General features: G+C 43.8%; 1 protein-coding gene, 2 long non-coding RNA genes and 1 pseudogene across 4 annotated transcripts; 2 read left to right on the top strand and 2 right to left on the bottom strand.

Annotated features, from left to right (window-relative positions):
• Positions 1-4,909: 4,909 nt before the first annotated feature.
• Positions 4,910-5,007, bottom strand: LOC144303696 (U6 spliceosomal RNA; annotated as a pseudogene).
• A 19,108-nt stretch (positions 5,008-24,115) lies between these two features.
• Positions 24,116-33,957, bottom strand: LOC144303331 (uncharacterized). 2 transcript variants are annotated; one of them, XR_013370403.1, is made up of 4 exons: positions 33,805-33,957; positions 25,169-25,271; positions 24,998-25,065; positions 24,116-24,888 (listed from the first exon to the last, which is right to left on the bottom strand). It is a non-coding gene; the product is annotated as an uncharacterized LOC144303331 (long non-coding RNA). The 2 variants fall into 2 exon arrangements; XR_013370402.1 differs by lacking the exon at positions 24,116-24,888 and having other exon boundaries at positions 24,991-25,065; positions 33,805-33,953.
• Positions 33,580-43,501, top strand: C2CD4B (C2 calcium dependent domain containing 4B). Its single transcript, XM_077881334.1, is given in 5 exon segments — positions 33,580-34,670; positions 34,673-35,233; positions 36,018-36,104; positions 42,545-42,626; positions 43,041-43,501. Coding segments are annotated over 2 exon segments (1,110 nt in total). The 5' UTR covers positions 33,580-33,862; the 3' UTR covers positions 34,975-35,233; positions 36,018-36,104; positions 42,545-42,626; positions 43,041-43,501.
• A 3,370-nt stretch (positions 43,502-46,871) lies between these two features.
• Positions 46,872-70,716, top strand: LOC144303330 (uncharacterized). Its single transcript, XR_013370401.1, has 6 exons — positions 46,872-51,038; positions 51,232-51,508; positions 55,305-55,418; positions 56,288-56,382; positions 67,894-68,033; positions 70,581-70,716. It is a non-coding gene; the product is annotated as an uncharacterized LOC144303330 (long non-coding RNA).
• Positions 70,717-71,818: the final 1,102 nt, after the last annotated feature.

Raw genomic sequence — 71,818 nt, 5'->3', positions numbered from 1 at the left:
ATTTGTTTTTCCCTTTCCCCTCTCCTATAGCATCCATCTATGATTTTGGTCACTTCAGAATCTGTATCTCTGACACAGTCTCAATATTGAATGTTGGTGTGTGTCTTCCTCTCACACAGCTGAATACATTTCAAAGAATTTTTTTTCCAGGGAAGCCTAGAGAAAGAAACCATCTGAGTTTCTGAGTGCATGAGTAGAAGTACTTGAATCCTCTCTCTGTGAACAAAATTCGATATTCTCTGCTGGACCCCACTGGGTGAGAAATAATTATGTAGATAGTACCTCATCTTGTTAATGTCTGTGCTCCAACCCGCTGCCTGCAAGCTCACTCACCTTCAGCAATGAAGTGAATATTTATAAAGGGGATCTACATCTTGACCTGATACACTAATCCACACAGGCCAAGACAAGACCTCCATCGTTCAACCCAAAACATCAAGAAATGACTTCAATATATTTGGCCAGTGACAAGGGCCAACCTTCCCAAAGTCCCACCATCTTGACCAAAAACCTGGAAACTCTACACTCTATCCTTTTTGGCTGGCCCCTCTGGGTCGAGGTAACTAAGACACAGCCACTGGTTTATTTTAAAATAAAACAACAATAATCTTTCTTCCCATTCCCTACTTCAATGAGAAGTATTGTTGCAAAGGCAGAGATAATATTAGGATAACATGCATACTGCAGTCTCAACCCCAAAAGGCTGCCTGTCACTCCTGGCAGTATTTCCAGGATGCCATACAGGGCAGGGCAGGGCTCCCAAGGCCTTCTGGCAGGGTTTCCAAAAATTTCAGATGGGGGCTTCCAGACTTCCTTTCAGAGGTTTGAGGACTTTATATGAAGATTTTAGGGAATTCTTTGTAGGAACTATAAGACTTGTCAGTTTCCAAACTTCTGCACAGGGGTTATGGGGCTCCCTGGAAGAGGCCATAGACTTCTATGGGCTACTCAGAAGTTGCAGTCAGCAGCTCAGAGCATTGTCTTCAAGGACTACTTCAGAAACTACTTCAAGGGAGTAGGGGATTATATTTATAGTCAAGGAGGCTTCTAGAGGGTCCTATCAGCATATGCTTTCCTCAGCCACCTCCTTTCATTCTTTCATTCAGCAAACATTTAGAGAGTATCTACCACATGCTTGGCACTGAGCTGTGTCAGACTTTTGACACATAGCATCAATGTCCAGGAGCTCACAGACAGAGCTGCTCCTAAGGCTCTTCTGCTGGTCGGGGCTGCCACCATCTCCGCCTGCCTTCAGCTCCCATGAGGCCCATGGTCTTTGCAGCTTTGGTTCTCTTCCAAGCTGAGCAGCTCAGGGTTATTAGTCTTTCAGTTGCATGGTTGGGGAGGAGCTATTCATGGGGTCTCCAGCCTCAGTGTTGTTCCAAGCTCTTTTAAAAAGCTTCCTAAAACCTCCTATGGTTTCCTCCTGGAGAGGAAATCTCTATCAACCCACCAACTACAATTCTTAGGCCCTCCCACACTTCTTGGCTGTATTCTGAGGCAACAGTAGGACCCTTCATAGAGTAAGAATCTGAAAAGGCCATTAAGCCAAACACCAGCCCTACCCAGCCACACTTTGTTGGCCTGGTAGTAACACCTTTCACCACATTTTCATACTTATTCCCTGGAACAGATTCCACAAGCCACACCTATAAAAGAATATGTTCTCTCAGGAAACACATGGAGAGTTCCCCGGTGAAGCTCCTCCCATCTTCAAGAGTTTTGCTCAGCCAGAACCTTCTTTCATACCAGCTTCCATTTCAGCCAGCTTCACAACTCTATTCAAGGGACCGACTCCTATTAAAATGAAAATCCCTGGAAGATGTCCAGCTTCCATCAGACTATTTCACACTCCTACTGTGAGTGATCAGGTCCCTTCAGAAGAGGCAAGTGAAAGCAGATTTTGCCATTTGAAAGGGAGAGAGAAAAACAAGTTGCAGTGGATAACTGAGAAGAAGAAAGAGGCTGCTTAAAGGGGCACGAAAAGACAAGTAGATTACTCTGTTGAATTGCTGGCTGTTGGTTCAACACTGAAAACAAGATCCAAGTGAGGGCTAGAAGTGATACTACAACCAGGCGACACACTCCGGGAGAGCAGCAAGGCCAGGACCCAACCTGCATGGCAGGCAGCCTTCTGAAATGGTAGTAGGTCATCTCTCCCCTCCAAATATCCAGTAGAGGGACCCCTAAATCCATAGTGATACCCATCTCCGTGCCTTGTGTATTTCCACATCTCTCCCATCCAATAGATAAGAAAAGCCCTGAGGGGGTCTTTGAAAGTGAAGGACATCACAGAGGATACTGGTACGGTCACCGGTATCGTAGGTAGTAGGCTCCAGTGGGGGAATAATAACAGCTAACGTCCACAGTGGTGTAACACCTAACTCTACTAAGCATTCCCTAAATTGAACTCACTTTACCAACCCAGTATCCTGGAGGTTGGTCCTATCTATTATTTCATTCTCATTTTACTGTTGAGGAAACTGAGGAACAGATTTTAAGTAACTTGTCTGACGTCACACAGTTGGTATAGTAGCAAGACTTGATTGCTGGTGGTCCCGCTCTTGACTCGGCTCTAAGGCCGCACCTCTCCATGGTGGCTGGGAATTTCTCTGACAAGACTTATTTCCCATTACTTTTTCTTCCCTTTAGGTATTTCCCCCATCCTATGAATTTAGCTGCTGAAGACCCGCCCTTGGTCCCCTCATCCTCCTGGGACAAAATTTTCCATCTTCCGCCTATTTTGTCAATCCCTTCTAGCAGCCTTTGGTCTGCTACCCCCTCCCCAAACTTGGAGCCTTGCAGACACCTTCCTCCCCCCCTTCTTTGGAGCTGGGAACTGAGGCAGAGTCTGCAAGGGCAAGAGACCCCACCCACACGGCCAGAGGCCTTATGTGGTCAGCAGGGTGTGAGTGTGCTCGCCTCTCCAGCTTCTTGGAGGCTCTCCACTGTCCCTTCCCTTGCCTCTTCCTCATTGTTGCTCCTGGCCTGTCCCTCCCCCCACCCCATCTATTGTCCTTCCCTCCTTTTTTTGCTGCTGTGTCTGTTTTTCTCGGCCTTGTTTTCCTTCTGCTACAGGTCAATCTCTGGAATACTATTTTTCTCGGTTCATGTGTTCAATATCTTGCCGAAGGTATCTCTGTGTCTGTTTTTATTGCGCCTCCCCCCCCCCTTTTTTTCTTTCAGGCCTGCCACGAGAGGGGAGCAGGAGCTCACAACCCCAGAATAAAATCTGTTCTTTTTAAACACGATGTAGAGGCCTTTGTATCTGTCTCCAGCATCAACTCTGGCACTTGTGCTCCAATATGGTGCTGAAGCCATAGGAACTTACTTTTTCCCCTAAATATGGTCTGCTCTTCACAGGTGCCATTCCTGCTCCTGGAGAGTCTACAACCTGGAACCCAGTGCTCAGCTAACTCCCACTTCTTGATAAGCCTCAGACACTGCTTCCTCCCCCAGGAGGCATTCCTGGCTGAGGCCTCTCTCCTAAGAGTGCTTCCACCCAGTGTTTCTACTGCCAGAGCAAAGATTACGTGGACTGCGTTTGACTTTTGCTTATACCTTTCTTCCTTAGATTTAGACCTTTGAAGGCAGAGCTTTACTTCGAGACTTACTTCCTTTCCACACAGGACAGTAAAAAGGCTGCTGCTGGTAGCCTTCCCTCACGGCTATTCCCTCCCCACACCGTCCTCTGAAATGTTGGCGCAACTTTGCCAAAGTTGAAAATTCTACAAATCCTATCTGGGCTTTTTCTACCCAGTCTCAGGAGACTTCCATACCCTTGGGGGTGGGGTGGGGTTTCTTCTGGAGCTTCTCATGTCAACCTCTTATTTTTATTAATCATGGAAGAAAGCGAGGTTATCAGGTAGAGATTTTGTGGAGTCCTTCCAATAAATGTGTGGGTGGCTCCACTTAGAGGTAGAAAACCACTGGCCTGTCAGTCACCCTATCCGCTGTCCCTAATAACAGCGTGTGCTCCCCCCCTGCACCCCCACCCCCGCCGGCCAGCACAACATTGCATTCTTTTCCTTTGTCCGGTGCTCTGAGAAACATCTGTTGAAATGCCACATTCATATGTATGTGTGTATGTACATGTGTGTACATGCATGTATACACACTAGCTACATGTATATAGGTAGTTCTTTGACATATGCAGGTTTCTTTTTTTTTTTTAATTTTTTTAATTTTTATTTATGTATCATAGTCACAGAGAGAGAGAGAGAGGCAGAGACACAGGCAGAGGGAGAAGCAGGCTCCATGCACCGGGAGCCCGATGTGGGATTCGATCCCGGGTCTCCAGGATCGCGCCCTGGGCCAAAGGTAGGCACTAAACCGCTGCGCCACCCAGGGGTCCCCATATGCAGGTTTCATTCACACACACGCACACAGAGTTTAGGAGTATAGGATAGGGACAGGATATAGGTCCTAGGTGACAGACAGCTGTTGCCAGAGATAAAAAAAATACATCATGGCCTAACAGGATACTCTGCCTCCGGGATCTGTTTATTAACGGAATATTTGGACACCGTCCAATCAGTTCACGTCCTCTCATTTCTCTGCAGGTTCCCCAACCCTGGTGGGGTGCTGTGAGCCATGGTATGGAGAATTCTCCATTGCTGGCTCCCCACCAACCAGAGCCTCTGGCTGGGCCCTCCTGGCAGAGGCAGGGTCCTACAGCTGAGCCTTCATGCCCTCTCCAGCAGCTGAGAGCTCAGTTGTCTCTGTTGTGGCACAGCGGTGCCCGGGCTGCCGAGGCTGAGCCCTCCCAGGGACCCTCCTCTCTGCTCCAAGCCTTTGTTTTCTAGTAGCTTTCTTAGGAACTTATGAGCTATGGTGATGGAGGTAATTCCTCAATCGTCTTCTTTTACATGATCTTTCTTTGCTATGTTACTTATTTTTCATTTTTTCTAAAAATATGCTTCCCGAATTTGTGTGTCATCCTTGAGCAAGGTGCATGCTATCCTTCTCTGGATTGTTCCAATTGTAGTATATGCACTGCCAAAGTGAGCACTTTTCTTAGCTTTTTAATTTTTTTAATTTTTATTTTAAATTTTTTTATTGGAGCTCAATTTGCCAACATATAGCATAACACCCAGTGCTCATCCTGCCAAGTGCTCCCCTCAGTGCCCACCACCCAGTCACCCCAACCCCCCCGCCCACCTCCCCCTTCCGTGACCACCCCTTGTTCATTTCCCAGAGTTAGGAGTCTCTCATGTTTTGTCACCCTCACTGATATTTTCACTCATTTTCTCTCCTTTCCCTTTATTCCCTTTCACTAATTTTTATATTCCCCAAATGAATGTGACCATATAATGTTTGCCTTAGCTTTTTAAAACATTTACTCCCCCACATGAATTCTAGGGTCATTGCAACCAATTTTGGAACAACAAACAAAAGGATTCATAAGGAGGTATTTTTTCAACTCCCCACATATAATTGTATTTTTAAAAAAATCAAGTTCTCCTTGTCTAATAGTTTTTGCTTGCTACACTTAGCTGCTGTATTGCTAAGTGTATACAAATTTTTGACAACTGGGTCAGCCTAGCGCATAGTAATACTGCTCTTTCTGTCTTGTATAAATGCTTCATTTGTCCGTTTATTTTCAAGGTTTTGGAAGCATTCTGTTTCAAGTAGATTTCTTGTTTAATGGTATATCACAGGGTTATTTTTAAAAAACTAACAGTCTATTTTGGTAGGAAAATTCAGCCCATTAACTTTGCACAATAATTGTTATACTCCCTTTTAGTCTTTTTATCCTACTTTATGTTTACCATTTATATAATTGTATTTTGCGTGTTTCCCTTTATTTGCATGTTATTTTTCCCCTTCCCCTGATTTTGAAATCCGGTATTTTTCCATTTTTCTGTCATTACCTGCCAGTACCTGACATGCACTATCAAATGCATGTTTCTTTACTTGTGAATTAAAAAAAAAAAATCTAAATAATCTTCCATTCCTCCCACCCCAATTCCACACATGTTGTCATGGAGAGATGACCACACCCAGCTACTCAGGCATCCCTGGCTGGGGGCCAAGCATGTGGGGTGGGCTTGGACCTGAGACTGGGACTCCAGGGGCCCCATCAAGTCCCTGTCTCCAGGGCACTGGGGACAGTGCCTTAATTTGGAATCTGACCTTACACTCGCCAATGGGGAAGCAGCCCAAAGAGTGAACAAATATGGTGACAGAGCAACGTGTTCCCAGTTCACCTCTATACTGGCTTTTCTTGCACACACACACATGCACACACAGGTGTGCAAGGCGGGTTGGCCAGTCGCTCCCTTGGGAAGGTACAATGAATCGTCAGGTTCCTCTGCCCTCAAACCATGCTCAGAACACCCACTAATCTTTTGCGCACCAGCTTCCTGCACCCTGCCCTAAGCTAAGGTGCCCATGCCTCTTCTTTCCCTTAGAACCGCCCTGTGGGAAGAGTATTAGGGGAGGTTCCCCTGAAGAGTAGATAGTCCCTTAATCAGATGGTCAAAAGGGTTGGTCTGTTCTTCCTGATTCCCAGTTTCCTCACGTCTCTAATCCTCTTTAAAATTGAAAATATAAAAAAAAAATTGAAAATATCTTTTAAAATATAGGTACAGGGTAGAAAAGACAGTTGATAAAAAGGACAATGGAAAACATTCATCTCATCACCTGCAAATACCCACTGGCCCCATTTTGACATCGTTCTCTCTCCCCCTTTCTCTCTCCCCTTCCACCCCCGGAAAAAGAGTAAGTGTAAGGAACAAAGCTTAATTGTTTTTTTTGGGGGGGGGGAGGGCAGGGCTGGTTATAAAATTATCACAGTTTTCGGAAGAAATTTGTGTCTGCTACTTAAACCATCGAAGCGTTCAACAGGCTCAACTATCCTAAGTTTGTTATAATTTAAAAAATTAAACTGTCATCAGTGAGTAAATGCTTAAGTAATGTTTTTTAAAAATGGTATGTATGAAACGGAGGAAGTTTGTTTTTGTTTTTTTTTTTTGAAACATGGAAGTTTAATAAACCAACCGCAAAGGGTCATGATAAAGTGGTGAGCATTGCTCTGTGTGAGCAGAAGCCCTTTGGATCTTAAGAGCAGAGGTGAAGGATCTGGGGTTAAGTGACGCGACGCCTGGGAGAGGGCGGTAAAAGGACAGCATGGAAAGTACCAGAAAGACCTAGAGGGTGCAGAGTTAGAACTTGGCAGAGTCACAGCAGTTAGGCCTCCGATGCCTCAGGCCACGGGGGCCACAGGTGGGAAGGCGGCAGGACGGCCTCTACACCCTGGCGGGGGGCTAGAAACAGGAGGCAGGGAGGAGGGCAGCGGGGAGACGGGGCCTGGCCCGCCCGTGACCCAGAAAGGCCTCGGGGTCCAACCGACCGAGGAAGGGCAGGGGCAGGCAGGGCCGGCGGAGCGGAGGGCGGCGGCCAGCGGCGGCCCCTGGGTCCGCGCGGCGCCTCGGGGCCTGCCCGTGTGGCCCGCCAGCGACAGCCACCGCGCTAGAGGCCACCAGCGCGCTGCCCGGGTCACGCCCGTTTGCCGCAGCGCCAGCCCGACTAGGCGGGGAGCAGGGGGCGCGCACCGCGTCTGACGCAACCACGCACGGGGGGCGGGGCTGCCCCGGGGGCGTGGCCGCCCGCCCCAGCGGCCCCAGGCAGCCCTGCCATTGGCTGGGCCCCTGCCCGGAAGCCCCGGAAGCCCCGGAAGCCCCGGAAGCCCCGGAAGCCTTGCGGCTGCGGCTCACCCCTGCCCGGTGGCCTGGGAGACCCCGCGCTCGAGGCCCCATCGGCGGCCGTTGGGAGGCGTTGGCCGCTGGGCTCGCGGCCCGCAGGCCCGGGGAGGGGGGGAGCGCGGTGCGCCTGCAGCCCCGCAGCCCCGCCCAGGCCTCGTGGTGACATTGGCCTTATGGGTGTGGGACCCAGGAAATTTAACAAAACCCCCTACCCCTGGACAAGCAGAGCAGGACTGACCCCATGTTGTGCTGCCCCCGCCTTGTGCCCCTGCTTGTTGCTTAGGGCGCCGCCCCACCGCGGTCGAGCCCAGGGCACACCCTAATTGGAAATCAGCTCAGTGATAGGCCGGTTCAAACGGATACTTTAGGGTAAAATGTGATTCAATCGGCCACCTGCGAGCGGACCACGGGACTGTGCGTCTTTCTGCGTATCCCATTGGCCGCGGCTCCCCATAAAGCTGCTAGGCCTCGTAGTCTCGGGTCCAAGTGCCGGCTCGCTGCGTCGGGTACGCTTGGACCCGAGCTCGAGCGTGTAATAAACCCTCGTGTGTTTGCATCGGTGTCGGCTCCTCGGTGGTTTCTCGGATTCGCAATCTGGGGCACAACAATGGGGAAGACACTTGTGCCTGTAGGATGACTGGGTCCGAGGCGCCCAGGCTTTCGTGGGTGACGCCGCCGGCCCGCCTGGCGGCCTTTGGGGGGACTGCGGGGAAGCTCGAAAGCCTGTCGTGGGAAGGGCTGGGGTTGGAGCTGCCCGCTGGCCGGTAACTTCCCTTCAGCTCAGGCTGAGGATTCGTAGCCGGACTCGCTGCAAGAGGGGAGCAGACCGGGGCCCCCCCTGCGGCTCAGCGGCCCAGCGCCGCCTGCAGCCCGGGCGTGACCCCGGAGACCCGGGATCGAGTCCCGTGTCGGGCTCCCTGCATGGAGCCTGCTTCTCCCTCTGCCTGTGTCTCTGCCTCTCTCTCTCTTTCTCTCTGTGTCTCTATGAATAAGTTAAAAAAAAAAATCCTAAAAAAAAAAAAAAAAGGGTTGCTGTGGGGGGTGGGGGAGTGGGGGTGGAGTTCCCTCCCTAGTGCAGACACTCTGGCTTAGGAGGTGAAGTAGGGTGTAAGAGGGGAGCATAGCTACAAAGTTTGTTAAGGAGGCAAACCTTTGTGGCAGTCCTAAGTTAGAAACCCTGAAAGGACATTAGGCCGAATCTGGATGTGGGCTCTCGTGGGGTTAGGTGGGTGTCTTTTCCTGAGGTCAGAATCTCGGGAAATAAGATACCAACTGGGGTGGTAAGAAAGGCTGATTTTATGGTCCTGTGGTGGGGGCACTCTTAAACTCCATTTTAAAAATAGGTTAAGCCTCTATAGGAATGCTGATATCCATGGTGGTAGTAATGAGAGAAGACTGACCAGCCAGTTGTCGGGGACCCAGAGGGAAGAGTAACTATCACTGGATAGTCACTACTCCTGACCCTAAGGGACACGGGGAATTAGGAAGAAAGTTACTTCTTCCTTTCTCCTGAATTAGCATCCTATCCCTGTAAGGGCCCTGGAACATAGAAACAATATTGCAGAAACAACTAAAAAATGGTCCAATTGTATTTTAAGACCTTTAGGATTTGGGATCTAATCTTGAGGCTGAATACCCTTCAATAGTCAAGGTTCTGGCAGGGGTATCAGAGTAGCAGGAGTCTTTGGTGGAGGATGATACAGATATTGTGAGGCAAGTAGTCACCGTAAATGGCATCCCCATGGTCTGCTTAGATGCTCTTAATATAGGAGAGGTACTAGATGTATATTGTGAGTTACACATCATGTTCTAAAGTGGAAAAAATCTTTTTTTTTTTTTTTTTTTTGGTGATTTGCTTCTTTCACCTTTTAGCTCTCTCCTCCACATTAACATCACCGAAGTGCCTAAAATTAGGATAAGCTATTTGTTCCACACTGAACAATCACTGCTCTCTGTGATGCTAGACTAGGTGGTAAAGAGTGCTGGATTCTGATGGGATCCTGGGGTTGAATTGCTAAGTATCTAAATGTTGTCCCTCCCTGCAGTTGTGAAATTGTCTGATGAAGCTAAAAGCCTCCAGAACCCAGATTACAGCTGGTGAGAGGGAGCTTGCAGAGGTATCAGGCCCATGGGAGACTGGATTATGATCAGAAAATGGGCAGGGACTTGAACTGGCAGTGGAGTAAAAAGACTTGTCCCTAAGCTCTGGGTGCCGGTTGGATCCTTTGCAATCTCTGACAAGAGGACATAGAGCTGCCTCTTTAGAGCAGAATGCTGAAAGACAAAAGGCCAGTTGTTCCCATGTTAGGTGAGGATACATACCCTTGAAAGTGCCAGTTCCTAGGTTGATGGTAACTGGAAGAGCTTTTAGAGTAACTTTGAAGAAGTCAGAGAATAGGTTAGAAAACATAGGAATAGAAATTGCTTGTCCTTTGGGGTAAGTCAAGAGGGAAAGGGAATTACTTGTATTAACTGGATTTGCGGACCTTGCCTTTATGGGTAGTCAGATGATACTCTTCTTAGCTTTCTACTTGGGCAGAAACTATATGAAAGATAAGTTAACAGTGAGGAAGCAGAAAAAGCTTAGAAGGAGAAGGCCATGGCAGAAACCAGAGACAAAACCAGAATGAAACCTCCTTCCTTCTCTCTCTGTGCTTTTTTCTTCTTTCCCTTCCTTCCTGCAAACACTTGAGTGTCTACTGCATGCCAAGTTCTAGCTAGGAACTGAAGATAAAAGATGAACAAGACTCATTCCCTGCTCTGGGAGAGCTCATATGTAGTGGGAAGATAAAATCATGGCTGACTGTAGGGCATGAGGGTGAGAAATGGGTTTCTAAGGACTGCCTTTTCTGTGTAGGTAAGGAGGGAGCTAAGAAAATAGAGATGCTCAGAATGGGTTCTGACATTACCTTTGTAATTGCCACAGAGCTGAGGGTGGAGGACCAGCTGACACATGTAGGCTAAGGATTCACCCCATCCTCTCTCTGGGTAGTGATACAAGTACTGGTCGGGGGTCTGAAGAGAATCAGGAATAGGATGCTTCCTGTGTCCCCTGTGCCACACTCAGGCACTGTGGCAAAGGTAATGTACCTTTGTGTTGCTGTGGGTTGTCCAGCTGTAGCTCATCTTGAATTTTCTCTCTTGGTCATTATGTGCAAAAAGGGAGAACAAGGAAGTTGTGGGAGTTTGGGAAGATACAAAACAAAGAAGAAAGAAGAAACATCCTTATCCCCAAACAACAACAGCCGCAAAATTGAAGAAAAACATTTTGGTAACCCGTTTATGGGTCCCCAGAGTCCAGGAACCTCAAGGAGCAGCCCAGGGATCAGAGAACAAACAATGCTCTTATAAGAGAATATTCTACTAGCATTTAAGGACAAGTTGAGGGTCTCTGCTGAGGCTAGGGGAGGAACAGAACAAAAAGCTCCTAGGTTTTCACCCTTTGATGAGAGGACCTCTTTTGGGGAGGTGGTTTTGTGCAGGTATTTAAAAACTTCTTATGGGTGTAGGGTCAGAGAGTTCCCGGAATGTAGGCCTTCTGAGTGAGTCACGTTTGTCATGAATCTAGGTTTGATTTGTAAAGCAGGCATTGAAAAGTAGCTGTAAGTTTCCAGAGTTTTGGGGTAACCAGATTGGAAGGTCCTAGCTAGACCTGGGAGAACTTTCCTACATGGTTTATTCTGGAAGTATTTGCTGTTGCTGAAGCTCACTGGAGGAGGGATGTATAGTTGCTTGGCCACAGCCTGAAAGAACCTGAAATTAAGGCACTGGCTGGATAGATACCCCAACCCATAGACACGAAAGCCAGGTGAAGGACATTGACTCTTATTACGGTCATTTTACCAAATATTTTGAAGGGTGTTTGGTGTACCGAGGTCCTGTAATGGTAGTCGGGGCTCTTGGATATCTTTACTAAACAATAGCACCACATTTTTCTCATTTGCCATAGGCCATTGAAAGCTTTCACAAAATTGCCACAGTCCTTGGACAGCATTTAATGCCCACTGATCTATCTCTGCTCTATAGCCTCAGCTACAAGGGTGTGAGGTCAGTAGCTTCCCCATCTTTGCTGCTTTGAGCAGATGGCCGAGGAAGGAGTTCTGCATCACCAAGAATATGGCCAGAGACTTTGTGAAGATTCTGAAATCTCTGGCTTATGGATTGATTAGGGGTTCTCACCCTGCTTTCTTCTATAGGACGTGCTTCTCTACGGCCGTTTAAGCAGATTTCATAGCATCTTGATCTTTTATAAAGTTTGGAAGTTTGTTTTCTGGCTTCTCATAGTTCCTTTTTGCTGTGTGTACTGCCTTTTTCTCAGATGATGTTGGCTCTTCTCCCAACGGACTGTTCTTTGGGAAAAGGCCAATTTACAACTACAGTGAAAAACAAACAAACAAACAAAATAAACCCCCCAGAACTGTGTGTCTTACCACTTTTGGCATCTGGTTTTGTTTTGTTTTCCTTTAAGTGGTGGTTAGTTTCTGTACCCAAAGGGTTGCAATTCTAATGACATACTTTCTGGTATCCTTGCCTGGGAATAGTGCATGATGGGTTCCAATCTGTAGTCTCTCATCAACCCCTCACACTTATTTAATTGTTAGAAGAACTACTTATTGAAAGGCCATGCCATTGAGTTTCTCCTGGGTAGCTGGCAAGGATACCAGCTTCAAAACTGAAAATATTAGATGTGAAGATATTTTGAACAAGGAACAAGAATCCTGTGTTCTAGTCCTGGCACTGCCATTATTATCCATGAGAACTCTGGCAAGTCTCCAGATTTCTTTGGGTTGTGGTCTCGTCATGGGTAAAAATACCTACCTCACAGGGTTGTTGTGAGGATTAAATGTGCTCTGTAATCTGTTGTACTATATAAATATTTGCAATTCTTTATGATTTAAGAGCCATTTAAAGATATTCCCTGGCCACATGGCAGACATGCCAACATTTGTGCTATCCGATCAAGGGTTTTCATGGTCATGTACTGCATATTTAAATCGCTGAAGCAAAATTTTATGTTTTTACATAAATATTTTTGGGTGAAGAGGGTCTGTAGCTTTCACTGGTTTTCTAAAGGGGGTCTCTTATCAGAAAAAAGGTAAAACCCAGTGCTTTAGATTGAAAAGTGAGATTCAGTAATGGGAATAAATTTGCTTCCAGAAGATCCCTCTTAACATGTCTACAGTAGTAGTTGCAATGCTTTTTTGATAGTGAAATTCTTAATGTGACCTAATGATTGGGTGTACCAAACATTTGAAATTGGGACAGAAAATTTTTGGCCAAGTGGTCATGATAGCCATTAGGTTATCCAACTGTCTATAGTGTGAAGGTGGAGGTAAAACAAATTATTAGCTATGTGGCCCTAAGAAAGTCACCTTATCTCATGGAGTCTGTTACTTCATTTGTAAAGTGAAGGATTTGACCTTGAAGATTTCCAAGGTTCCTGGTTTGAATTCTCTAGGGAAGTGAGATCAAAGCTGGACTTGGATGCAGCCTTGTTATAGCAGAAGTGAATCAGGTTTTGTGTAAGAGGAAAAAGAGGGAGTGTCAGGGAGAGGAGGAGGGGCAGAGCAACCAAGAAACCCCCTTCTTGATAAACATGGCAAACAAGAGCCTGCTGCGGTGAAGAGCCAGGGTAATTGGGGCAGAAAGAGAGTTGGGAGGCTACTTCTGAAGATCCAGGAATTTGGTGGCCAGAGACTCAATCTCCAGAACAATCTCCAGAACAATCTCCAGTGAGCCAACACCCCATCTTCTCTGCACTCACAGAACTTCCAGTTCTCATAGGAGCAAATGCCTGGAGTCTTCCCTCTTCCCATATCAGGTCTGTACTGCAAGGAGTATTAGAATCCCCAACCCCACAAGAGGAATTTTAGGGGAAATATCCTGATTTTTCTCAACTATCCTGATATTATTATGACTAAAGTCCATAGTTTATATTAGGTTTGCTATCTGTGTGTGTATTTTAAAAACTGGGTTGAGGGCAGCCCGGGTGGCTCCAGCGGTTTAGCGCTGCCTTCAGCCCAGGGCATTGATCCTGGAAACCCGGGATCGAGTCCCACATCGGGCTCCCTGCATGGAACCTGCTTCTCCCTCTGCCTGTGTCTCTCATGAATAAATAAATAAAATCTTTTTTTAAAAACTGGGTGGAGGTGTTTTTTTCTTTTCTTTTCTTTTTTTGTTTTTGTTTTTCTTTTTCTTTTTTTTTTTTTTTTGGTGTTGAATGGCTGGCCCATCATATGCTGGGTTTATATTCAACTGCCAAAGAAACTATCAGACTGTTCTCCAAAGTGGTGGTACCATTTTACATTCTATCACCATTGTAGTAGAGCAGTCTATCCTCACCAACACTTGACAGTCTTTTAAATTTTATCCATTGTAGGGCAGCCCGGGTGGCTCAGCGGTTTAGCATCACCTTCAGTCCAGGGCGTGATCCTGGAGACCCAGGATGGAGTCCTGCATTGGGCTCCCTGCATGGAGCCTGCTTTTCCCTCTGCCTGTGTCTCTGCCTCTCTCTCTGTGTCTCTCATGAGTAAATAAAATCTTTAAAAAAAAAAAACAACTTTTACACTTTGTAATAGGTTTAGAGATAATTTATTGTGCTATAAATTTGCAATTCCCTAAAGATTAGTGGTGTTGAGCATCTTTTTTTGTGCTTTACCATTCATTTATTTGCTTTGGTGAAGTGTCCATGCAGTTCTGTTCTGCTCTCTATCTTTTATTATTGATTTTTTAGAGTTTTTATGTTTTAGATATAGGACCTTAATTAGATACATCATATGCAAATATGCTCTTTGAGTAAGAGATTTGTCTTTTCATTTTTTAAAAAGATTTTATTTATTTATTAGATAGAACACGAGCAGTGTGAGGAGCAGAGGGAGAAGCAGACTCCCCACTGAGCAGGGAGCCCAGTTTGGGTCTCGATCCAGGGATTCCAGGATCATGACCTGAGCTGAAGGCAGATGCTTAACCTGACTGAGCCACCCAGGTGCCCCTTGTCCTTTCATTTAACAAATAAATGTCTTTATTTAAAATTTAAAGTCAGCCGACATACAGTATATCATTAGTTTCAGGTGTAGTGTTCAATACTTTATCAGCTTTCTATAACAAGATCTTTTAAAAGCACAGAAATATATGATTTTGAAAAAGTGTGTTTCATCGGTTTGTTTTATGGATTGTGTTCTGGTGTAGTGTCTAAAAAAGTTGTCTAACTCAGGGTCACAAAGTTTTCTTCTGTATTCATCTAGAAGTTTTAGATTTTATATACAGCCCTATGATCCATTTTGAGTCAGTGTTTGTATATGGTACAAAAATTCATATATGGTACTTCAAAGTATGGCTCAAAGTTTTTGTTTGTTTTGCAACACCGTTTATCGAGAAGACTTGTTTCTACACTGCAACTTTGTCAGAGATCATTTGTCCATATATGTGTGTTTTCATTTCTAGATTTTCTATTGTCTTCCACTGATTATTGATTTTTATGTCAATACCACAGTATTTTGATTACTATAGCTTTATAATAAATCTTGAAATCACATAGTATTTCTTTGTTTTCTGACTTCTTTTTCAAAGTTGTTTTGGCTATTCTAGGTCTTTTGCACTTCCACATGAATTTTAGAATAAACATCAATTTTAGAGTTAACTTGTCAAAAAATGCTTCCTGGGATTTTTATTAGGATTATGTTGAATCTATACCTCAATTTTAAGAGAATTGACATCTTAATACTGAGTCTTCTGAATTATGAAACATTTAATAGCTCTCTAGTTAGATTTTCTTTAATTTCTTACAGCAACATTTTGTAGTTTCAGTTACAAGTTTTACACATCTTTTGTCAGATTTATCCTAAGTAATGCATATTTTTTAATGCTGGTATAAATAGTATTCTTGAAATTTTCCATTTCTGATTGATTGTTGCTGGTATTTACAAATACTATTGGCGTTTTGCATATTGATCTTGTATCTTACATATTTGCTAAGTTCTTTTGAAGACTACATCTGATTTTCTATATAGGCAACCTTGTTTTATTCCCTTTCCAATATGGATACTCTCTTTCTTTCTTTCTTTCTTTCTTTCTTTCTTTCTTTCTTTCTTTCTTTCTTCTTCTTTCTTTCCTTTTTCTTTCTTTTCTTTCTTTCTCTTTCTTCCTTTCTTTTTTTTCTTTATCGGACTGGTTAGAACCTCCAGGGCAGTATTGTATAGAAATGGTGAGAGGGAATATGTTTTTCTTCTTTTTGAACTTAGGAGGAAGGCATTCAGTCTTTAATAATTAAATATGGTGTAGTATATAGATTATTTAGATGTCTTTTATCAGGTTAAGGAGGTTCTCTTACTAGTTTGCTGAAAGTTTTCAATGCAGAATGGATTTTGTCAGATGTCAAATGTATTTTCTGCATCCTCTGAGTGATTATATGTTGTTGTGGTTGTTTTGAAAAAACAAAATAGCTCTGTGGACTAGGAAAGATGGGAATGGAGTGTTAGAGTTTTTAGAATAATACTCTGACCTTGTGATTCTCTAGGATAGGGGTTAGCAAACTTTTTCTGTAGCAAATATTTCATTTAATCTTTTAAGCTTTGTAGCCAAAATGTACTCTTTGTTGTTGTTGCTGTTTTTAAAAACATGTCTTTAAAAAATAAACTAAATCTTTAAAAAAATAATAAACTAAGCTTACCTTTAATATTTTTGGTCTGGTGGTGTCTGGGTGGCCCAGTTGGTTGGGTATCTGCCTTCAGCTCAGGTCATGATCCCAGGGTCCTGGGATCGAGCCCTGCATCAGGCTCTCCACTGAGTGGCAAGTCTGCTTCTCCCTCTCCCTCCGTGATCTCTCTCGCTTTCACTCTCCAATCAATCAATCAATCAATCTTGTTTAAAAAAAATAATAATTTTTGGTCTGGCCAGCTGAGCTAAAAAATGATTTTTACATCATTATAGAGTTGGCTGTATAGTTGCAAAAAGAAGCAGCAGCAGCAGGGAGAGAGAGAAGCACATGTGGCCAGCAAAGCCTCAAGTATCTACTGTTGGCCCTTTACCAAAAACACTTTGCCAACTCCCCATTCTAGAATATTGTCATAAAATACTTCGAAGGAAAGACTACATTTTCATATACTGTATATGGCTCAGATTCAAGTAAGCCACAGGTAGCAGCTTTTCCTCATCTGCACTACTGGTCCCTAAACTGGGAATTTTGCAGTAAGAGTATAATTATTAAAATGTGTCCTATGAAAAAGCAACTGAGGATGTCAATCTGGAAATTAATTGATGGCAACTGTGCTTGCTTTCTCAGAATTTGGAAGATGTGGCTCCTTGGTTTGGAAGCAGCACTGGCTGAGACACAGTTCTTTGGAAACTGACAAGGTATGATCTTGATTGTGTGGATTTTGGGTCCCCTCACTCCCATAAGTGCATTTAACTGACACTAATATAGAAGTAATTCTGTTCCAGGCATTGTTCTAAGGGTGTTATCCTCTGGGTTTCTCTCCTTGTCTAATAATTCCTTGCTCACAGCAGGTTGCTGGAGGGATTACACGTGGTTCAGTGACTTATCTAAGACACTCCTACAGTGGTGGGCCGGAATCTGGCTCTGAACTCTCTACCATGATGTTTCTCTAATACACTGACTTGTCCATTCTCAACATCCTCTCTCCCATCTGGTCTTCCTCCTCAGGTCTTCTAGTTGCCATAAAGACTGATGAGACTGAAATATGAATGAAAAGTCCCATTTGAGTGAACTAGAAGATTTATAGCACTTTTTAAGAAGTGAGGGGGTCTAGAATGTTTTAGAGAGGGAGAGAGAGACAGGAAGTAATAAAATTAAAGAGACAAAGAACTGAGAGAGCTTCCATACTGAAAGCAGATTTGAAATTTGGAGGTAATCAAAGAGCTTTCCCTAGCTTTACTTCGTTTGGATCAATTTTAACCAGTTTGTGGTTGTTCCTAATGAACTCCTCTGGGGTAACCACTGACTGCATGTTAATAGTGATACTGACTACCTTTATTTTATTTTTAAAAAAAGATTTTATTTATTTGAGAGAGAGAACATAAGCAGGGGAAGAAGCAGGGGGGAGAGGGAGAGGAGCCCAATGGTGTCAGGGTCAATTCCAGACCTGAGCTGAAGGCAGATGGCCAACCCACTGAGTCACCCAGGCGCCCCAACATTGAGTACTTTCAAAGGTCAAGAAGTGAAATAACCAAAATCAAGGCGACATGTTGTTCATTGTAAATTATTTCTCAAATCCATTCCTGCTAATGTGCACATCCCCCAGGGACATAGCTTTTCTTCCTTGGGGGAGCAGGCAGCAGTGCGTCTGTCCAGTGCTCTGTCCCACGCAGATTCATGCAGCTGAGCTCCTCCCCAGCTAGCTCCATTTGCAGCCCTGGGGGCCTGATGTAGTCTGCCCACTGGCTCATGGTTCTTGGTTTCCCCCTTTCAACATAAATGCATTACTTTCTTATATATATTATACCAGTTAGGTAGTATGGGTCTCTTTCTGCAAGGGGCCCAGCATTTGACATGTAAGGGAGCAAGGGAAAGTGACACTTAATAGACGCAGCCTTTTCATTTTTTCTTGAGCTTTCAGGGAACTCCTGCCCTCCTGGGAGTACAAAGCCTTTTCTTTTACCCTGATTTGTCCTTTCTCAAATACCCAGACTCTAAAGTGGCAACATTAAATATGCTAACTCCATTTAAAAGTGCCATTTGAGGGCAGCCCTGGTGGCTCAGTGGTTTAGCGCTGCCTACAGCCTAGGGCGTGATCCTGGAGACCTGGGATTGAGTCCCACGCGGGGCTCCCTGCATGGAGCCTGCTTCTCCCTCTGCCTGTGTCTCTGCCTCTCTCTCTGTGTCTCTCATAAATAAATAAATAAATAAATAAATAAATAAATAAATAAATAAAATAAATCTTAAAAAAAAAATAGAAGTGCCATTTGATGTCTTTATCTATTGATGACTCAATCAAGTTTATTATCTACTTTAAGTTGCTTTAGCTCTGTCTCCCAGCAGAATTATCTTTTTCTTGAGGGGAGAGAGGTTGGTTCTACTGTAGAGGTAACACATCTTCGTTTTGGAAAGTTCGGAAAATACAGATGAGCAAATAGAGAAGGATCAGAATCTTCTGTAATCAACTATCCAGAGTCAACTTGCTGGTACGATTTTAGTGGATTTTTCTCACAGTGTTTGCTCACGTGCACATTTTTTTTTCTAGACATAGGATCACTTAGTACAATTGTGTGTTACAGGCTTCTTTTAATTTTTCTGAACTCGCAGTCTTCTACAACATTGATTTTAATGATCTATTCCACAGGTGTGCTTTAATTCATTAACAAGTCTGCTCTTGTCCGCAGGTCCCATTCTAGGCGAATTTTTATGTAAAAGATGGACACCCCCTAAAGACACTGAGAACAAGGGCCTCATGATATAGCATTTGGCTGTCTCTTGATGGGGAGGGGAAGGTTGTCTTTGTGGCCAGATATGGGATAGATGGGTTCAGTCCTGTGGGGGTTTCTTTGAAATTGCACATTTCCATTCAAGGAATAGATGGTGCCACTCTATGCCTAGCCCCAGACATAAGTGTATAGAAACTTTCTTGAGGCATCTGCTCTATCAGTGTATACACTTCATAGTGTTACTAGGGCATTATAATAAAGTGTACTTTTGATGACGTGATCTGATGGAGCATCTTTTTGTGTGGAACTCTTTCAAAGACAACAAAAATGGAATATTTCTCTATGTAACAGATAAGGATTTCTTCATACTACTTGGGGTGTGAAAGTGTCATTTGCAGCCCTCACTTGTGAAAGGCAGCAAGACATGTTCTTACGGGAATCACTGGAACTTTCTTCACTCTGTAGACTATACCTGGGCCGGGTCTTAACTCTGAGAAAAGGATCAGGGGAATGTGGGTAATTTTGTTCCAATGGTTTGATTTAAAGATACCTCTGTTTGGGCCCAACAATTTCTTTTTTTATTTTATTTTATTTTTATTTTTATTTTTATTTTTATTTATTTATTTTTTTTTTGGGCCCAACAATTTCAAGGTCAGGCAGCTGCCCCAGTGGCTTCACTCTGCCTGGGCTGGGCTGGCTACAGTGAACATACTTTAGAGCTGCTCTCATTTTGTGCATGGCACATAGCCTCTCCCTGGAGCCACAATGCTTTCTCCTTTCCAAACTGCTTCTGCCTCAGGGATGCCAAATGTGAGTAGAACTGGAAATCCCAGCTCAGTAGATCCAGAATCCATCATCACTTGGACAGTTTACCCTTACAGTCTCTGTCACCTAATCAAACATAGTGGAGAAAGGGATTCTTCAAGCTGGGCTCATCTCCACCTGGTTTGAAAGATACAAATGGTGTCAACTTTCAACTGTGAACAGGAAAAATATGACTTAAGACAAAGGTCTGAGTGCATTTCTATAAAGAAAGAAAAGCTTTTCTCTTTTGTGAAAACGCCCAAATTATCAGTGAAAAGAAACGACTTACCCTGTCACTGTCAATGTTTCTCCTTCACCTAACAGTAGCTCCCATTACATAGCACTGTCCACGTGTCAGGCAAGAGTATTCTAAATAATTTATATGCTTTTATGCATTTAGCCCTCAAATAATCCTGGTGCTAGGTATTCTTACCCCAGTTATTACAAATGTTGTGAGTTACTATGGTTATATTATTTGCTCAAGAGCACATGGTTAGGGCCCCTGGGTGGCTTGGTGGTTGAGGGTCTGCCTTTGGCTTAGGTCATGATCCTGGGGGCCTGGGATGGAGTCCTTCACTGGGCTCCCCGTGGGGAGCCTGCTTCTCCCTCTGCCTGTGTCTCTGCCTCTCTGTGTGTTTCTCATAAAAAAAATCTTTAAAAAAAAACCCACATGGTTATTCAATTTCTATTTTATGTAATGAAAGGAATGTAATTATAAAATTGAAAATGTTTGGGAAAGAGCCTGAAATGTAATACTTCTGTTATAATCTTCATGAATTCAAGTTTTCCTGTTTATCTGTTACCTGTTTGAGGGTGGTGTAGGCCAGAAAATCCAAGTTCAGGGCAATTTCAAAATGTTAGCTTTAGAACTTAGAAGTGTCAGGGAAGTTCTGCAAAACATGGGAAAGGTAGCTTCCCTCCTCTTCCTGCAAAGAGTAAACTTCATAATCTGTTTTCCTCATTAACTTTTGGCCACTGCTCTTTGGGAAGCCTATTCCCTCGCCCACTGCTCTCTCAAAGAGCCCCTTTACAGCACATGCATGGAAACTTTTACAAATACGCAGGGATGTGGCCAATTGTGCTTGCTGATACTTTGAAGAAATTGTATTTAAGGTAAATACTATTTGTAGAGACAATCTAGCACCTTAAGAAAAAAATTCCTCTGAGCTGAACCAAGTTTTGTCATAATGGTTGTTATGATGGAAAAGAAATTTTTTTTCCCACAGCCCTTACAATTTCCTTAAGCAGCAACTGTTTTTTTAAGCAAATCAGGGGTGGAGCAGAGCCTTGCCCATACTGGTGAGCTTTCACATCTCCCCAGGGAAAGAAACAGATTTGAAGAATACTCTAGTCCAGAAGCAGAGGTGGAAAGGTGCCCACTTGTTGTGATGGTGTGGACAGCTGATTCAGCTTCCGTAAGGGTTCCTGTCTGTGGCCCAGCACTGAAGTAGTCCCATCTTGATGAGTGGACATTGATGACAGTAGTAACACCCAGAAGAATCACATTCCATCTCTCCCTGCCACATAGTTGAACCTGGCTAATTTTTTTTTTTTTTTTTGGCTAATTCTTTTACCACTAATATCCCAGACTAGATGCCACTATGTCCTGTCGTGTTTCTTGTTTTCCCCAGACAAAAATGACCCTCTTTGGATTTCCCAAAAACGCTTGTCACATGCCCTCATGCCTTGATTTATTAGCTTCTAAACTGAGTTCTTTGAGAGCAGAAACTAAGACTCCTCTTTGGCGTTACAGTACCTAGTAGCAGGTTATGAACTAAATTGTTGAAATCTAATACCAAGGAAGATGGTGACATGACATCTGTCTGTGGGAGGTTTTCACTTCAGTTTCCCCAGGACTACCCTTTATCCTATGCTTTGTCTCCCAAATGGCAGTGACCATCTGGTCCTAAATTCTTTAACTTGGTCAAGGCTTTTCAGACTTCCTATAGAGACATCAGAAATACCAACATTTTGCTAGCTTGTATCCCTCAAGATCTGGAGATTTGGTGGAAGTTGAAATTTTGGGGGATTTCTCAAAAATCCATTTACATTTTATATTTTGTATGTCCTACAACGTCTGAAAAGTTTTCTCCTAAAACTTCTGAAAAATATTCATAAATTCACAGTTCCAGAGAGGGTAGTTTGAGAAGCATGGTGCTAATTACAATCCGTTGTGAGCCCCTTCCTAGTAAGACATCGGATGGCGCTCCTGGAATTTCTGAATGAGGAATTCCTGAAGCCTGGAAATTAGATTTGGGGGGCAGTCTTCAGGCAGCAATCTGCCTAGCAAAAAGTTGTTACTGTTAGGGACTTAGACATAATTTAAGCCCAAGTTTTGCTCTGGTAATTGCTGATAAATTGCTGAAAAAATGCCTCATATCTTGCTAAGAAGACAAAATCGTGATTGAGATGTATCTACGTGCTCTCTGAAGTTCTGTATATATCACCTAACATTTTTTAAAAAGATTTTATTTATCCACAAGAGACAGAGAGGCAGAGACACAGGCAGAGGGAGAAGCAAGCTCCATGCAGGGAGCCGGACTTGGGACTCTATCCTGGGACTCCAGGATCACCACCCGAGCTGAAGGGGGTGCTAAACCACTGAGCCACCCAGGCTGCCCTATATCACCCAACATTATTTTAAAAGTGTACGCAGATTTAGATTGATTTGCAGGAATTGTAAACCAGTTTGTGCTTTTCAGTACAAACCTCTCAGGTTGGAGCAACCATCGACTACATTTTGATTTTGGACACTGACTAGCATTGAAAATCAAGAAACAAATTAACCAAAGACAAAACTATATTTTAAGATACAAGATTTTCTTAAGATTATCTTAAGATATACTGATTTTCCTCCTTTGGAATAGGTCAGAATCCTGACAAATGTTCAGTTGAGCTGAAGTCACCAGCTAGTGTGTAGGTGCAGTGGGGCAGCTCCTGTGTAGCAACCCTGTGACAGGTCCAAGGGCTTTTCCCAGAAGAAGGCATTAATGGCTTTCTACAAAAATGCAGTGTTTCCTTAACTTGCTGGGGGGTTGATAGATTTCAATGATATAGATTTGATACTTATATTAGTTGTGTAGGGTGCATTTTTGCCTTGCAGCACCCAGAGTTCATCTGGCTGTCATTTGTCAACCGACTGCACTTTTCAATTGTTGTCGTATGAAAGCACCAAGTGAAACTGTAAGGTTAGCAGGGATCCTGTGTAGCAATTATTTTGTCATATTGCTTTTACTTTGTGGAGGTATTTCAAACCTCCTTTTACCCAAACTTGTCCTTTCTTCAATCTCCCAGGCTCTGAAGTGGCCATTGTTAATATACAAACACCATTTAAAGTCTTTTTTTCTAATTAATGTAGCCACAGGCCTACTTCTTACAAGGTGTATCTCATGGGAAAAAAATTTCTTCTATAATCTTTAGAGAAAAAAATAATTTTTCCCTGTTACCAAAGTAACATATTGGGTTGATCCAGAAAATATACTTAAGTAAAAGGAGAAAGATTAGAATAATCTATAATCCCACTACTCAATTTTCATGGCCATTCTTCTAGACTCTTTCCATATGTCTATCTTTTCCCAGATATGAGATCATACAGTGCACGCTGCTTTATTCTCTTACAGTCTTCTACAACTTCGATTTCAATGACCTACCCTGTGGATGGACCTTGGTTTATTTAACCAGTGGGCTGTTGCCCACAGGTTACCAGACCTAAGAACCTACCTCTAGAAAGGGACTGGCTGTCACCTGGATGCACCCTAACAGCCCCCACAGTATGATGTTCTCTTGTCTCCTATTGGTCAGGGCATGAGTACATTTGTGATTAAATGAGGGATTGGTGGATTATGTCACATGAGGGAATCTTTGGGATTAGACGTTTCTGCTAATGGAGCAGAGGATACCAGCTGAGTGGCCAAACCCTGCTTGGAGCATCATCCCATGTCACTCTGGAGTGAGAATGCCATCATGGTGGAGGCTCTGGTGTGCTGCTCTGACCACCACCACCCCTGCAGTTTCTGGGCACTCATTCCCCTTGTTGCCAACAGGTCATAGATAAAATTCATTTCCAGAAACTCCTTAGCTAAAAGGACCCACCATGATCAAGGTCACGGCCCTTTCCCTGGGGTAGTTTTCATTCAAGGATTGGATGATGAGGAGCTATAATTACCTGCCCTCTTACCCTCAGTTTGGGACAACTCTTCAGGGCTCTTCCAGTTCTAGAGCTCTGTGTGGCCTGTGCTGAGGCCTGTGTTGGGACTGTAGGGCTGCTCTGCTCTCTCTACCCAGCTCTGCTTTCCTCTTTTCACCCCCAAAGGTGCATCTCCCACCAGGACCTTCCAGTAACCTTCCTCCTTGCACATGGCCCGCTCAGTGTCTGCTTCCAGGGGAACCCAATCTGTGGCAGGCACTAAGTTTACATTTTTGGCCTGACAAAGAGCTTATGTGCATAGTGTGTCTTACAGAGAGACAATACAAGTTAAAAAATATCAGTTCTAATTGCAATACTTACAGGTTTCTCCACAATACTTACGTGGCTACATAGCTAGCCTTTCCAAGTGGAGTCAGATCCAGCCTGGAGCTCTCACTTGAGGAAGTCAACAAGAAGTGTTCTGTGTTTGCCATTTCCTAGGACTCTTACCCCATCATTTGGTTGTCCCAGGTCTGAGCCCGGTTGATGGGGAGGTGGATGGGTCCCTCCCAGGCAGGCTGTGCATCTTGGGGCGCCCCTCACCGTGTGCTGGCTGTGGACCATCCGTGCTCCCTCGGTACTGATACGGGTCCACGGCCCCCTGTGTGGCCACACGCGCCCTTCTCTTTATGGAGGAGGAAAAAGACTTTTACAACCTATTTCCTCTCTTGAAATTTGAGGCTTTATTCCACAGTTTCCTTATTCACAACGAGGGGATTTTATCCCTTACGCAGCGACGCTGGCTCCTGGCCAGTCTGGAGCAGCCTCAGGAGAGTGCAGGGCCGTGGCCCAGCTGGCTGACTTCACGTTTCCCTGGAGAGGAAACAGCTGTCACCTTCTCCACTCAGGAAGCACAGGTGTAGAAGTGACCTCTGATTCCTTTGCTGGGGGTCGGCGACTCAGTTTTTAGGAGGATTCCTACCTCTTTTTCCTGGTTTAGGTTCCAAGATGGGCCCCCTCCTCCCCTACATTATGTTGGGTACAAAGCCACTGCCAACAGAAGGATCAAAGTACAGTTTAGCTACCGTTATGGGTTCAGTTGTGCGCCCCACCCCCCATCCCCAAAGATATGTTGAAGAATTAACTCCAGTACCTCTGAGTGTGACTCTTTGGAAATAAGATCTTTGCAGATGTACCGAGTTCAGAGGAGGTCATCCCGGAGAAGGGTGGGCCCTTTATCCAATAGGGTTGGCATCCTTATAAGAGAAAGAGAGATCCAGAGACACAGACTCAGGAGAGGAGAACGCCACGTGATGCCGAAGTGGACCCTAAGGTGCTGCAGCCGCAAGACTGGGAACCCCAAGGACCAGAGTAGGAGGAGGCCAGGAAGGATTCTCCTTTATGGGTCTCAGAGGAGCCTGGCTCAGCTGATACCTTCAGGTTAGACTTCTGGACTTCGACAGCATAAGACAATAAATACATTTCTGCTGTAATGTATTTCTGACATTCTGTCAGAATTCTGTATCCCCCTCATTTGTGGTACTTTGTTACCTTAAGGAAGTCAGTAATGGGAACATTCCTAAGGAAATGAATACAGCCATTATTGCAAAACCTTTAACTAGATAGCTCTGGTTTTCTCTCTTGTGGTCCAGAGCTTGATCCAGGCACTACTCCAAAAGTAGCCCACTTATAACTGCTTAGAGAGGCCTCCTATTTAGATCTTCTGAGAGGGATTATTGCAGCTCTAATAGAGTTGAACACATGGGCATGGCTTAGGCACTGAGAGGTCCAATTCTAGCTTAGTGAGGCTGAAAGAAAAGCTAACAGGGTAGCTGGGGGACTGTGAAGTCACTGTTTGGATTTGGCTGGGGCCCGGGAGGGGCTTCCTTGTAGGACCCTATGTAGCTGTTTAGTAGAGCCTTTGGATTCTGAGAATGAAGCCCTGCAAAGGAATTTGAAGATGACCTGGTCTCATCGAGTGTCCTGTTTTATGTGGAGAAAACAAGATCTGGGGAGGTTAGGTGGCTTACCCAGGGGCCAGCTGATAAATAGTAGAGATGGGCCTGGAGTCCAAAGCACCCTGAGATACGGGCCCGTGTGCTTGTCCCAGCTCTGGACTCCCCTGTAAGCCTGTCAAAACATTGTGCAAGGTCATGAAGAAACTCTGAGGAAACTCTGCACTGACTTCTCGAAGCTACTAAGGTCAGCAGCATGGCCTTTGGGGACAGGTCTACCAATTTTTCCGAGCATCAAGTAACTTTTAAAGGCAGTGTTTCTTTTTTTTTTTTTCCTTCAAAGATTTTATCCATTTATTCACGAGAGACACAGACAGAGGCAGAGACACAGGCAGAGGGAGAAGCAGGCTCCATGCCGGGAGCCCAACGTGGGACTCGATCCCAGGACTCCAGGATCACGCCCTGGGCTGAAGGCAGGCGCTGAACCGCTGAGCCACCCAGGGATCCCAGAAAAGTGACTTTAAAACTGAAGATGTAGGGATCCCTGGGTGGCGCAGCAGTTTGGCGCCTGCCTTTGGCCCAGGGCGCGATCCTGGGGGCCCGGGATTGAATCCCACGTCGGGCTCCCAGTGCATGGAGCCTGCTTCTCCCTCTGCCTGTGTCTCTGCCTCTCTCTCTCTCTGTGTGTGACTATCATAAATAAATAAAAATTAAAAAAAAAAACTGAAGATGTAAATACCCTATTACCAGCTATTCTATTCCTGGAGATGTACTCTAGAAAACCTGTGTACAGGTAGCCTGGAAGACATGGATACAAATGATCACACCCACACTGGAAACACTGGAGACAATCCAAATGTTCATCAGCAAGAGAAATGAAGTACATTCATACAGTAGAATTCTCTCTGGTGGTGAAATGAATGAGCTAGAGCTGTACATGTATATATAAAAGAATCTTATAAATGGAATGTAGAATAAAAACTGCAGAAGAATATTTGTAATCTTACCATTTTTTAAAAAGTTCAAGAACAGAAAATAAACAATCATTTATAGGGACATATATACATATGGCATAAAACTAATATCTAGAGAAAGACAATAATAAGCCCCGAATTCAGGATAGTACTTAGCTCCGGGACAGGAAAGAGACAAAAAGGTGATCCAGAAGTATAATAGGGGATTTCGACTGTTTCAAAAATATCTTATTTCTTAAGGTGGTTGGTGGGTAAACAGATGTTCACTATATTATGTCTTGGGGGCTTGTTTTTGCATACATTAAATGACACATAATTTAAAAATACCTAAAAAGGAAAAATTGAAGAAAACATGAGTGGGGTCTAGATATTGTGGACAGGGAAACAAAATTAAGTGCTCAACACGAATGTTGCTTTTGTTCAACTTTGTAGTAGTACTGGGAAGGGTAATGGAATACTTAAAACTTTGGTTACTATTCATAGAGAAAAGACAAATCAGTGACCAACTAGAATGAAGATGTTGGTTGGGGATGATCAAGATGGAACCATTTGTTTTCTAGACAGCCCGCGAGAAAGGAAAACCATGCTACATGTTAACTGCTGTGTTCATCAATTTAATAAGTCATATCAACTACTTGATTTAATGAGTTATTATAATAACTTACTTTCATAATGTGAATGTACCTACATGATTGAAATTGTAAAAGGCTATTTGTTGACCTAAGGAGATTCAAATGACGTTAATGACAATGTACATAACTCGAATTAAGCAATAATAGTTCTTTTTAAGACAGGCATCATGGGAATTAAAACACTAACTTCCTTAGAGTGATAAGTTAATACTAGTTTCTCACCTGGTTCCTCTTTAGGCAAAAATATGAATAATTAAGGTAAATTCTCAAAAGGGGGAAGAGGATAGATATAAAAAATGATTCTTAATCTCAAATGAACCTAAACATCTGTTTGAAAAGATGCGCTCCATGAGCACATAGAAAAACATGCAGCTAAATAGCAGTGCGAGACTGTGCCTAATTTCAGCAAACATCTGACTATCTGCGTGCCAGTCCTGTGCTGGGTGTGAGTATGGAGGTGAAACAGTGTCCTTCAAAGAGATCTGTGGGAGAAACAGACAGGCAAACAAACACTTTTAATATCACATGAGAAGTGCTGTCATAGCAGAGGGCATGGCCCAACCTGGGGAGGTCGGGGAAGCAATGATGAGGACTTCTGAAGGCAGATGGCAGCTGGGCTCCTCAAGTAGTGAGAACAGCATGAACAAAGACCTGAGGGGTGCCTGGGTGGCTCAGTGATTGAGCATCTGCCTTCGGCTCAGGTCGTGATCCTGGGGTCCTGGGATCGAGTCCTGCATCATGCTCCCTGTCTGCTTTTCCCTCTGCCTATGTCTCTGCCTCTCTCCCTGTATCTCTCATGAATAAATAAATAAAATCTTTTCTTAAAAAAAAGGAAGACCTGAGGTGAGCAAATATGCGCTTTCAGGGAACAGCAAGTACAGGGACTGGGAACAGCAGCATTTCAAGGCGGGCAGAAGCAGAGGAGAGTAGACAGGAGATACATGTAAATTTGCTTAAAACTCTAAGTTACTTCTCACTTCCTCATGACAATTTGTGTCCAAGCTGCTTTCGCTAAGAAATAAGCTTTCCAGTATATTTTATAGCCACTCCTCCCCCTGAGTCATAAGCAACCGAAAACACTGTCTTGGGAAAAGAACATAAGCTCTGGAGTCAAGACCAGGGTTTGAGTAATGACTCAGCCAAGTGCTAGTATCCCAAAGAAACATTGAGTCTCAATGTCCTTATCTGTAAAATGATCGTTAGATTGACATGATTGTTATGAAGAGTAAACAAGTATATTAGTAAAAATGGCTAGAAGTACTGCACACATTGAGTATTAATGTGTACATAAGACTCATCTCTGACCTGAAAGGAGAAAGCCCAATGAGCTGAAGATTCTTAAAAGGTAACCACAAATTAGTCTAGAAAGTTGCTTGGAGAGAGAAGCAAACAAGAGAAAGAATCTAGACACTCTACCTGAGGGGAAAAAAAAGAAAGATTGATAAAATTAACCTTGATTTTCATCCGTTAGTTTGATAAACATCGAATTGTGCTACTATTAAATATTCTGCAATCATTTCAGTGTGGACAAGGAATTGGTTTCAAGTTGTTCCGTATGTTTTTCATTAGAGGTCTTCAAAAGCTTTCAGAGGTAAACACCGACTTAATATGTTTTAGCAAACTAAGCAATTTTGAAAGTTTTGGATGGGAAACTTAATCCAAGAAATTATTTCAGTAATAGGAACCAAAATTTACTGAGCCCTATTATGTTCTCTGTGCTTTCTATGTCCTATCTCTGATCCTCACGCAATGTTGTTAAGATTAACAGATAAGGGTGGGCTAAGAGGGTTTTACTAACTTGGCCAAGGTCACGCGTGTAGTAAGTGGCAGAGTGGGACTGGGAACCCACATTTGAGAGACTCCGAAATTCACAGCCATGTCTTGCTTTCGCTCTGAAGGAAGATCCCACAGAAAAGGGGCCCATGACCAAACCTGGGCAGTCCTAGAGGGCTTTCAGGAGGACATGATGCTTGAACAGAGTCCCAAAAGGAAGAATAGGAATCTTGAAGGCAGTTAGCGGAGTGGGTATGAAAGGACAGGAAACAGGGAAGCTGCAGGAAAGGCCAATAATAAAGGACTGATGACACTTTATGTCTTACAAAGTACTTCCACGTGCAAGTTCCCATTCTATTTCCAGGAAAGAATTTCCAACTTTCCCATCTAATAGATATAAACAAGTCATATTGGAGGTACAGTGATTTGCTCAAGGACACAGAAAAAGTAAATGTAGCACCAGAGCTCAAAGTTGGCTCTCCAGTTGTTGGATCCTGGGCTCACGCTCTAGTGCTGTGGCAGCTACAAACGAAAAAAATCTTCATTGCATATTTTCCATTATAACCTCATTTCTAACTTTATCATATCTTCCCTACCCTTATTGTTTTCTGTGTCAGTTACTTCACCTACTTCTCTTTCTTTCATTTTATCATCTTGTTGCACATATATGTGTAGGCTTGCTCAAACTAATTTTCAGTGAACTAGGGCATAAACTGATAAAAACTTCAATGCCCACAAAAAAGAAATTGTGTTGATGTTTTATATTCCCATCTAGTTTTGGGCTTTAGGAAACCACACCTTTATCCAGTTGTGATGTTAAGGGATATAGAGTCTTGCAGATTGTTAACTTCATCGAATGCTCCAACAGAAACATGTCTGCGTGTTGCTAGTCTTCTTGATCATGATTTTCCATGACTCTATTTTTTTTTTCTGTAAAGGAGACATGGCCATACCCACCTGACTGGACATTCAGACTGGTTCTTCACTGGTTTTTCAAGGCTAGTGGATCATGAGGGTCCTGTAGGATTTCTCACTATGATAAGCTCTCCCACTGCAGCCTCTTCCACTGCCATCACATCTTGTCCATACCATTCTAGGGTTATGGGTATTGTACAAGTCAATTTGGGACCTCATTCAGGGTTCTTAACTCAGTTAATTGCATGTCTTTTCTGTTTTATCGGGCTCTAGCCTGTAAGTTCCCTGGGTCTTGGTTACGTAAATCATCTCAAATCCTGTTTTGGAACAAGGTATGGTATAAAAAAGAGAGTGAATGCACTTCCTGGGAGGATAAGTTCACAAATGGTACAGCACTTCTGTGCAAAATTAATGATTTCCTGCTTATGACAATTGTATATGTTAATCTATTAGGTGCTGATATAAACAATAAGGTGTGTAGTTTCAACCCAAGGCTTTGGAACAAAGGTTTCTTTTTCTTTTATCTAACCACCAGAGAGGATATGGATTCTCGAGAAATCTGAGGGAGCCCTGAGGGAGGCACTCTAGGGAAGCAGTTATAAGCACACAGTATAATGAGCCAGATGGATCCAGATTTGACTCCCAACCTTGCTTTTAATGGCTGTGAGCCTCTGGACAAGTTGTTTATCCTCTATGAGCCATAGCTTCTATATCTTTACCTTCTTTAGAAGGTTGTTTTAGAGATTAAATAAGACGCAGTATATAGTGAGGGTTCAGTAAATGTTAAGATTATCATTGGGATAATTTCTTTGAAATAACAATTTTAAAACTTTGAATACAAAATGATGGTGGACCTTACATGGTCATAAGGCACAAATAATGAACGAAATGGAGTGATCAGAGTTTCCACGGAGGTCTTGTTTTTCACTTTTTCGCAGTGTGATTTCACTGGGAAGAAAATTAGGCCTCTAACTGTGGATACAGCCTGCAGCTATGGGCTTAAATGAATGAATGACTGGAGCATATTCTTGCCAAAGTAATTTAATTTCCCTGTATCTTTCTGTTCTGTAGAAAATTAACTCATGGAAAACTAGTGGTTTCGGAAAACCTTCTAGATAGAGACTGGGTTTCCAGTCATGCTTATGTTATTCTATGAACATGAAGAGCGCTGGCTGTATAATGACTCACATCCCACGTCCTGCTTTTGGTAGCATTTACCCACTGATGAAATGTTTCTGTATTCCTGTCATGAAGCCCTTGAAAGAGCCATTGTCATTGAGGTCTAATCAGAAGTGAATGGGCACACTGACAGGACATAATGCTGGTGTGCTCTGCTTTAGAGAAGACCATTTGCCCACTAATTTGCAGATTGGTGTGAAGAATCAGAGGAAATGATTCAGTGAAAGACTCCAGGGACTCCTCTGCCTGGAGTTTGGCTTTGGTAGGAATGGTTACTGCTCCCTGGTTGCTTGATTCATGCTTGTCCCATAAAAAAAGAGCATATACTAACAGAGAACAGTGATCAATTAAGAACGAAAATATGAATTACTAACAAGGGGAAACATTCACTCTCCTTAAATAATGACACTCACTCCAAAGCAAGGATAGTGGAAAATACTTAATAGCAGCATGAGTTGCTTTAATAACTAACATTCTGGGTGTAAAGTGTAATACAAGCCACACACACACAATGTCTGACACACAACAGACTTCGCGAGTTATATTGAACCGAGTGAATGAAAAAGAGAAGGATGATATTAGCAGAAAGCTGGGATGCGGGAAACTGGGTATGATTCCTAGCTTGAATGACACTAGACAGGTCTCTTAGCCTAAGCCTCAGTTTCTCATCTGGTAAACAAGCAATGTCCACCTCCTTGGTTTGCTGTGAGAAATTGAACAATGCAGTTTGAAAGCTATATGGTTAAAAGCACCTGACAGTCATAAGACCTGGATCGTAGAGCAGGCTCAGTTCAATATAATTCACTCAAATATTTACTGAGCACTTATTACTTGCCTGGCATTGTATTCCAGGTGCTGGAATTGGATAAAAGATTAATAAGACAGCTAGGTTTGTTCCTTGTATAGGGCAACTAGGATGGAGGCAGACCCAGATTTTGAATCCTTGCACTTTTATTTTACCTACATTCAGAAGAGGTCCCCCAGACTCCCTGAATGAGTTGTCCCAGTCCTTGCCCTCAAGAAACCCAGAGTCTATCAGGGGAGACAAACCCATAAACCAGAAATTCCAAAGCAGCAGGCTAAATGCAGCCATGGCGGTACATAAAGCGGGGGGTGGGGGGCTGTAGAGGGGGAGTTGGGTGAAGGGGATCTGGCTGAATTATGAAAAATAAACAGTAGTTCCTACAGAGAGAAAAAGCAGAGGAAGAGCATTTCAGATCCGGGAAGCATTACATGCAAAGAAAGCCAAATAAACAGGAAGTTGCTAGTCCCAGGTTCTGCCATTAACTGGCTTTATTTAACTTTTATGGAATTTCCTCAAGTCTCTCTGGGCTTCCAGTTTTCTCGTACTAGAAAATGAAGGTTGTTGAGCGGAGGGTGATGTGTGGAATGATGAGGAAACAGGTTTTCTGTAAGGCTCTTAAAAAAAAAAAAAAAAGAGTTTGAAGATTTTATTCATGAGAGAGGCAGAGACCCAGGCAGAGGGAGAAGCAGGCTCCTCGCAGGAGGCCCGAGGGGAGCCTCGATCCCAGGACCCCGGGATCACAACCTGCGCGGAGGGCAGGCGCTCAGCCACCGGGGCTCCGCTGCCCTGGAAGGGGCTTCCTACCTGGTCCCTTCCTGCCGAGCAGAGAGAAAAGGGGTAACCTTGGGAGTAATAAGTGTTATTTTTACGGTATGAGCAGAGGCCCCACCTTTTATGACCCAACATGACAGGCTGCGTTCGTCCAGCAGTTTTGCCCTGTCCCCCCCCCCCCCCCCCCCCGCCCCAGTGCTGCGGGCGCTGAGCGCGCCGGGGACGAGGGGCCGCCGTCGAGCAGGGGGAGGCGCTCCGGAAGGTCCAGGGCCTGAGCTCCCCGCCACAGGGAACTTCCCCGCTCCCAGAGCCGCCAGCTGCCCCCGGGCAGGGCCACGCTTCCCAGGCCGGTGTACGCGGCGCCCCCCGCGGAGCGGACGCGGCCCGGGGGCCACGGGGGGTCGCAGCGGGCGCCCGCGGCGGGGCCCGGGCAGCGGGCAGGGCGGGCTCGGAGGCGGGCGGTGGAGCGCCCGCGGGGGCTGGGCCCCGGGCCGGCTGGGCGGGACTCGGCCGCCGCTATAAGACGGGGCGCCCCTGTCCCCGCCCGCGGGCTGAAGCTGGCGCGCCCGCCCGGACCGGAGGCGCCGGCCTGCGCTGGCAACTCGCGCCCCGGGGCGGCCGCAGAAGACGGGAAGGTCTGACTGCGAGTCCTCCGGGTGCCTGGTACCGGTGACTGGAAGGCGGGCAGGCCCGGGGGAGGGAGAGTCGGCCCGGGTGGCCGTCCGTGCCCTCCGACGGCCCGGGGCGCTGCCGCCACTCCCCGGGGCCCGGGCGCCCACACTCACCGACTTCTCTCCCCCGCAGGAGCGCGCCCCGCCACGCGCGTCCCCGCAGCCTCCGACCATGCGGCTCCTCGGCAGACTCCGGCCCGCCCCCGCGGAGCCCGCCTGCTCCCACGTGCTCACCCCCGCGCGCATCCCCGAGTTCTGCATCCCGCCGCGGCTGCTCCCGCCCTGCGCGCCCGAGTCTCCGCCTCCCGCCGCCGCCCTGCCCCGGCGCTGCGCCGCGGAGCCCGACCTGTGGCCGCGGGGAGCCGACGCTGCGGCCGGACACACGGACTGGGACCCGCGCTCGCAGGCCGCGCTCTCGCTGCCGCACCTGCCCCGCGGCCGCACCGCCTACGGCTTCTGCGCGCTGCTCGAGAGTCCGCACACGCGCCGCAAGGAGTCGCTCTTCCTCGGCGGCCCCGGCGCCGCCCCGCCCCCGCCCCCGCCCCCGCCCCCGGGCGCAGCCCCGGCCGCCGCCGCCGCCCCCGCGCTCCCCGCCCGCCCCCGCCCCCGCCCCCGCCCGGCGCCGCGCGCGCCCGCCCCGCCGGCCCGCGCCCGCCGCCTCCTGCGCGCCCCCGAAGGGCTGCTGAGCCGCGCGCTGCGAGCCCGGGGGAGCCGCGGCCTGGCCCGCGCCCGCTCCGCGTGCGGCGGGGACCGGGACGAGCCGCCCTCCCGGGCCGGGGCCCCCTCCGCCTCCGCCTCCCCGTCCCCGTCCCCGTCCCCGCCGCCCTCCCCGCCGCCGCCGCCTGGCCCCGACCCGCGGCCCGAGCGCCTGGAGGCCGAGGGCACCGTGGCCCTGGGCCGCGCCGGGGGCGCCCTGCGCCTGGCCGCCGAGTACAGTCGGGCCAGCGGGCGGCTCCGCGTGCGGCTGCTCGGGGCCGGGGGGCCGGGGGGGCCGCGGGGGCCGCGGGGGCCGCCGAGCCCCGCGCCGTCGGCTGCCGCGTGAGCTTCGTGCTGCGGCCGCCGGGCCAGACGCGCCCGCAGCGCAGCGCCGTGGTCCGGCCGAGCCGCGCGGCCGCCTCGGAGCAGGACGTGTGGCCGGACGGGCTGTCGGAGGAGCAGCTGCGCCGCCTGGCCGTGCGCGTCCAGGCCGAGGAGCGGGGCCGCCTGCGGGGCCAGGGCGAGCTGCTGCTGGGCGCCCTGCTGCTCCCCGCGGGGCCCGGCCTCCGACCGCCGCCGCGCGCCTAATAACTGCCTTTACTCGTTTTTCTATTTGAAAGCATTGTTTTCTGTTGGAAGCATTTTTCCATTGCTTTATTGACATCTCAGCCTTCAGGTGTCTGTTTTTGTCGTTGTCTGTTGGTAGTGAAGGAAAAGAAGTTCTTCTCTGTTCACAGAATCCAATCCATGTTTGGATTTTTCCAGACCATGTTTACATTCAAAGGCAAAAAAGTATCGGCTTGTGGCTGGAAGGGAGCAAAAGACATTCTGTCGTAAGGATACCTTGGTAGGAAAAGAATTTCTTTCTCATTAAGAAAACCGGTTTCTTTTGAAAGTGAAATCTTAAAAAACAAAAAAATGCTAAGGAAAAGAAAAAGGAAGCAAAGGATCTTTCAAAGGATGGTCATGGGGGGAGTAGATATTCCTAGCATCCCCGTCTTCCTTCTCCAGAAGGGGCCCTGGGAAAATCTTGCTGTTTGAGAAATCTTTTCTGCCTCTGTAAACGTTTGATAATTTTGTGGCATTATCTCCACCTATTTATGTATTTAAGTTACATAGTAATTAATGCCTCTGTGATAGGGTTTCCTAGATGAATTGAAATGTAAACCATCAACTTTTTGAGCACTGGATTTAAAGAAAGGGTTTCTTAATCCAATTTATTTTCATTTGTCGATTCAACAAATAGACCTGAGTCCACTGGAAAATGATTGTATCCCGGAGGGTTTGCCCTCCACTGTAGGCCTCTTTGGTGTGGTGGAAAGCACAATGAGGGGCTGGAGGGGGATATAGATTCCAGTCTTTCTTTGGTCACTTGCCAGTTGTGTCAACTGGGGCAGATTGGTTCACGTCCCTGAACCCCATTTTACAGCAGTGAAATGGGGCTGTTATACTGACTTCACAGGATTTTGTAAAAATACAATTTAATATCCAAACGACCCTTAAAACATGTGAAATGTGTTAAGCATACCTGAAAAGACTTGAACTGTACTGGTGAATACATAATGTTCCAGAAAATGATCTCCTGTACTTATTTTTTTTTTCTTTCCAATTGTTTCTCCCTGGTCCTGGAGTGGAGCCTAGCAGTATGGATAGCTACCTGATATGGAAGATTTATGGGAGCCAGGAGTGGGAATATAGAACCCTTCAGGATTCCTGTGGTAAACATCCCTATAAGCAATAGTTTGTGCTCATTCTGCATCAAAAAGCCCACCAGCACTGATACCAAAATGAGGTTCTAGCTATGAATTTGGTCAGAATAAGCCAACAAAAAACCCTGGATTTTACATGATTGCAAAGTGGAAAAATGATCCCTTAGAAATCATTTAATCAAATGACTTCTGAAATTGAGAAAATAGCACAGTGGTGGTGACATGCCTAAAGTCAAATAGCTAGGGACTGGCTAAGCTCAGGTAAGAACCAAATTGCCCTGACTTCTCCAGAGGACTGACCTCCCTTTGGTTCCCTCATCTTATTCATTCATTCATTCATTCATTCATTCATTCATTCATTCCTCATTCAACAATGATTTGTTGAACCCTGTCTCTGTGACAGGCATAGTACTAAGCCCAGGGGATGCAGCTATGAAAAAGATGGACAAGATTACTATTCTCGCAGGACCTAGTTTTAATGGGGGTAGCCAAACAATAGCCAAGTTTGGTTAGATTGTGGTGACCATCATGAACACAATAAACTACAGAGGGTAAGAGACAAGTGGCAGATGGGATTCTCTCAGAGAGAGAGAGTGGGCAGGGAAGGTCTCCCTAAGACTGGAGGAAGGAATCATACCCAAGAGAAACTTAATCTATACAAATAACTACTTAATGTGTCCAAATGACCCCCCTAATGCATCAAACCAGAATTCTTGATTTTTCTCCTCTCAAATCTCCTTTCCCCCTGGTCTTCCTTATTTCAATAAATGGCAATGTCATTCTTCCTTTTTTGCAAGCCAAGAACCTGGAATCATCCTTAGCTTCTCTCTCACACATTCCATTTTTCTTAGGTATAAATGTCTCCTCCTTAGAGTATCCTCCCCTGCCCATCCTATCTTTAAAAACATCACTGTTGCTGTTACTGCTTTATTCCTCATAGCACTTATCACTACCTGGCATTATATTATACCCTTATTTTGTGTTGTTTGTTTACTTCTCCTCCACCAAAAAGTATGCTTTCTAACGCAGGAACTTTGTTGATTCATTGCTTTATTTTCACGGCATAGAGCAGAGTCTGGCATCTGGTAGATTCTCAATACAATTGATTGAATGTTGAATAAATATAGAAAGAGATGGAATAAACATAGAAAAGTAGAGGACCTAGGACCAGGCCTTGAAACAAGTCAACATTTAGAAATTCAATACAGGAGGAACGTCAGTGTAGGAGAAAGAGAAGCAGCAGCCAACGAGACAGGGAAAGACCAGGGGACTGTGGAGTCATGGAAGCTAAGAAAGTATTCCAAGCAGGCGATGTCCACCCCACTGAAATCCTGCAAGGAAGTAAAGAAAAATGAGAACCGAGAAATGCTCACTGGCACTGGCAAGATGAATGAAGGTCAGAAGTGAAGTTGATAACAGTCCTATGAGAGTAGTCATAACAGGAGCTGGACTGGAAGGGGTGAAACTGTGAATGGAAGGTGAGAAAATATACCTGGGAAGTTTTAGAAAAGGGGGAGGGGCTATAGGTAGAAGAAAATATAGAATCAAAGATTTATTTTCTTTTAATATGAAAGAATCCAACACATGTTTGAAATATCCCAAATAGAAGGAGATGTTGATAGTGACAAGAAAGAAAACCAGAAATAAAACTGTAGGAACAGAGTCTCTGGAAAATAAGAGAGGATCCAGAACATATGTGGGTAGAAGCAGTGATCAAGAATTCATGTTCCTGATCCATACCTTGTTCCAATTTCTATTCTCCCATCCATAGCATCATTCCATCCTGAGGAAGGTCATACTCGTACTGTTAGGATATTGGCCAGGAACAGCTGGGATCCTGATCTCAGGGTCATGGGATCAAGCACTGCTCCAACTGGGTGCCAAGGGTGAAGCCTGTTTAAATTTCTCTTTCACTCTCCATCTGCCCCTTCCCCCATCTCAAATAAATAAATACATCTTTAAAGAAAAAAAAAAGGGAAGGAAGGAAGGAAGGAAAGGAAAGGAGGAAGGAAGGAAGGAAGGAAGGAAGGAAGGAAGGAAGGAAGGAAGGAAGGAAGGAAGGGCTGGCTGCAGTACTAGAAAGAGCAGAAAGTTTGACGCCAAAAAGAGCTAGCTTCAAATCTAGGCTCTGCAACTAGGTAGTTGTATGATCTTGGGGCAAATGCTTAACTTCTTTGTATCAGTTTTGTTTGTCCTTTCGAAAATATTGGGTGTGAAGATGACCAGGGTTAAAAGATAATTGCATTTAGTTATAGCGAGATTCATATTAACAGGGGTAGGCACTCTTTAGATATCATTTGAACATCCCATCTTTCGTTCATGCAAATGAGTATAATTTTGCGGGATGGCCTTGTACACATCCACGGGTTCAGTCTTAAGGCTGTACAAAGGGCAGTCTACTGGGAACATAGCTGGGTGACTGCACTAATTGACACAAACACAAAGAATTACATCTTTCCATTCCAGTGGTTGTGTATTTCAGGCTCCATCTGTCATGTTCCAGAAGGAGGAACAACAGCTCAGCTGATGTGTGCTAACATCCAAACATTACTACCAGGGGTTTTTCATCCTTTGAATAGCAAGGCTTTGATAAGATATCCTTATGTGACCAGACACTGGTATTTATCCTAACATGGAAAATCCATGTTTTATTTTCTTTGGCAAAAAGAACAGTGTTTATTTTCCAGATTGGCAACAGTTCCTGATTTTAAAAAGAACCAGTGTCTCCTTGTCCCTAGCACCAGGAGATGGTGCCTGATTTGTCTAAATTGTCCAAGTGGTGCTCTGGAGCTTCATTTATTTCTCCTCCTGGTCACCTAGACCAGAGCCACCATATCGTCCTCCTTTGCTCAATCTGCTCCATACTGCTCTCTTCACCATTATCACATTTTTAAAGAGTTTTAAATAATGGAAGGGATATAGAACAGTTGCCAAAGCAGTACAAAGAATTCCCATAAGTCTCTCAACCATATTCTCTAAATATTTATTTTATTATCATTCTATCTATCTATCATCTATCTATCTATCATCTATCTATCTATCATCTTCTTTTCCTGAAATATTTGGGAATGAGTTGCTGACATGTGCCCTTTTATCCTCAAATATTTGTGTATTTCCTAAAAATAAAGCTCTTCCCTTATAAAAATCAGGGAATTAATGTTGATTCAATAGTATCAGACAATGTACAGACACTATTCAAATTTTTCTAATTAGCCAATAATGTTTGGGTGTATCTTTAAGAAGAAAATCCAGGATTTTCTTCCTGGATCACAAGTTGCATTCAATTGGCATGTCTCTTCAATCTTCTTTAATCTCAGGCTTTCATGATCTTGACATTTTCTATAAGGTCCTAAGTTTATTTGTCTGATACTCCCTTGTGATCAGATGTAGGCTATGCTGTTCGGGCAGAAATGGCACAGAAGCTATACATCTTCTCAATGCACCATATCAGAGGCACGCTATATCAATTTGTCTTATTACTAGTGACATTAACCAGACTTCTTTACTGTAAAGATTATTATTTTCCTCTTCATATTTAATAAATCTCTCATGAGAGATATTGTGAGACTCTGTAAATAGCCTATCTCTCATTGTCCTTTTACTTCCCAGATTTAAGCATTCATCAGTGATTCTTGACTGAAACATTTATTACTACAGAGATTGCCAAATGGTAATTTTAGAATTTCATCTTTTTAAAAAAATATTTGTTAGTTGAAATTTTAACTTTGCTTTCTTATTTATTTATTTATTTATTTATTTATTTATTTATTTATATCTGTATGGACTCATGCGTTTTTAAATTTATTCTATGGGTTATAACCCATTGCAATTATTTATTTTGGTTCCACATTTGACCTGTGGGAGCTGCTTCAAGCCGGCTCTTGTGTCCTTGTTATATCTTCATAAAACACTTATTTTCTGGATCTAAAATTTATTCCAGGTTCATCTTACACTTCTGATACCCCAATCCTGGAATCAATTTCTCAAGGCATTTTTGATTTCTTACATTGATTGATGGTACTTAGAAACCAAGATCTGAGTGCTAAGTACATCTATGGCTACTGGGGTGTCATTGCTTCTAAGCTCTAAAATGTACACACACACACACTCTCCTATCTATATTTGCACATTTTTTTTAAAAAAGATTTTATTTATTTATTTGACAGAGAGAGCACAAGCAGAGGGAGTGGCAGACAGAGAGGGAGAAGGAGAAGCAGGCTCCCTGCTGAGCAGGGAGCACAATGTGGGACTCAATCCCAGGACCCTGGGACTCAATCCCAGGACCCTTCAGCTCATGACTTGAGTTGAAGGCAGACACTTGACCAACTGAGCCACCCAGGTGACTCTGCACATCTATCTTAAGAAGAAGAAGAAGAAGGAGGAGGAGGAGGAGGAGGAGGAGGAGGAGGAGGAGGGAGAAGAAAGAATTTAAACTGAACCATCATCTAATTTAATTTCTTAATACTCTGCTTTCACCATAAACAAAATCCTCCCACATCTATACCATACTCAAAATTGTTAGTATTAAGATTTAAGATGCACTGTAGTCTATACCAAACCCAGGTCCTCCAGCCTTACCCTCCTGAATGTCCTTCCCTGCTATTCCTCTGCCATGAAGAGAGTATCTGCTTTCTGTGCGATGACTATGTCTCTATGTTATCCTGAACAGATTTGTACTGTTAGAATTATTCATTGTGAGCATAAATTAAAACTAAGATATTAGTAACAAGACATCAAGCTTGCTAAATGCCTAAAAGAAAGGATTAATCAATTTAAGTATTTGACATAAAAGTTTATACACAAGAACTGACAGCTGGGGAGTACAGGTGATCACATAAGGAGTTTTATTCTGATTGGAAAAGACTGGTCTTGAAGAAAACATACTAGAAAAACGTGGAGTTTGTGAAGCTTTGCTAGAGCTGTAATCCCTCTGCTGCGGCCTTAGCATTTGAAAGGGCTGTAAGTCACACTTGGCTCTTGGAGAAGTATGACAATGATACCCAGCATCCAACTTTGGACTCCCAGTCACCCACTTGTCCACATTAAGCCCCCTCAGGTGGTAAGAGAGAGAAAGAGAGTCTCTCCCAATCTTCATCTTCTCCCACATCCCCTGAGGGTTGTATTTCCTGCTCTCCTATAAATGGATCTAGGAAAGAAGGGCCAGGGACAGATAGAAAGAAGAGAGAAAATATTAAAAGAGAAGCTGAGGCATTTTATGAATTTTAGGAGTTTATTTGAGCAAAAATCCATTCCAATCGGACAGCACCAAATTGGAAGCAACCAGAAGCAAGAGGGATGACTTCTATGGAGAAGGTGCAGAAACAAAGAAAGGACATTATTTGACTGGCTATAGTGTCAAGCCTAGTTGGCTGTTTGTGATTGCTTGTCTTTATGTTTCGGTTTTATAGCCTTGAGGCTTAGATTTGGGCTTGTTTATGTAGGCCACCAGGACATTAGAGTCACTGCAGTCTAGTGGCTTTCTTGTTTAATTTAATGAGAGAGAGAGAGAGAGAAAGAGAAGGAAAGCAATAGAAATAGATGTTATTTTTTTTTTAAATGTGATTTAACCTTTTGTGATACAGCAATTTAAAAATTCGGATTCAAGGACACCTGGGTGGCTCAGTGGTTGAGTGTCTACCTTTGGCTTAGGCGGTGATCCTGGGGTCCTGGGATTAAGTCCAGCATTGGGCTCCCTGCAGGGAGCCTGCTTCTTCTGCCTGTGTCTCTGCCTCTCTCTCTCTCATTCTGTGTTTCTCATGAACTGGTAAAGTCTTTTAAAAAAAAATCACTTAAGAATAAAAACATTATTTTCAAAATGTTTTCTCTCCAGCAGGAGTTTCTTCTCTAGGAAGGCAGTTACTTCTTCGCTCACTGGCCAACTTCTTGTCAGTTCATTAAATTTTTTAGTGTTTTTAATCACGTCCGGTGGTCTACAAAGAACTCAGACCACGAATATGAAAAGTATCAGATTGACTATGTTCTTACTCTTGATCATGTTTACAATATAGCATTTTACTGATCTGACATTTCTTTGCATAAATATTTCAAAATTCACTATCCATTTTGTGGTGGTTATCTTTGTCAAAATTTAATAATATAAAATGTCAATCAATGAAACCAAGCACCAGCAAGTGCCGTTGACATACTATGCTGAAAGCAAAGGGCTGAGGAACCCTCCTTCTTCCTGAGAATCTTTTACCATCTGGACCAACAAAGGGCACTGTGACAGTGCTCATTGTTAATATTGAGAAAACTTAATTTCTTGCTTTTAAGATAAAAATATAAACAAATGTATTGATATCTTTTTTCCACACCGCAATGGATTATCTTGCATGTAACACATTCTGAAGACAAATATTCTAGGCTTTTAGTTGTTAAGGAGACCAAGTATCTTATTTGGAAGATAAACCTATTTATTAACTGAAAGAAATTAATTTGGTCCTTAATAGAGAAATCGAAGAATTTGAGATCAGAACAGATGATTTCACTGAGAATGAGCAATACTCTACGTAAATGCTGGCCCTTTTTGAGGTGAGTAAATACAGTAAATGGTTGAATCCTTGTACCTGTACCTTGTCTGACAATTGGTTTCTGACCATTCTCTTTCAACTGACTCTCTGAATCTTTATTCAAATCAGTAATGGTATTTATTGGTTGTCATCACCTGGTACTCATTGTTCTGTGTGTCTGATTTCTTATGTGGAATCACTCTTCCCATTCGCTCAGTCCTTATGTTTCAGACAGTGTTGATTCCATATCAAGTTTCAGGGGTGGGTCTAAGACAAGCCTGGCCAATAAGAGTATTTCATACATTCGGTCACAGTGATTAATTAGTATCAGATACAAATGCCACCTAATTTGGCCCACTGAGATTCAGACTTGGGAGTTGCTTTTAAATTTTTGAGATGGAGACAAAGTATTTTCTGCTGAATTTGCTCCTGACAGGACAGGTCTGGAGCTCTCAGGAACGACCTTGCCAATCATAGAACCCAAGGATAAAGCCAACATGAAGAAGAGCATAGCGATAAATGAAGAATCAGTGTTCCAGTGACATCACTTGCATTCAGAAACAAGATAAGAGCTAACTGTGACTGTAGCCAGCTTACCCCAAAACTTTTAAAATTTTAAAAAAGATTTTATTTATTTATTTATTTATTTATTTATTTTTAAATTTATGAGAGAAAGAGAGAGCACAAGCAGTGGGGAGGGGTTGAGAGAGAAGCAGACTCTCCACCCAGCAGGGAGCCTGATGTGGGGCTCCATCCCAGGACTCCAAGATCATGACCTGAGCGAAAGGCACTTAACCCACTGAACCATCCAGGTGCCCCTCATTTTTTTCTTTATTCACAATGTATTTTATTTTTATTTTTATTTTAATAATAAATTTATTTTTTATTGGTGTTCAATTTGCCAACATACAGAATAATACCCAGTGCTCATCCCGTCAAGTGACCCCTCAGTGCCCGCCACCCAGTCACCCCCACCCCTCGCCCTCCTCCCCTTCCACCACCCCTAGTTCGTTTCCCAGAGTTAGGAGTCTTCATGTTCTGTCTCCCTTTCTGATATTTCCCACACATTTCTTCTCCCTTCCCCTCTATTCCCTTTCACTATTATTTATATTCCCCAAATGAATGAGACCATATAATGTTTGTCCTTCTATTTAAAGTCGAGTTTGTGGTTTACAGAACTAAAAACACTCCATTTGATTTTACAGAGATCTGTCTTAGAACCTAAAAAAAATTTTCCTTGGCCAAAGTACTTCATCTGCGTAAGCCTCAGCTCTATGTTGCAGTTATTCTAAAGATGAAAGGAGATGCAGGTCCGTGTATAATAGCCTGGGAACTATGGTGGGGCAGCTGGGAGGACTGGGGGCTGTCAGGGGCCTGCCCTCATGCAGGGAAACAGGTGAGAGAAAGGGTGAGAGGCAGGCCAACGTGGAGATGTGGATTTGTGGACGTTCATAATAGAAATGAGGGTGATGTAGATGACCAACACATATGGTGTCTCTGCCTCTCTCTCTCGTTCTCTCTCTGTGTCTCTCATGGATAAATAAATAAAATCTTTTAAAAAAAATACAGATCGTGCAGGGTAGTCCTTAAGAGCAGGGATTTTGGAATTTGATTGTCTTTCTTCTAGCACTTAGGTATGGTGACTCAGAGATTTACTTTTTCCCCTCTGTGCCCGGGTTTTCTCATTTTCCTTTTTTTAAGATTTTATTAATTTATTTATTCATGAGAGACACAGGGAGAGAGAGGGGCAGAGACACAGGCAGATGCAGAAGCAGGCTCCACGCAGGGAGCCCAACGTGGGACTCGATCGTGGGTCTCCAAGATCATGCCCTGGGCGGAAGGCGGTGCTAAACCGCTGAGCCACCCGGGCTGCCCGGTTTTCTCATTTTGAAACAGATGTAGCATCCTCTACTTTGGAGAGTTCTCGTGGGGATTAAGTCAGTTAATGGGTAGTAAAGTGCTAGCCTATTCCTAGTCTCGATGCAGACACACCAAGCACCTGGTCCAGTTGCTCCCATTCCACTGGGACTGAGGTGAAAACACCTGGGCACCCCAAACCAGCGCAGGGCCTCATTCCTAGCTGGAAGTCTCAATGGCCAGCTCTTCCGGCTGACTTTGCCCAAGGTGGACTTCTGTTTCAGTGTCTGACGTTTTCAAGATGTTGATCCCACAGCCCCAGCCCCTGACTCGGGTAACTCGGGGTCTGCCCTGCCTGACCCTGGCCCGCTGCAGAGATGCTGAGGCGAATTCTGCACACCTGTCAGGTAGGTCCCTGTCCTTGGAGTGATCAATGGTGCCGGAGACTGCAGGTCTCACTCCTGCGATTGAATGTTCCTGTCTTTGGGAGGATGAAATGTGAGGAGAGAAGCTCTGTGGGGGCCCCCCCCTGTTGGCACCAGCAGGTCAGCAGGAGGCTGGGAGAAGGCGGGTGGTTGCTGGAGAAAACCGCTGAGCCAGGTGAGGGACAGTTTTAGAGACAAGAGCCCACCTGCCCCGGTTGGCGCCCTGGGCTGCACCCCTCCACAAGGGGAGAGGACTCCGTGATGGGGGAGTCTCGTTGCTCGCTGGCCTCTCAGGTAGGAAGGCTTGGACCCTGTCGTACGTGATGAAGGCCAAAGCTCTTGCCTCTACAAGTGAAGTCCTCTAGGACGAGGAGGGCAGAGGCCCAGGCTCTCAGACTCTGCACAGAACCAGCGTTGGCTTCAGAGGGTCAGCCTTGGAGCGCACCTTCCTCCCCGCTGCCAGGTAGGAGGCCTGTGTGGAGGCCTTGCGTGAAGGCCCGGCTTAGGAAGGACTTCTCAGTGGGCCAAGCTGGTGGCTGTGGTTCCCACCCAGAGCCGCGGGGGAGCAAAGGAAGGCGAGGGGGCCCGTGAGCTGGGAGCACTGGCCAAGCAGTGGGGGTGCATGTAGACAGGGGAATGGACAGGGCAGGGCTGAGCAGCAGAATGAAGGAGCCCTGGACCTGCTTGCTCTCATGCACGGCCCAGCTGTAACTGGCGTGAGGATGAGAATAGGAAGGAGAAGAAAGTGTGATTCCGGTTGGAAGACCTGGACTCTGCTAAGATGGTTCATTATTGGTGCTGCTTCTGGAGGTTTGATCTGGCTGTTGGCGGGTGCTGCAGTTTTTAGAAGTATTATTATTTCTCAACTCATTGTGAGTGCAAAGCATCGTCCTGGATGCTTTAAATTTTTTTAAAAAGATTTATTTATTTATGATAGAGAGAGAGAGAGGCAGAGACACAGGCAGAGGGAGAAGCAGGCTCCATGCCAGGAGCCCGATGTGGGACTCGATCCCGGGACTCCAGGATTGCGCCCTGGGCCAAAGGCAGGCGCTAAACTGCTGAGCCACCCAGGGATCCCCTGGATGCTTTAAATTTAAGAATATTTCATTCCCATGGGTTTGAACCCAGGCAAGTTAGCATAAGAGGTCAAACTCTTCACACTAGATCTTCTCTGTGGAAGACTCCAGTCTGGAGGGCTGGGGTGCAGGCTGCAGGCAGGGAGGGATGGCCTGGGAGGTGAGGGACATGGAGATGGTGAAGGAGAGAGGCTTTGAAGACAAACTCCACCTGTCTCACTTTTTTTTTTTTTTTTTTTATCTCTAGCACTAGCCTGAAAGTATAAATCCTGCACAAATCATGTATTAGAAAGAATGTCTTTATGCAGTTTACCCTGAGGTATTAGTGCTGTAAGCACACCAGGAATCAAGTCTATGCCCACCTTCCAGAAACTTTTCCTGGAGAGAGTTTCCTAAGCACACTTAAAAAAGTAGGGACGCCTGGGTGGCTCAGCGGTTGAGGGTCTGCCTTTGGCGCAGGGCGTGATCCCGGTCCTGGGATTGAGTCCTGCATCCTGCTCCCAGCAGCGAGCCTGCTTCTCCCTCTGCCTGTGTCTCTGCCTCTCTCTTTGTCTCTCATGAATAAATAAAATCTTAAAAAAAAAAAAAAGTAGATACATTCTTTGAAAGGGGACAAATAAAAATAATGGGTCAAACAGGCAGAAGCAGAGGATAAAACACTTTAAGAGCTGTGAATGGAACAGCTGATGTGATCCTGGGTCCGGGTAGATTACGTGACAGGAAACACCAAACAGCTTAATCAGTTCTGTTCTTTGTGTTTCCATTCACCATAATGCGGTCATGGTCACAGTGATTTCTGTTCCAATGAACAGAAAGCCGGAAAGGGAAAGGATCAGGTGAGAAAAAGAGGAGAGGGTGGGGGGAGGGAGGAGAGGAAGTTATGTGATGCTCTGAGCTTACCACTGAGGGGCTTAGACTGGGCTGTGTTTTCCTGTAAGAACAGGCCACGGCTGGGTTCCTCCTCTAATGAGAGAATGTTTATGCAAGGTTAGAGGAGGTTTATGGAGCACTGACTCTGTGGTGCCTTCAAGGAACTTAAATCTTGTGGAAGAGAAGATGTGTCTGCAAGGCAAGACAAAGTGGAAGGTGTCCACAAGACACAGATGCAGAGATGAAAGGCTGCTAGACCTGACTGGACCTGACTTTCAAGGATCCCCTCAAGGGCAGGGCTGATGGGCAGCTCTTAGCATCTGCTTTCTCTCTCCTGGCTCCCCAAGTGGGAACATAGCACCTGAGACTCCCCTAATCGAGTCTAACTCCATTGACAGGGTGCTTTTCTCCTGTACCTCTCAAGGGCACGATGAGGGAAGATGGTGCAGGCAGAGAATTTGATTTTCCTAGAGGTTAACCAGAGGTCTGGGTCTGCTCAGGGCCTGGGGAGGCCTGGACTGATGGAATGGCCCCGGAGTAACCTGCCTGTACCTGAGACACTGGGTCCAGGGCCAAGACTGAAGATGCAAGGGAAGAGGTTGCCATCCTGCTGGAAGACTGGCTTACTGGCATCTAGAGAGGGCATGAGGAACAAGGGGAGACAACATGAGGAGAGGGCTGGAGGGAAGTTTCTAGGATAGGATCTATGCCCACACAATGGTTGCACTGGGTCTGCTTCCCTGTCTCCTCGAGATCCCTCCTCGAGATCTCCCAGAAGTTTATATGGGAACTGAATGTCCCTAAAATGGATTCTATTTTTACACACCTTCCTATATTATGCTTCCTGAGATGTCTTATTTCTGTTTGGTCTTCAACTGTCGGTGTTTCCACAAACTTTAGCTTTAACAAACTGTAGCTTAGGAACACCTGGGTGGCTCAATGGTTAAGCGTCTGCCTTTGGCTCAGGGTGTGATCCCGGAGTCCCATGTCGGGCTCCCTTGCGTGGAGCCTGCTTCTCCCTCTGCCTGTGTCTCTGCCTCTCTCTCAGTGTCTCTCATGAATAAATAAGTAAAACCTTAAAAAAAAAAACAACTGTAGCTTAAACAAACTTTAACAAACAAGCTTTAACTCTATTTCTACTTCTATCCCCAGGCCAGTCTTTTCCCTAATTCCTCCAGCTTACATCTATATACTCTTGAATGTAAAGGCAAAGTTTGAGTTGAACACTCTAAGAATTCCTACTTATAATTTTGCCTTTCCTGTTACGGATTTCCCAACTCTTTGTAAAGAGAGTAATGCTAGACCATCTGAGTCCCATTAAGGCTCATCTACTTAATGTCTGTGTGACCTCAGATAATTTACTTAAATGATATCAGGCTCAGTTTTTTCACTTACAAAGTGGGGTTACTAATCACACAACAAGTCCACCTAATTTAGGATTGTGCTCAGAATTAGCCATGATTCATACAGAGAGCCTGGCATGGTGCCTGGCACATCGTAAGCATTCAGTAATGAATAACTATTTATGTTGTCTTCAAAGAGGTCATTTCTGTACTACTTAATACCCTGATAAATAACCCACAGCACAATCTGGGGAATTTGTACCTCTTGCATCGTGAGAACTACTCAGAATTTACAGAGCTTTCAGGCAAGTCCTGTTTAGGGGAAGTTTAGTATTTCATGGAGTGTTCAGACGTAAGAATCAAAATAAGCTCAGTTTTCATTGTGAAATGAGACCCTGTTTATTGTCTGACTTGACACATTAGAATCTAATTTTCATGAGATCAGGATTCATGTCTCATCTTGCTTATCCCTGTATCCCCGGTACCTAGACTAGTACAGTTGACCCTTTAACAACATGTCGGTTAAGTGTGCTGACCCCAACACAGTTGAAAATCTGCATACAATTTTTGACTCTTTAAAAATTTAACTATTAACCTACATTTGGCTGGAAGCCTTACCAATAACATAGTCTAGATTAACACAGATGCTGTATGTTATTTATATTATGTACTGTATTCTTTTAATGATGCAAACCAGAGAAAAGGAGATGTTATTAAGAGAATCATAAGGAAGAGAAAATACATTTACAGTATTCTATTTATCAAAAAAAGTTTGCATATAAGTGGACCTATCAACAGTTCAAAACCGTGTTGTTCAAGGGTTCAGCTGTGCTTGGCACATAGTAGGCACTCAAAAAAGATTTCCTTGTGAATAAATGTGTAAATGTCAGACTATTCGTGGTAAATTGTTTAAGGAAGCAAACATGTGCCCGTCTATATCTATGTATCTGTATATCCTTCTTTTATCTTTGTTTTTTAGTTTTTTCCATCACAACACGTGTACTTTTGAATCCTCATCTCCTATTTCACTCATCCCTCCACCCACCTCTCTTCTGGTAACCATCAGTTCTCTGTAGTTAAGAGTCTATTTCTTAGTTTGTCTCTCTTTTCCTTCCCCACCCCCTTTAGTCATTTGTTTTCTTAAATTCTACATATGAGTCAAATCCTATGGTATTTATCTTTCTCTTACTTCTTTCACTTGGCATTATACTCTCTAGTTCTATCCATGTTGTTGCAAATGGCGAAATTTCATTCTCTTTTATGGCTGAATAATATTCCACCGTGTATACCATAACCTCTTTATCCATCCTCTCCATGGACACTTGGCTGCTTCCCTAGTTTGGCTATTATAAATAATGCTGCAATAAAACAGGGGTGCATGTATCCCTTTGAATTAGTGTTTTTTGGGTAAATACTCATTTATATGATCAACATCCTTTTTGCTTGTTTTCAGATCTCTAACAATGTTGGTAATCATACTAAATGTAAATAGATGAATCCTTATCTTGGGGCCTGCTGACGGAGGGGTACCAGTCTGTGGACTCAGGGCAAGTGTGTGTGTGAGCTGCCCTGGGAAGCACAAGAAAGCATCACATCATTTCCACATGGCACCTGAAGAGGGGATCCGACGTGATTGGGAGTCAGGTGGTCCACCGAGAAAGGCCTGGCATCAGAGCCAGGAAAAAGTAGAGTGAAGGGGCCTAGTTAGCAGGACCCACAGTGAGGGTGACCGTCATAGTGTGGCCAGTTCATAAAGATAAGGACCAGAAAAGAACCACCAAGCCACTGCTCAGCAGAGCCAGTAACCCCTGACAATGGCTCTTGGGTACAGATACCTCCCCATTGGAAAGAGGGATGAAAGGTAGAGAAAGGTGGAAAAGCTTGGAGCTGAAACTCTGAATTCACCTTGTTGAAATATGGAACTACTGAACTACCTTGAACCGAACATGCATGTACACATACTTTATGCAGGAATCTGGCCAGACCAAAAGCTTGTATGATACCTACAGCCAAGTGCTTAAAACCACGTGATTTCAAAAATAGCGTAAGAAAACAAGATTGGAAAACAAGTGCTGTCTAAAAACCTGGTGAAGTGGTTTGCCTGGTAGGTGCCAAGGTCACAGTTAATTTGGTAACTAATTATTTATCAGAGATGCAGCTGCTTGCCGGAATTATAACCAGGTTGAACTTTGGTCTGAGTTGGCGGTTTCCAGAGAAGCAGGTGGCTGAATGGAAATCCAGGCTTGAGTTACACAAACCATTGTCTGCCTTTGTTTTCATTGGGGTATTATGACTTAGAGGGCAATGATATGCAGCTGCTGCAGTGGGTCATGATGCTCACATGGGTGACATGAGACCCTTGACTTTCAATGGCTGCTGCACCCTATAATTTTGTTGCCCTTTGCTTTTCCACAAGAGCACCATAGGATGCACCACTCAGCTGTAGGGAATCTGGGTTGGGGGGATACTCAGGAGGTCAGGAGGACCAGTGGGTGGCCTGACTAGAAGGCTGGGGACGGGGCCTTCTAGGCCTCTGAGTGGAATAGGAAATCTACAAGAAATGAGACCAGAGCCAGAATTAGGGCATTCCGAAAGGGGACTGGCTGACACCAGCAGTATCCCAGCTATCAGACCTAGAGCTAATCTAGATGCTAAGAAGGCTTGATACTGAACACCACATTATGTGGCTGGTCAGATTAAATCTTTTTGCATTGGGTCAAGATAGGACCTGGAAACTGGAAGCGAGGGTGATGCTGGAAGTGCAGGTCCTGCAGCCTTGGCCAGGAAACAGGCTAATCCCGGAATCTGTACCAGGAAACAGGCTAATCCCAGAATCCCGGAATGTGCTGCCTTGACTAGCAATGTAAGTTGTGTGACAAGAGTGTCACATACCTCTGGGTCCTATCACTCCAACCAGACTGGCCAGCAGGGACCATTTGCATACTTCTTTGCATCAGGTGCACCACTCACCTTTTCATTGGTGCTCAGTTAACATCCACTGTGGATTGATAGCTTTGGTCAGGTGGGAAGGCTTGATTCAAAGGCAAAAGGTCCAGAGAGAACCCAAAATTCTGACAAGACCGTGATTCACTGTCCTCAGAAGGTGAAGATATAGTCGAGATGTACACCTACATCAATCCTCTGTTTGTAGCCTCCGTATTGTTGCCATGATAATACCTATGAACCCCCGGGGTGGCAACGTGCAAAGGGGGCCTGACTCTTTACTCGGAAGCTGTTTTCTCTCTCTGAGCCTCAGTCCACTGATCTGTGAAATTGGACAATAATGACGCTCTCAACGTGCTGTGAAGATGAGTTGAAATAAAGTAATTAAAGGTATTTCTTAAGTTCAAGAGCTAAAACCATTTTAAGAGAAATAATTATTGATCTTCCCAGAAATGGGAAGATATGGATTTGAAGAGGTGGTTGTGCATGGAGATCTAAAAATAGATATTTTTAATCTATTTTACATGTTTTTTTCTCTTTTGTGTCAAATAATAGTAGGGGCCTCTACAGCCAAGTTTTAAAAGGTAAAGAAAGACATCAATGAAATATTTGATAGACTGTGAGCAGAACCCAATCTCCTGATAAGATATTTACATTTCCACTGGATATTAATAGACACGTGTTTTAAAAGAAAAGGCTTTCCAGGCCTTGATAACAGTCTTCCTGAACCACATGTCTTAACTAAGCATATTTCTGCTTGCCCAGAAAAACAAGATTTCTGTTGCTATTGGGTGTTATTGATTTTTTTCTAATTATCTTGCTAATCCTGTCATGATTCCACCTCTTTATAGTGTTTTACAAATAGGACCTTTATGGGATATTTTAAACTAAAAAGATTTCAAAGAATTCTGTTCACGTAGCTGTGCCAGTGTTAACAGCGTGGACCTGTATCAAAGTGGGGAGTGTGTGATTTAAGAGGGGCTTTGGCACTTAATCACAATTTGTCAAAATGTTAAAGAGAGGGAAAGAAGAGGTCTATTAATATAATTAAAGATAGTTCTGAAAGAGCCGGGTTAGGAATGAGAAAAAAATGTTTAATGTGACACCAGGGGGAGATATGGAGATATAAAAAAGACCAGGAATCCCAGTAAAAACTTTATGAATTAGGGTAGCAGTAGGGGGAATGATGCCTAGTAGAACAGCTTAAGAAATCAGGATCAGAAGTTTTGAGGGTCCCCAGTTGTAAATAATATGCTTTTATCAAAAGCACTATTTTATAAAAAATATTTTTTATCAAAATTATTTTAACCTGAAGACTATGCTAATATTTCAGAAAGATAAAAAACTGAGAGGGCTATCAGCCAGAGTTCTATCACTTTCTCACAATTAGAATTTTTTCAGATTCCCTCCCATCCTTATCTATTTATTTATTTTTCAAGATTACAGTTGTACACTTTGTACCATGTTCTACATTTCCATGTTGTTCCAGTCTTCATCATTACAGTTTAAATGGACACATTTTGTTTTTTGCTTTCTTCATTGCTTTTTTCCCCCTTGTTCCACAAACCCATTCATATTTCTTCATTGTAAAAAAAAAAAAAAGTCTTCTTTAGCTCTTGGTTTTAAATAGAGTCAATATGTATTGTCAAGTGAGAAAAGGAAAGCTCAGGAAAAAAATGTGTATGGAATTTGCTTGGCCATTAGAAGTAAGACATTCTCTTTGATTATAGCAAGTATTGATTTTTTGAGACTCCTCTTATTAGGAAGAGTTATAACTCTACCAACAGCAAAAGCTGTTGTGCTCTTTTTAGCAATTCTTTGGCTGTTTTCTCTTTCCCTCAGGATTTCTTGTCTTCCCCATATTGCTTCTTAATCCATTGAAAAATTGTTTCTATTTTCTGCCCTTGGAGCCAGAGCTATAAAGTCATAGCCTCAACTTTCTAATGCAACATCTAATAGGTACCCATTGTTAAAGGATATACTGAGGCATAAAAAGATTTTACATTTATTTGGCCAAAAATTAATTCCAGCTGGTGGGTGGCACCAAACCAGAAGTGATTAGGAACACTCTATCAACAAGAGCTCAAAGGGAGAATTGCATAGAGAAAAGCTGAAAGTAAAGTAAAATTATTGATTGAAAACCTAGTTGGGGGGCACCTGGGTGGCTCACTGGTTAAGCATCTGCCTTCAGCTTAGGTCCTGGTCCTGTGATCAAGTCTTGCATTGGGCTCCCTGCAGGGAGCCTGCTCCTCCCTCTCACTATGTCTCTGCCTCTCTCTGTGTCTCTCATGAATAGATAAATAACCCCCCCCCCAAAAAAAAGCCTAGTTGGCTGTTGGTGATTGGTTGTCCTTAGAGTTTGTCTTCGTGGGTACAAAGTATAAGATACTTGCAGGCTTACATTTTGGTTTGTCTGCATATGTCTGCCATTGTTTTAGAGCCACCTCAGTCAATGGCCTCCTGCTTTAATTAGTTTAACACAATTTAGAGGACCCAAGGAAGATTTGATGCAAATGCCTTAGACCTGAGCCCAGAACTTAACCTACTGCTGTGCTTCTAAATACAAAATTGTTTCCAGACAACAGCCATTTGTCTGCCTGAGTTCCTTTAGGCCTCTGAATTAATCTCTACAAATGTCTAGGGTGTGCCAATATTGTGCATTTTTATTTGTGTATCCTATTAATACATATACCCAGACCACTATTTCTTGAACCTAAGAGCAGACATGAGCTGACTATTTTAATGAGGTCTGTCCACCATTTAGATGAATTAGCATCAGTACTTGATGGCATCAATCAGGAGGTTGCTTTCACTTTTCTGAACCATTCCCCAATTTGGATGCCCACCCCTTCTAGCACCCTCCATTTTACAGCAGCCAGAGCCCTTGCTCTCTCTTGCCCTCCCCTCCTTGTAGAAATACACATCTGGCACTATGAACACTGCCTGGTATGTAGTAGGTACTCAGTAAATCTACCAAGTGAATGAATGAAAAATCCTGATTCTCACAGAATCCTTACTATGCAAGGTGTTTCACACCAAACCTCTTTTAAGTTCTGTAACCTTGCAAGGTATTATTATCCTCACTCTATGGAAGAAAAGCAGGAAGATTCCAGGAATATAGTGACTTTTTTCAAGACCATCTATCCATTTGTGGTGGGCTGAGTAAAAGCCCCCCAGAGATGTCCACATCCTAATTCCCAGAACCTACAAATATGTTCTCTTATATGGCAAAAGGGACTTTGCAGATAATGTTACATTAAGGATATTCAGACAGGAAGATTATCCTGGATTATTTGAGGGGGGATCCAATGTAATCACAAGGGTCTTTTTTTTTTCTTTTTTTTTTGAGAGAGAGAGTTGAACATGTGTGAGGGCTGGGAGAGAAGGGCTGAGAGAGAGGGAAAGGAGAATCTCAAGCAGACTCCCTGCTGAGTAATGAGCCCCATGCAGGGCTTGATCTCACAACCAGGAGATCACACCTGAGCCAAAATCAAGAGTCAGACACTTAACCCCTCAATCCATCCAGGCATGTCCACAAGGGTCCTCTTAAGAGGGAGACAAGAGGGTCAGCTAGAGAGAATGCAATTTGACAACTGATGATGTGAGCTGGTGATGTAATCTGAGACCACCAAGCAAGGAATATGGGAGCCTCCAGAAGCTGGAAAGTGTATGGAAATGGATTGTTCCCTAGACCCTCCAAAGAACATTGCCTTGATTTCAGCCTATAAACCCATTTTGGACTTCTAACTTTCCGAGTAGTCAGATAAAAATGTATGTTGTTTTAAGTCACTAAGTTTGTGGTCATTTGTTAGAGCAGTGACAAGGAGCTAGTACACCACCCTAATTGGTCACTGAAAGGGCAGGACTCACAAGAACAATCTTATAGCAACTTAGTCTTTTTTCACTGGCACCCTGTACCCCTGCTGTGGAGCTGATTCTTTCCTGGACTGAGATAAGATTTCATGCAAGTGCCATAACTTCTATGTAATAAAAGTCCCCAGTCGCCTTAGTCTTCCAGTGATATGAGATCCATAATTGAAATGTCCAGTGTTGTTTTTTTAAACACAATTATGCCATAAACTTCCAAAATAAAGCTGCTCCCTTTCCCCAGCCAGGACCTACTATAGGAGCCTGCTGTGGCCACTTCGGCTCTCCTGGTAATACTGCCTTTCCTTCCCTCGTCCAGACTTGCTATAAATCCCAAAGACTGCAAGGTTGCAGTGGAGAGAGGAAGAAAAGGGAAAGGACAGGAAAAGTCTTACTTGATGAGCACTTTTCTGGTCTAGTCTCCTCTGACCTAGTAAGTGTTTAGAGATGATTTTCTCTTTTGTGGGTTTTTTGATGATGTGCTTCCAATTTGAAAATTTTTCTCTTGTTTTTCCTTTATGGGGAAGGATATGTATCTACTGGCTGGTCACTTAGTAGCTCCTCCCTCTGCCCCTGTGTCTCTCAGTGCAACTTCGGCCCTCTTTCTTCCAAGGCAAACCCCCTATTGCAGAGCCTCAAGGTGGCCAGGCAGGCCTTTCTGCCAGGGGCCCCATCTGGTCTTGGGCAAACACCAACACATCCTTGGACCTCTGGGAGTACAGTGACACCCCAACGGTGCAGCTCCCTCTGCTGCCCAAACTGCTGCTGCCAGCATGCCCTCTTTAGCTGTCTCCCCCATAAAGGAAGCCCTTGGAGTAAGCCCTTCATGCCAGTGATGATAGCATGAGGAGGAAGCCCCCAACACACACATACCTCCCTCTCTGCAGTGAGCGCTGGGACCCACAGCATGCTGGCAGTTCTCTAGGCACATGCTCCAACTTCTAATTTCCTTCCAGCTCTCTGATTTTAACTCCTGGATTTGCAAGTAGTGACAGGGTTTCAGCCACATGCTTTGAAAATAAAATTGACACTTTGTCCTGCTGCCATTTTAGGTAATGTGTATATAATTTTTTCCCCAATCAGACAGGGGGAAAAAAACCCAAACCAGATTGCACTGGGAGATAAGCCAAAAATAATAAGCTCACCAAGTCTGGTTCTGGTCCACTCATTAAGTGAAGCCTCGACCTTCTCCAGTCTGTTAGGTTTCCAGACTCTATAATCCCTACTTCTCCCAGTGGGGGTGGGGGCTGCCATTTGATTCCTAACCTGACTCTATCAAAAACTTTACCCTGACTTTTGCAGTATTGACATCTGACTGTATGTTATGACTTTGGAGGATATGATAATCATGTGAAAAAGTTGCTGCTTCTCTACCATGACAGGCTACTGTTGACAAGGTAAAGTATCTATCACGGATTTTATTTTGTAGTTTATTTTTTGTTTTTGCCAGTCGGTCCTTTTGAAGTCTGACTCCTTGAAAAAGTGAACTTCTTTTCTTTCCTACATGGTTTTGTCTGTAGATCTTCTTTCTTAAATCCTACACAGGCTGCTAGGATTTGGAATATGGGAGTGACGGGCACCTATTGGAGTCTCAGGCAAAACCGAGACCAACATTATTCTCTAGTCACATCCTGGCCCATGAGTCAGGGGCAAGCCTGGGATTCAAAGCTGGATGATCTGAAGCCAGTCCATTTTCTACCACACTTCGGTGTCCCAGCTATTATGGAGTTGAAGTGCCCTGGTTTCATTTAAACTTAAATGATTATCAACTTCATATAGGCTGCTATTTGCAGAAGAGGCTATATACAAAACTAACGGTAACCATATATCAAAAACCACTGAGAAACATGCAAGGAATAAAGAGAAAGAAATCCAAATATAGCAGTCAAGAAAATCAGCAAAACATTAAAGAGAGAAAGGCAAGAAAGGATGAGAGAAAATCTCCAGAAACAACCACAAAACAAGCAATAAAATGGCAATAAATACATATCTATCAATAATTACTTTGAATGCAAATGGACTAAACACTCCATTCAAAAGACATAGGGTGTCAGAATGGATAAAAATATTGTAAGATCCATCTATATGCTGCCTACAAGAAGTCATTTTAGACCCTGCAGATTGAAAGTGAGAGGATGGAGAAAATCTATGCAAATGAATGTCATAAAAAGCTGGAGTAGCAATACTTATATTAGACAAGCTACTTTTTTAAAAAAGATATTATTTATTTGAGAGAGCAGAGAGAGAGAGAGAGAGAGAGAGAGATAGAACCAAGTGGGAGAGAGAGAGGAAGAAGCAGATTCCCTGCTGAGCATGGAGCCCAATGTGGGGCGGCTCGATCCCAGGACCCTGAGAGCATGACCTGAGCCAAAGGCAGATGCTTAACTGACTGAGCCACCCAGGAACCTCCAAATTAGACTTTAAAACAAAGACTGTAACAAAAGACAAAGAAGGGCACTATATAATAATAAAGGGGATGATCCAACAAGAAGAGCTAACAATTATAAATATTTATGCACCCAACATGAGAGCACCCAATATATAAAACAACAAATAACAAGCATAAAGGAACTGATCAATAATACTACAATGATAGTAGTGGGCTTTAACACCCCACTCATATCAATGGACAGATCATCTAAGCAGAAAATCAACAAGGAAACAATGACTTTGAATGACACACTGGACCAGATGGACTTAACAGACATAGAACATTCTATCCTAAAACAGCAGAATATGCATTCTTTTCAAGTACACATGGGATGTTCTCCAGAATACATCACATATTAGGCCACAAAACAGGCCTTAATAAATACAAGAAGATTAAAATCATACTATGCACTTTTCTGACCACAAACTATTAAACTAGAAGTTGACCACAAGAAAAAATCTGGAAAGACCACAAATACATGAAGGGTAAATAACGTGCTACTAAACAATGAATGGATCAACCAGGAAATCAAAGAAGAAATTAAAAAAAAAAAAAAACAAAAAAAACCCCAACAGTCTAAAACCTTTGGGATGCAGCAAAAGTGGTCCTAAGAGGGAAGTATATAGCAAACAGGACTACCTCAAGAAGCAAGAAAAATCTCAAACAACCTAACCTTATGTCTAGAGGAGATAGAAAAACAACAACAAAGATCCCTGGGTGGCGCAGTGGTTTGGCGCCTGCCTTTGGCCCAGGGCGCGATCCTGGAGACCCGGGATCGAATCCCACGTCGGGCTCCCGGTGCATGGAGCCTGCTTCTCCTTCTGCCTATGTCTCTGCCTCTCTCTCTCTGTGTGACTATCATAAATAAATAAAAATTAAAAAAAAAAAAAAGAAAAACAACAACAAATGAAACCTAAAGCTAACAGAAAGAAGGAAGCAATAAAGATTAGAGCAGAAATAAACGATATATAAACTAAAAAACAAAAAGCAACAGATCAGATCAGTGAAAACAGGAACTGGCCCTTTGAAAAAATTAATAAAATTGATAAATCTCTAGCCAGACTTATCAAAAAGAAAAGAGAAAGGACCAAATTAGATAAAGTCACAAAAGAGAAGGGAGAAATAACAACCAACACGACAGATATACAAATAATTTTAAGAGAATATTATGAAAAACTATATGCTACCAAATTAGACAATCTAGAAAAAAATGGATAAATTCCTAGAAACATATAAACTACCAAAACAGGACAAAATAGAAAACTCGAACAGACTGATAACAATCAAGAAATTAAATCAATAATCAAAAAACTCTCAACAAACAAAAGTCCAGGACTAGATGGCTTCACATTTAAAGAAGAGTTAATACCTATGCTTCTTAAACTATTCTAAAAAAAAAAAAAAAGAAAGGAAAATGTTCAAATTCATTCTATGAGGCCAGCATTACCCTGATGCCAAAACCAGTTAAAGACACCACACACACACACACAAAGAACCATAGGCCAATATTTTTGATGAATATAGATGCAAAAATCCTGAACAAAATACTAGCAAACTGAACCCCACAATACGTTAAAAAAAAATCATTCACCAGGATCAAGTGGGATTTATTCCTGGGTTGCAAGGCAGTGGGTTCAATACTCACAAACCAATGTGATACATCACATTAATAAGAGAAAGGATAAGAACCATATGATCCTTTTAATAGATCCAGAAAAAGCGTTTGACAAAATACAGCATCCATTAATGATAAAAACCCTCAAACAAAGTGCATTTAGGGGAAACATACCTCAGTATAATAAAGGTCATATATGAAAAACTCACAGCTAACATTATAGTCAATGGTGAAAAGCTGAGAGCTTTACCTGTATGGTCAGAAACAAGACAGGAATGTCCACTCTCACCATTTTTATTCAACATAGTACTGGACATTCTAGCCATAGCAGTCAGACAACAAAAATAAATAGAAGGCATCCGAATGGGCAAGGAAGAAGTAAAATTTCACTATTTGCAGATGACTGGATATAGATACTCGATATATAACATCCGAAATACTCCACCAAAAAACTGCTCGAAGTGATAAATTCAGTAAAGTCACAGGATACAAAATCAACGTACAGAAATCTGCTGCAGTTCTATATACCAATAATGAAGCCGCGGAAAAAGAAATTAAGGAATCAATTCCATTTGCAATTGCACCAAAACAGTAAAGTATCTAGAAATAAACATAACCAAATAAGTGATTTATACTCTGTAAACTGTAGAGTACTTTTGAAAGAAATTGAGAAAGACACAAAGAAATGGAAAGATATTCCATGTTCAAGGATTGGAAGAATAAATATTGTTAAAATGTCTATACCAAACCTATCCACATATTTACTGGAAATGCTACCAAAATACCACCAGCATTTTTCATAGAGCTGGAACAAACAATCCTAAAATTTGTATGGAACCACAAAATACCCTAAGTAGCCAAAGGGATCTTGCAAAAGAAAAGCAAAGTTGGAGGAATCAATTCTGAACTTCAAGTTATATTACAAAGCTGTAGTAATCGAAATAGTCTGGTACTGGCATAAAAATAGACACATGGATCAATGGAGCAGAATAGAAAACACAGAAATGGATCCAGAATTATATGGTCAAATTGGTCATTATATGGTCATCTTTGACAATGCTGGAAAGAATATTCAATGGGAAGAAAACTGTCTCTTTAATAAATGGTGTTGGGAAAACTGCATATTAACATGCAAAAGAATGAAACTGGACCACTTTCTTATACACAAAAATAAATTCATGATAGATTAAAGACCTAAACATGAGATCTGAAACCATAGAAATCTTAGAAGATCACAGTAACTTCTTTGACATTAGGCATATCATATCTTTCTGTTTCTCCTGAGTCAAGGGAAACAAAAGTAACAATAAACTATTAGGGCTACATCAAAATAAAAAGCTTCTGCACAGTAAAGGAAATAATCAACCAAAACTAAAATGCAACCTATGGAATGGGAGAAGATACATGCAAATTATATGTCTTATAAAGAGTTAGTATCCAAAATACATAAAGAACTTATAAAACTCGGTGGCTTAGTTGGTTGAGCATCCAAGTCTTGATTCCAGCTCAGATTGTAATCTCAGGGTTGTGGGATCGAGCCCCACATCAGGCTCTGCACTCAGAGCAGAGTCTGCTTGTCTTTCTCCCTCCCTCTCTGCCCCTCCCCCACCTCTCTCAAAATAAAATCTTTTAAAAAGAAAACTTATAAAACTCAACACTTCAAAAACAAATAATCTAATTAAAAATGGGCAAAACACATGAATAGACATTTTTCCAAAGAAAACATACAGAGAGCCAACAGACACATGAAAAGATGCTCAACATCACTCATTGTCAGGAAAATGCAAATCGTACAATGAGATAGTATCTCACACCTGTCAGAATGGCTAAAATCAACAACACAGGAAACAACAATTGTTGGTGAGGATGTGGAGAAAAAGGAACACTCATGCACTACTGGTGGGAACGCAAACTGGTGCAGCCACCCTGGTAAACAGTACAGAGGTTCATCAAAAAGCTAAAAATAGAGCTACCTCATGATCCAGCTACCTTATGATCTGAAGTGCTATTTACCCCAAGAATACAAAATTACCAATTCTTTTTTTTTTAAGATTTTATTTATTTATTCATGAGAGAGAGGCAGAGACACAGGCAGAGGGAAAAGCAGGCTCCATGCAGGGAGCCCGAGTGGGACTCGATCCCCGGACTCCAGGATCACGACCCAAGCTGAAGGCAGCACCAAACTGCTGAGCCACCCGGGCTGCCCAAGGCAGGTGATTTTCAATCAGCTTTAGCCTTGTGTTCTGAGCATTGAGACCCTTGCACCACCACGATGAGAAAGATCCTTTCCCCTTCCCATGTTTTGTTCTTATCGCTGAGCCTCGACCTTGAACTCTCTATAGGAACCTCTCTCCTACTAAACTTCCCAGAGCCCTGTCCTCTTCAAAAGACTGACCCCGAACTTGAGGAGAAACTCTGCTTGCCTCACATGAGGCCCCCCTTTGTCTCCAGATTCCACTTATTGGTTGGGAATATCCTGACAGTTTCACATGAGCATCCTTGCTTCTCCTCCGTTGCTGACATTTGCTTTGATTGTGCCGGACCAATAGTACACCTGTTCACCAGACGGAGCCTCCCCTGGTTGGTCTGGACAAGTCCTCACAGACTCTTCTCTGCCAGGTCCTAGGATCTGACAAGAAGCCTTTGTCTTGGGTGCTGATAGCGCGTGTCTCCATGACTTCTCACTAACCAAGCAACTAGTAGAGGCATTGCTTTTTAATATGAAGGTGAAGGAAAAATTAATGACCTTCCTAATGCCTAGCAAGGCACAATTGATATCTATTCCACTTTTCTCCCAACTGTTTTTTAAAAATTCATTGATTTGAGAGAGAGAGAGAGATACAGAGACAGAGAGTACAGAGGGTTGGGGGTGGAGGGACGTCAAAGGAAAAGGGAGAAGCAGGACCCTGGGATCATGATCTGAGCCAAAGGCAGATGCTTAACTGACTGAGCCCCCCAGGAGCCCCCCAACTGGCTTTTTTTTTTTAAATTGTTTCATTTCCACTCACTGTTGCTGCCATAACTTCAATGAGCCAACAGGACAGGCCTCAATGCAAAGGGCAACTTGAAGGAATTATCGAGAGTCTTAGTGTCCCGTCTCTTCATCTCAGGCTCTCCTCCTACCTAATGGCTTCATTGCATGCACACATTGGCTCTGAGAGCGGTGGGCTGGAGGGAGCAGAACACCTTCAGGATGATGTGCAGCACGAGGACACTGGATAGAACCAACCCCCTTGGAGGGGAACCATTGGAACATGGTCAATGGGCACAGACTGCCTCTCTTGTCCCTTTTCAGCCCAGATGCTGTCTCACCCCTGACCTCTTAGCATTGCCTGTCAGCTCTGCATGTTTCCATTTAGGGCTTTCCCCTGCTCACTGCAAGATGTCTCCTGCTGAACTACCTGTCTCAGTATCACCTTCCCACCAGCATCTGGCACCTAGCGCGCTGATGCATCTGATGCACCTCACTCTGGCTCTGCCCACTTGCCCTATGCACCCCCTCCTATGGAGCCTGACTACTTAAGAGTCCTGAGCATATTATTAACTGAGCAGAATTAATATGTTCTTGTGCAAGGCGACTGAAGTGGGAGTTTATCCATCCTCATGCCTCTCATACTCATTCTTTTTCTTTAAAATGTGTCTTAACGATCAACCGTATGCTAGGCACTGTGGGAGAGCTGACTAGCCCGCAGCCTGATGAGAGCAGCATGCCTGCAAGCAAATAATTGCTATTCGGTGTGACAAACTGCTGTCAAGTTTATCCACAAAAAATGGATGGTGACCTTAAGGCGGTCTCCTTCCCAGGGGAAGCACCGTGCAGTGTCAGGGACCGAGCTAAGTGCTTTGGCTATTCAATGAGTTTCCTAAAGTGGATTAGGCCCCACAATTGTTGTGTGGGTATGTGTGTGTGTGTGTGTGCGTGTATGTGCATGTGCACTCGCCTGTGTGAATACAATCACACACCACATCTTCTGGGGCTTCTCAAAGCCATCTATCCTTTCTGTGACGCCTGGCTGAGGGCCAACACCCCAGGATTTAGTCAGAAGTCATAAATTCAATTCCAAACTCTGCTGAGTGATCCGGAGAAAAATATTCAAATTCTCTGAATTTTAGTTTCCTCTTTGAAACAAAAATCAGATCCTGCCTTCATGGGGCTGTGACAAGGACCAAGAGAAGTGATATACACATACGAAAATAGCTTTGTACTCTGAAGTGTTGAAAACAGGTGACATGCAGTGACTCTGGCCCCGGTTTGAAAGAGATGCCTCTGGCTCTCAGAGACCTCAGAGTGGCCGTGCTCTGCTCCCATGCTTTGTGTCTTGCACTCACCTGGGTAGAGCCTACCTGCCCTACTGCTCAGGTTGCAGGGCCTGCTGGCTGCTGCTGGGAAACCAGGAGGAGGCAATGAAGAAGAAGGGGCGGCTGGCCAGGAAAAATAGGAAGTTGGTGCATTTGGATGATGATAGGGATATATATATATATACATATTTTTTGGCTGGAAGATAAGAGTGTTTTTGTTAGTTTAAGGGGGGTAAGGGAGCTCATGGCAGTTATCTGAACGGACCTTGTTTGTGGATGGCTCCAGACTTTGAGACCTGGCCTGTGCTGGCACCAGGCAAAGCTGAAGTGTTTTTAACCCAGAGGAAAATCCCCAATGTCTCCTGATGATCAGTATAGTGCTGAAGTCTGCAGAGGGAACAAGCACTCAGGCCAGGTTGTACCCACTTCAGGAGGTTGTGCGGATGCTACAGAGACCCTGTCATTTCTGTTGGGTTTCTTTCTTTCTTTCTTTCTTTCTTTCTTTCTTTCTTTCTTTCTTTCTTTCTTTCTTTCTTTCTTTCTCTTTCTTTCTTTCTTTCTTTCTTTCTTTCTTTCTTTCTTTCTTTCTTTCTTTTTTAAGATTCTATTTATTTGACACAGAGAGAGAGCACAAGCAGGGGGAGCAGCAGAGGGAGAGGGAGAAGCAGGCTCTTTGTTGAGTGGAGAGCTCAATCCCAGGACCCTGAGATCATGACCTGAGCTGAAGACGGATGCTTAACCCACTGAGCCATCCCAGCGGCCCTTCTGTTGTAGAGACAAAATGGGGTTGGAGGTAAGGGGAGCCCCGAGAGTGTTAGGGTAGAGGCCTGTTCCTCTCCCTGCAATGAACTAACTGCAACAGCTGATCAGAGGGACAGCTAAGGTTTTTCCATGTTCCCAAGGCCTCCTGGGTGGATTCTGAGACACAGACTCTGTACCCAGATTGCTGAGGAGCATTTTGGTCCAGAGTCAAAGTCCTTTATGAGCTAGCCCAGTCTAACCCTCTCTCAGCCTCGCATCTGTCCTCTTGACCACGTGCTCATCACTCTCTGCCATTCCCTGATCTTGCAGGTGTCCTTTTACAGCTCCGTATCTTTGCCTCTGCTTGCCAAACCTTCCTCTCTCCTAAGCCGTTCTTATTTGTGATTCAGAGTTGCTGTGAGGCCCTCACCGTGCTCCCAGGTGGAGCTCACACACCCTCCTGGGTTCCCAGGCGGCTTTGCACAAATCTGCTATCGAGCTCTTGCTGCAACCACACACACGGATGTTTGTCTGCCCCACTGGGGTTGAAGGCAGGGCCCAAGTCACTTTATTTTTTACATTAAAACTCTAATTCATGTTGGAACTCTCCTGATAATAGAGAAATGGATGTAATTTCATCTTCTTTCCATATAGCTATCCAGTTGTCTCCAATACTGGACTATTTGAAAGCCCAGGTCATCCTCACTGATTTGGAATGCCTCATTAGCTAATTTCAAAGGAATATTTAATAGAAACCATTGAGCTGATTCTAATGTTCACATGGAAGAGAAAACATGTAGACTAGTTCCTCCCTCAAAATATTTTTGCAGAAAAGAACAATAAAGGGGGGGGACTTACTTTACTAAATATCAAGATGAAGTAAAAAATTATAGCAAGTAAAACAGGATAGTATTGACGTTGAACTAGATTAGAGATCAAAGAACCTAAAACGAAAACAGAGCCTTGTGGGGATGCCTGGGTGGCTCAGTAGTTGAGCGTCTGCCTTTGGCTCAGGGCAAGTCCCGGGATCGAGTCCCACATCGGGCTCCTTGCATGGAGCCTGCTTCTCCCTCTGCCTGTCTCTCAGTGTGTCTCTCATGAATAAATAAACTCTTTTCAAATATGCAAGGCTCTGTTTTTTTTTTAAATGAGGCTTATGATAAAGGAAATATTTTAAATCTTTGGGAGGATGGGTGGAATGCCTGGGTGGCTCAGTGGTTAAGCATCTACCTTTGGCTGAGGCCATGATCCCAAGGTCCTGGTATCGAGTCCCACATCAGGCTCCCCATGGGGACCCTGCTTCTCCCTCTGCTTATGTCTCTGCCTTTCTCTTTTTCTCTCATGAGTCAATCAATCAATCTTTAAAATCAATCTTTGAGAGGATGGGTAACATTTATTAAATTATATCAGGACAACTGGATTGCTATCCTTTTATAAAGAGAATGTCTTCCTGGCTTGTTTGTGTGCATATATAATGATAGAGTTGAGGAGATCTGGGGCTTTTCGTTTTGGTCCAGGGATTTGTTGGCTTAATACCTCATTTTTTTGAGATTGCTTTTAGAAGGTCACCCAAATAAATCTGAAGGATCTTAAGTATAATGATAGAAACACTTTTATTCAGATGGCACACAATGACATTAACATGAACCCAGAAGAGTGACTGATGGGAGTGAAGTAAAGAATTAAGCTTGCTGGGCATGTCTGTAAGTGTCAAGTTGTATCAGATAAGCTTTTGACCAAGGAAATGCCTTGGCAATGAGCAGCTCTCCAGCTATGCTAAGAGCTCTTGAAGTGCTGCCAATGCTGGCAGCTCTGGGTGCAAACACTCAATGTCTTCTAGGGAAAAGGCCATTCCTTACCTTCCCCAGGCCCGCAGCTGGTCTAGCTGAGAATACAGCCCCATAGGAGAGCTCTGCCTCTGCCTTCTGGCTTCCCTAACCCTACTGTTAGCTCTCTGGGTCAAGGGTCAGTGGAAGGCAGCAATAAGATATTCTTGGGTTTTTACTTCAACTGTTGGTGTGTGTCCTCTTTGTCTAGCCCAAGGGCGACAATAGGAACACATATGGTGCTGGAACTGCAAAAGTTGGAAGACAAAGAGAAAGCCTTAGAAGCAGTGAACAGGAGGCTAAGGGGGAAAGAGGTGCTAACTGAGGGAGGATTTAGGGGAAAGAGAGTTGTTTTGGTTTTGTTGGTTGGCTTTGTTTCTGAAGATGAGAGTGATTGAAAGCTATTTATGCCAAGAGAAAGATACTATTTTTAAAAAGGGTTTAAGATGGTGGAGAAATTTCTCACCAATGGCCACAGCTTCAATGACCGTCAAGGTGCTATTCCCAGTCCCCTCCCTCAAGAGCTATATTTGCAACTACTCACCTGACTTCAACCTTATCTGCAGCATTCTTAATTTCTTACACAGAGAATCTACCCATGTAGTTAATGAGTAATTGGAAATTAATTTGAAACCATAGTCGCCAACATAGAAGGGAAGAACTTCTTTCAAAAGATGAGGTCCAGAGCATAGATGATATAAAAGTTAGTCTTGGGTAAAGAAAACAGAATGGAGTGAGGATACAAGAAAGTTAATGTACAACTACAGGTATTACCGTTTTCTGTGAAGTGGTTTGCACATCCTTTCACCTGCTGGGCATCAGGGTAAATGTCTTTTTCTAACCTTTGCCAGTTGGGAGAGGGTGCTTTTCAGCCTTCAGTGAAAGGAAGTGTGACCAAACCCCTTGCCCTACCTACTGGTCAGTTGAATTTGGGAACCTGGTCCTTGATAGCCATCTCTGGTGACTCACCATGCTCAATTCTGTGAAGCCTCTTCTGATCTGAGCCTAGAAAAGCTGCTGGTGGATTAGATTGGCCTTTATGGACTGGAAGGGGCATAATGCACAGGTGAATCCACTTGGAGTAAAGGACTAGGAATAGAGTGGACAAATTAGAGAGGAGATCATCTGCTGAGTGTCAGGGAATATGGAACAGAGAGGGCAAAAACAGTATATAGTGGAAGTTGCTGACCAATTGCCTCAAAGAACTGCCTGTCTTCATGAAGGTCCCAAAGTTCTCAACCATTCTCTCCTTATATAGAGGGAGATAAAGAGTGATTTCCTGTTTCATTTTATCTAAAATATTCCAACTTCATTAATTCATTAATACTACTGAAAAATGATTATGTGTCTGAATTTTCCCAGGGAACCATACATTTCAAAAGCCTACCTATAATATTCAGGAATAGTTAAGATTTGTACTGCCTTGTCTTACTTATGGTTCAATTCATTGTCAGCAAAATACAAGCAATTTCCTAACCCCTTAATATTCTTTTTTTTTTCTGTTGCACAGTTTATTTTAGTCTTTTTGTCTAGAAAGAAGCCAAAGTGGAACAGTTACCTCAGTTACCTCTACCCCAAAGTGGTTTAGAACTCTAAGAAACTCATTAAGGACTCTGAAAAAGAATCTCAGAATGTGAATCCTGATTTCACTATTACACACTATTACAGTCACGTGAACTTGCAAGCCATTCAACTTCTTTGGTTTCAGGTTCCGCATCCTGTGTAGTGTGAACAATAGTAGCATGGGCTCCGTAGCATTGTTTTGAGGATGAAATGAGACAATCAATGGGAAGCATTTTATGTGGTGCCAGGGTCTAGTAAACTCTGAGTACATCCTGGTCATATACAACATGCATAATATAAATGTTAAAGGATGCTGGATAGTCTATGCACTACTAAAATATAATTCAGAAGCATAAAGCTTGAAAGGGATTCTTGAGATCATTTATACCACAATGACAAATACCTACCCTATTTTCCATCATTCTTTCCACAGCACACATTGCAGATATCACTAATCCATCCCAGTGTTCCTTCTCACCAAACTCAACATGGTGTTTTAAGTGATTACTACCAATTGATTGGAGTTGATCGTTGAAATGAAACTCATGTGCCTCCCATAGTTGTACTCAACAGGTGAGGAAGTGACTTTCCTAATGCGACAGAATTTATTAGTTTTAGAGCTTGGACAAAGGTACTATTTCTTATTTCTTCTTGTACTGCTGATCATACCCTTGCTGCGTAACTTCAGCTTTATAGAATATAGACTTTCAAAAGGATCTTAAAAAAATCAATATCCTTTGAAGGAAATGGTATGTGGAAGAAAAATTTGAGGGTTAAATGGGAAATTGGAAGTTAATATTGTCTGTATTTTACCTCTTTACAATCCTGATAATTGGTCATGGTTTGTTTAATGGAAGAAACTTAGCTGCAGAAACTAGCCATGATGCATCATTTCCACAAGACTTTGTTCATGTACTTATTCAACAAAAAATACTTGGTGCCAGCTTTGTACCAGGCACTATACTAAGCACTAAGAAGAAAAGATGATCAAAATATGGCCTTGACTGTCAATTAGTACAAGGAACAGTAAAGGAGACAGACACGGACAAACCTAGATGCATCAGCAGTGTGCACTTCAATAAAGGCACGTACAGGCTGCCACAGGAACAAAGTAATCAGTTCTACCCAGGGGGATGGGAATCAGGAAGGCTGCTTGACCTGAATCATCAAGGAAAAAAGCAACCTCATAACAAGAGATCCTGGAAAATGTTAGTAACCTTTACTGGAAAGCTAGAAGTTGCATTTTTGGGTGATGCAATATTTGTGCACTTGGACTTCATTAAAAAATTGTTCTTTTTTAAATTTTTTATTTATTTTATTTTTTTAAAAAAAGATTTAATTATTTCAGAGAGAGCGAGCATGAGCTGAGGGGACGGGGAAAGAGCAGAGGGAGAGGGACAAGCAGACTTCCCACTGAGCAAGGAGCCTGACTTGGGGACTTGGGGCTTTTTTTTTTTTTCTGACTTGTGGCTTGATCCTGGGACCCTAGGATCATGACCTGAGCCAAAAGCAGATGCTTAACCAACTAGGGTAACTAGGGTGCCACCAGGCACCCCTAAAAATTGCTCTTAATAGCCCATATGGTTTTGTTGAGGGATTGTTATAGTAAGGTTGCTGTCTGATATAAGACTGATGACACAAAGCAATGTTTGTCACAATCACATTTTCAGGAGCAAAATTTTTTGTATATTTGCCTGAGTGGCAAAAATACTTCCTAGTCTAGTAGACTCTCCTTATGTATCTGACAATGGAATTCAGTCTGACACTGGGTGAACCATGTAGGGTTCAAACCTGCTTGAAATCACCGGCACGACCAAGCTGATGCTTTACCCTGTTTGACGTCATGGCCTGAAAATCAAATATGCTTACCCTCATTCTTTTGTTGTTAAGCATACTTTGGTTATTGTTCTGCTGTTTAGGTAAGGGGGAAAGATAAAGAGCCTCTATCCTGAAAACGCTGCATTATAAATAAACACATGGTGGTGGCTGTGGACCAACCATCCAGATGCCCTTAGGCAACTGGTAGCCAATGAAACCCAGTGCTAAGTAGGTCGCCCAACCTGTTAAGGCTAATGTTAGTAGACCAACTTCTAAAAGTATTTTTCCACTCTCTCTGGCAGGGATGAGGGGAAATGTATTCATTTAGAGAGGTCAAAAAAATCAACCTCGCCTAGGGCTCCATGTCTAATGAATGGCTCTACCCCAACATCAATCATGGCAAAATGTCACTGACCTAGACTCTATGCTGAATCAACACCATTAAGAGCTTGAAAGGGATGCTTGAGATCATTTATACTATTTGACCCAGCTTCCACGTGGCCTTTACTTTCTCTTTTTACAACTTGAATTGCCTAGGTTACTGCAGATGTTAAGAGATAAAGTTCCCATTGAGTAAAAGACTGGTGTGAATTCCTCAATTAGGAACCTTTGAAATGAAATTTGAGGCTGAGCCTGGGATGCCCTTGCATCACACATAGTATCACACATCGATTGGACTCTTTTTCCATTTGGGGGAAATTTCAGTGCTAGCTCTTAATGCTGGAGACCCCCATGGGGTTGGGGGCGAGTGTGGAAGTTAAGATAGATTCAGAGGAATGACACATTTAGGGGTATAGTACAAGGGAGGGGACAGGATCGAACTGAGTGGCCTGGGCAGGGTAACAGTTTAGAGCCCATCTGGAGAGTCATTGGACATTCATTTAAAGGAGTGGCCTGCCTGAGGAAGAGCAATGACGCAGGTCTGTCACCACTAGGAGCCTCTCCTCTCTGGTTTGGGCAATTCTGCTCTGTATCCAGATTTGTAGACTTCACTTGGCAAAGCAAAACTTTGAAGTCAGCTAAGATATTCATTATCTACTGTTACCAGAGCGCACCCTTTGGGGTTTTATATCCTACATCAAGCAGCTTATAGCTACAGACCGTTCAGAGTTGCAGTAGCTATAAGGCATTGCATTTCTGGTGGGGTTTCAGGGTTTCTTATAGAGGACTACCCTGGGCATGATTGACTGGCTCATGTCTGTCATGCCAAGAGGAGAACCAGTAATGCCCTGGAAGAAAAGCCAGGATTCCCCGCTATGAGTCTTCTCTGAGTCTCTAATGGGTCTTTTTGTTCACCTGCAGGTGGTGGCCAGGGCCGAAAGCTGAAAATCCTGAGACTAGAAGGGTGGCCAGCAGGTTGAAACAGCCAATGGCTGTGGGATTGGGCTTGCCAAACAACAGTCCTATTGTGCTAAGTCGCCATGAAATAGAAAATCTGAAAATGTGATAAAAAATATAATTTTTTTTAAAGAAATGTGAGCCTTGACGTTCAGAGTTTCTTATTTAGTGACAAACTCTTCCAGGTTAAATTTTGGACTTTGACTTCATGCCACTTATTTATCCTGACCCTCTTGCCCTTATTTATTCAACACATGTTGATAAACATCTACTTCATTGCCAGCACAATTCTAGGCCTGGAACAGGGATGGGGAGAAACCAACCCGCTGCTCTATTGGACACTATGTTCTAGTGAAGGAACAGACAATAACAAATACAGATGTAAGTGTATATTTTATATATTTTTATACATATCACAATATATATTATGTTAATACATTTTTCAAGGTGGTATTAAGTCCCTCTTCCCCTACAAAGGAAGCATGGAGAGGCTAGAGAGACGTGTGCCTTGCATCCTGTGCCTCCTTTAGGCTTAGAGCCTGAATCCCCTCCTCTCCATGAAAACTTGGGCCAGGGGAATAAGTGTTCCTTTTAACAGGAATCAAGAAATGTGTGCAAGATCAGAGGGTGACATTTCCTCTCTAGGTGAGACACACTGCAGTATTGCTAGTCCCTCAGGCTGGCCTTACATATCCCATTCCTTGTGCATGGTTGGGCCACAGGGAACCAAGCCATCCAGGGCAGCTCACATTCAGGGCTTCCTGTCCCTCTCTGAGTGCTTCTACACCTGTTAATGCTGGATGTCAGCATAAGTGAGGTCTTGGGGCTTCTCTGCTATCAAGGGTGACAAGGTGCTGGCAGGGAGTCACCTTCATGGTTCATGAAATGACAATGATGCTGGCCTTTGCTGAGCCCAGAGGACTTCATCTCTGGTCAATCACCTGGCTGGTGATAATTGGGGGACTCAGGGAGAGGGGAGTGGGGGGGCAGACAAGTCTGGATGGTGCTGGCACCCAGTGAAGGGGCATGGGGAGTGACTGCTAATGGGTATGGAGTTACTTTTCGGAGTGAGAAAATGTTCTGGAATTCAAAGTGGTGATGGTTGCTCAACTTTGTGAATATACCATGGACCATTGAATTGTATCCTTTGAAGAGGGGATATTATGGTATGTGAATTATAGCTAGGTTAACAAGACAACTCC

This window comes from Canis aureus, chromosome 32, assembly GCF_053574225.1.
Source record: "Canis aureus isolate CA01 chromosome 32, VMU_Caureus_v.1.0, whole genome shotgun sequence".
NCBI lineage: Eukaryota > Metazoa > Chordata > Mammalia > Carnivora > Canidae > Canis > Canis aureus.
This window is presented reverse-complemented; position numbering and strand designations above follow the sequence as displayed.